General features: G+C 46.0%; 3 protein-coding genes, 1 long non-coding RNA gene and 1 pseudogene across 4 annotated transcripts in view; 2 read left to right on the top strand and 3 right to left on the bottom strand.

The window, feature by feature from the left end:
* The window catches only part of LOC127327460 (uncharacterized), a 4,393-nt gene extending 3,026 nt beyond the window's left edge, over positions 1-1,367 (top strand). Inside the window, exons 3-5 of the mRNA XM_051354229.2 lie at positions 1-138; positions 269-389; positions 596-1,367. The exon at positions 1-138 is cut by the window's left edge and continues 1,620 nt beyond it. Coding sequence (XP_051210189.1) covers positions 1-138; positions 269-389; positions 596-1,311 — 975 coding nt within the window. The 3' untranslated portion in view covers positions 1,312-1,367. The remainder of the gene's footprint in view (positions 139-268; positions 390-595) is intronic.
* An 816-nt stretch (positions 1,368-2,183) lies between these two features.
* LOC127327458 (zinc finger protein BRUTUS) lies at positions 2,184-11,563 on the bottom strand. Its single transcript, XM_051354226.2, has 14 exons — positions 11,208-11,563; positions 10,305-10,514; positions 8,937-9,131; positions 8,510-8,859; positions 7,932-8,157; positions 7,638-7,806; positions 6,305-7,531; positions 4,877-5,048; positions 4,564-4,779; positions 3,946-4,083; positions 2,958-3,192; positions 2,776-2,835; positions 2,525-2,596; positions 2,184-2,443 (listed from the first exon to the last, which is right to left on the bottom strand). The coding sequence occupies exons 1-14, from the start codon at positions 11,487-11,489 to the stop codon at positions 2,309-2,311; spliced, it is 3,687 nt and encodes a 1,228-aa protein (XP_051210186.1). The 5' UTR covers positions 11,490-11,563; the 3' UTR covers positions 2,184-2,308.
* A 30,523-nt stretch (positions 11,564-42,086) lies between these two features.
* LOC127327457 (uncharacterized) lies at positions 42,087-44,030 on the top strand. The gene is made up of 3 exons (XR_007868571.2): positions 42,087-42,900; positions 43,346-43,392; positions 43,512-44,030. It is a non-coding gene; the product is annotated as an uncharacterized lncRNA (long non-coding RNA).
* A 5,217-nt stretch (positions 44,031-49,247) lies between these two features.
* Positions 49,248-55,317, bottom strand: LOC127327456 (LEAF RUST 10 DISEASE-RESISTANCE LOCUS RECEPTOR-LIKE PROTEIN KINASE-like 1.2). Its single transcript, XM_051354225.2, has 4 exons — positions 54,373-55,317; positions 50,789-50,824; positions 50,378-50,659; positions 49,248-50,297 (listed from the first exon to the last, which is right to left on the bottom strand). The coding sequence occupies exons 1-4, from the start codon at positions 55,208-55,210 to the stop codon at positions 49,381-49,383; spliced, it is 2,073 nt and encodes a 690-aa protein (XP_051210185.1). The 5' UTR covers positions 55,211-55,317; the 3' UTR covers positions 49,248-49,380.
* On the bottom strand, positions 50,852-53,051 carry LOC139835022 (uncharacterized; annotated as a pseudogene).
* Positions 55,318-71,795: the final 16,478 nt, after the last annotated feature.

Genomic DNA, 71,795 nt, shown 5'->3' with positions numbered 1-71,795 from the left:
GCTGAAAAGGCTAGTGGTTTTCCTGTCCTAGAGAAGTCGTCAAGCGATGAATTTCTACGGGAGCTAGATAATCTGATGCATGGCTTTGGAGAGCTCCCTAGTCCCATGGAGTTGCGTGAAACACATAAAAATCATGAGGTTAGTAACTTTGCTCATGCCGGTCTTTAACCATGGTACATTACAGAGATGGTTCCTATAAATCATCATAACATGAATAATTACATATCATGTTTATCTGACGAAACTCCTTGGTCACTACCTGCTGCAGGTCAATGGGAAAGCTGGTAATCCATCTCGATCTATACCTGGAGGCAGCAGACAGCGAGGAATTCTCCGATCTACATATGCAGATGAGAACTGCACCTCTGGGAGTCCAAACTACACTTCAGGTAACAAAATCTTCCTGTTAGTTTCTTTATGCCCTTCGTTTGTACAGTTTGCAAAATTCATGCGAAGAAACTCTTAAACCTGTGGGGTATCTCAGCCTTCTGTGCAGCATAGCAATGATCTAAAATGTATAATACTAATAGCTGACCTATTTGCACAGTTTTGACCTGCATGCTAACTCTTTCATCTACTCGACCATTGCCGACAGATGTTCAACCCGAAGAGAGACACCTCTTGGAGACCTCTACACCACCGGTTAGCGCGAGAGATGCGACTGCAGAGAGAAATTCCAGGTGTGCCGAGCCTGATTCCGGCCATCATGGTTCCCGTCGGCATGCACAGGCAGCCCAGGACAGCAAGCAAAATCCCGGCCATCATGGTGCCCACCGGCATGCACCGGTAGTCCAGGACAGCAAGCTGCTGGTGCACGCTGGAGAGCTCACATCCACCGCCGACCTGCTGCTAGCAAACATCTGCTCACCCGATCTGCGAAGACCAAAGGCACATTCCAAGGCTTTCCTTCTCAGGACATCTGAGTCTGTTCTTGCCACCTTGACCAAGAACACCCCTGGATCAAAGACCGTGGCGTTGAGCCCACTGCAAAACCTCGCGTCTGACTTGGTCACGGAGTGCCTGGACTCGATGTGGGCCCGGCTCTGCGACTCAGGCTACAGGTCGTTCTCGAAGCTCGCCATGGTCACCACCGAGGAGCGGCTGGCCGACGAGGTGAGGAAGGAGGTCGCGAGGTGCGGCGCCATGGCGGGGCAGGCCCTGGATGACATGGCCGCCGGAGATGTTGAGCTAGCGGTCGTGACCGGCCTGGGCTCCCTGGACGAAGCGTTCCGGGTAAGCGCCCAGATCGAGCGGGACCTGGTGCAGGAGCTGGTGCACGAGATCGGGCTAGACATTGTTCAGAGGTTGTAAACTAACTTGTAACTCTGTTTGTTCGTGGTAGTGGTATATGGGTTGACTGGGGTTCTTGTGTTTTGTGTCGTGAAAAGGCTCTATTTGCCTGCCCCGTCGCTGTGACGCTTTGCGAAGCCAGCGTTCGTGGGGTGCCGGCCAAGATCCCAGTGTAGGATCATTTGATACAGAATCTCGGCGCACCATTTGATACACTTCAAATTAATTGTTGCCGACGGCAAGACGTCGCCGACCAGGAAGAGATGTGAGCGTGGGCGCTGCCGCGGCACGGCAACAGATGCCGACGCCGATCAAGAAACAAGGCCCGTGATCCCCGGTACGGGGGATGGAAGCGGAGGCATGCGCACTAGCGGCCAGAGAGGATGCGATGCTCTGATTGTGATTTCCACGACGATGGCGTGTGGATCACCGAAGCAACCGCCAGGGCGGTGGCTCATCGCGACAAATGGAGAGCATGGGTGGCCGGCGGAGCAGGGTGGGGCAGGGTGTAGACGTGTAGTGGCCGGAGCGCAGGGTGACGCAGATCTGCAGTCAGACGGCCTCGAAGCAGAGCAGCCTGCCTCGGTTCTTTCAAGCGGGAGAGCTTCCTTCTACAGGTCTACCTGATGATGACACTTCGGCTGCACTGCCTCAGCGCACAGCAGCCATGCCGAGTGCCAAAGCCCTTCTCGGCCACAACACGCTGCAAGCCTAGCCCATCTATAGCAACTTTTCTAGCGATTTATACCATATCCAGGTATTGGCCATATGATTTGGGAATTGGCCATGTCCAGGTAGTACGCATGCAACATTGTAACTGGGCGGCTGTACTATGCTTCTCCGAAACAAATTTATTATCACAGCTGTACACACAAAGGGCGGATATACTATGCTTCTCCGAAACAAATTTATTATCACAACTGTACACACAGGGTTTCTCTGTGTCTAGATAGATTACATGAACGAATTTCTCGGAAGAATCGAGCATAATAACAAAAAGAAAAGAATAACTCGCCTGTCAATTCGACGTTGAACAACCTGGTGCATCGGTCTTGATGACCCTGGTGTTGTACGACCCGCAGGCGCCGCACTTGTGGTACAGCCAGTGGAATCGGGATCTCCCTTTTCTTCCACAGTCGTTGCAGAGTATATCCTGTAACAATCAGGCAGGGCAACCATGTAAGTCCTTCAGCCAACAGGAAGACATGAAATCAGGAACAGGGGAATAGTGTACCTGGCACCGGTTCCGGTATTCCTCGGGAAGCTCTTCTGCAGCCAGCAAGCCGTCAAGCATGCCAAAGTACACCTACAGAGAAACAAGAGGATGAGAACTTCACATTGGCTTTCAGAGTTCGCTTTTTAAGAAACAGAACATTAATGCGCAGGAAAAATTGATTCCTTTGGAAATTTCCATTTTCAGCGAGATATATAACACAAGGTGTGTGAAATGCAGAAACAGGCTTGGTGTCAATCGATGCAACTTACCGTCATATCTCCCAAGGATTTGCAGCAGATTGGACAGGTGTAGTGAGTACAAGTATATGCCTAGAATCAACAATATTGTCAGAACAGACTCCCGGACAGAGAAGTATTCCCTCGGGTCAATTAATTTGGGACAGAGATAGTACACCAGAAATATGCCTCAGGTTGCGAGTAGACTAACGTACCTGAAAGCAAGCTGAATGCATGAAGTGGCCACAAGGAAGACCTCTAACTGCTGCACTTGATGTGAATAAGAAGTCACAGCAGATTGGACAGTTCATCTCTAGCATCTTTTCTCGGCATTTGTGTTCTTTCAGTTTCAACCCGAGGCAACAATTGCACTTCATGCAATGGAAGAAGTCGGTGCCCAAGCCTTCCCCAAGACGACACAAATTACAAAAGGGGCAGTGATACACACTCCTGTAAACTTCACATAATCAGACTTCTGCAATATATTACGGAGATGGACAACACCAAAAGGAGCGCCTACTACTGACTGGGTTGTACTTTCGCACATACATTAAGTTAGGAAAGGGTATGCTCTGGCAGACTGAACTGTTCGGCCCGAAGAAAGAAATACAGTACTATTCCAAGAAAAAAATAGCAAACATAGCCACCTGATGCTTATGCCAGAAAAAATCCACCCGATGCATTGATCAATTATCATAGCACATAATTACCTAAGTTACAAAAGATGAAGAATTAAGCTACTTAACAAAACTGGCAAGTTTTCTTCGATGCAGAAGACTACGTGTTCAAAGCTTGGGAATCAATGTTCAGCCACTGTCCACCACTAGGGTATCCTACATTTTGGTTTCAAGGAGTGATAGGAAATAAGAGAAAGGAGAGGTAATTCAAGGTGTTCTCTTAAATTAGTGAGCCATCCAGGGGTTAGTTCTGAAAAGTACAATACATGCTTCATCATGTCAACTACTATCATGTTGATTTATTTATGCGCAATCTTATGAAGTTATGCTGATCTTTTTGCGGCAAATCTTATGTTGATTGTTGAGTGCAGCATTTGGTTTGGTATGTGAGGATAGAGATAAGCATCCAACCCGACACTTCACGTTAGCATGCATATCATGAAGTAAATATGCTCGGGCACGATACAAAGATTTCACTAAGAACTTACTGCAAGAGAAACTAATGGCATACATGTTCAGGTTTTACCTTTCATCATCAAAAAACTTGCATATACTGCAATAATATTTTGCCATGGATAGACCATTGCAAGAAGGCGTTTGGCAATTTGGACCAACTGGTTGGACTTTCATACATAGCATGCACATCATCTCCACCGTTGATTTCCTAAAAATTGCAGCATCACAAAGTGAGTAATATCTTTCCAGCTTATTACCTCAGAAAAGATCTCTAACAGAATACAATTTCTGTCCTATCCTTATGTACTTTTTAAAACTGCCGCATAGCTATGGCAAAGAAGTTAAAAGATACAAACTGGGGAGTTAAGGAGAAGCTCACATGACAATGTTTTGCTCATTGAAGCTTTTGACCAACTATTTCCATGTGAATGTAACTTGTAGCAAGACAGCAGATGAATGAGAAATGAAGAAAATATATTACAAGGGCCATGATGAGTAAGCGCCTAGAATAATAATGTTGACTTGCTGTTCTACACAAGAGCTAATCAACAACAAGCTTGTCTAAACTCAATTATTTGATGTTTGTAATTTGCGTTAAGAAGTTAAGAAGGAACATTGAACACTCTACTACTTTAAGAAATACAGAAGTGTCCATCAGCACACAAAACATTAGTTGTACCAAGTTTACCTTTCCATTGTATGATCACTAACTTTATCATGACAGAACCTGCATGTGAACAGCTTACTGCAGCACGCAGCAACGAGTTTGCAGTTTCTTTTGTAATGCTCACAACCAAATATTTGTTTCTCTGGATCTCGATATGAAGGAGACCATCCAGGTATTACAGTATTGTGATCCTCTGATCTTGGTTGTGGTGATTTCTGCTGAGCAGCTATCCAACGACTGAAATTCACGTTATTAAAAATATCACATATACAATTCCAATTAATTTACGGGCAAAGTCCCTGCAACTTATTTGTTGTAACTTTAAATGACATACCTTGTCATGAGATTTTGGATTAGATATGCTTTCCTACGTGGATCAAGAGTAGAATCTTGAGAAACCTTTCGTATCTCGGCCTCGAGCTCACTTTGATTCATTCGGAAGATGTCTTTCCATCCAGGCTTAAACATCTGGTCACTCTGGTCGAGATTTTCCTCAAATTGACTCTCTACAGGGCGAGAAAAGAAAAACTCAGCGAAATACAATCCGATCTTCGAAACTATAACATGCTATAAATCGTGGAGGTGTATAGGTGGACATCTAGGTTCAAAATTTATCCACAAAAGAGTGTACTTTTCTCTTTCCAATGCACTTTAAAGTAGGAAAAAATGCTTCTCTCTCATCACACGGGAATCAAGACCAATAACATTTAGCACATGGTCTTCATGTTTTCTACATGCATTTAGCTCATTGGATATGGAGAAATTAAAGAGGTGAGAGATGGTGGTTGCCCCTTTTCCAATGCAAAATCCTTAATATGCCTTGAAAAACTCAGAAGTGCACTCTTTTGAGGACGGAGGGAGTATATTTTTTTATTCCATTCATCATAAATGTACATCCCATTCCAACTACTCCCTCCATCCCAGTTTAACAGGCGCGCACGTAGTTTAAGAAATTGCTTGACCATTATTTTGGTCAATAAAATATGAAATATATGTCATAAAAATTCTATCATTGAAAAGCTTTTTTTGCATACAAATCTAATGATATAGATTATGTAGACATAAAAGTTATATTATGTTGACCAAATCAATGGTCAAAGTTTGTCTTAAACTGCGTGCGTGCCTGTTAAACCGAGACGGAGGTAGTATTTTAGTTTTCTCTGATTAGCAGTTTCTCTAGCCAGCATAATGTCTGGTATGATATGCCCAACTTCATTCTCATTGACCATTACCTCATATCAAAAATCTAAATCACCAACGATTATATCATTTCTACATTAGATCATGGAAACATCTCAGAGAAACCGGGTAATCCATATGTAGTTTTAGCTGTTGCGAAGAAATGCACTAATATACTCTTTTTTTTCCATCTTCTTTGCTCTATACTGAAATCGTCTCTAATATTTCCCTTTGCCCATACAAACTAACATGCTGCTCGCAACTTCGTATTCAACCGTTTCACTATTATTTATGGCAAAATAGGTGACACATTTTGTTTAAGTAACACAACACCTAACTAGCGTATATGATGCGCAATGGAAGTTATATCCTCTTTACAATCCAATGTACTCCAGTAAGTGATTATCTCGCATCTGCTTTATCAAACAGAGCTTACCATGGGCCTCAACTGAAGGTTTCCTATGGGTAAAAGATCTGATTTCGAAATTATATTACCAAGTGGAAGAGAGTAAAGACATATATAAAATGCTGACCAAAAACATGGTGGAAGAGTTTGTAGAGGAGTCTTAAAAAATCAGCACACCTTCGGACGGGTAAGAGGTCTCATTTGAGGGACCAGATGAAGTTGGCGAACTCTTCCACCACTCGTTTAGCCATTCATCAAACATTGTATTCTTAGTTGCTTGCTTCCATGTATCCATCATCTTGTTCTGCTCCTCTAGACTAAGTGCTGATGTAACCCAGGGTATCATTGACTGCAGAACCTCAGCTCCTGTAGATCCAATTATACGACCTACAATCTTATCCTGATCATCTACAGAGAAATGTTTATCAAACAGTGGCCACAACTCAAGTTCTTCTCTATGCACATGATTAGACAAGGTAACCCGGATAGACTTGCACATTCCTTGAAGCTTTGTCAAAAGCTCATTATGCTTCCTACACCAATCAAGCTCATTGTATGAACAGATATGCCTTTCTTCAGCTTTGTCAATGGGATGACCTGAATCATCACATAAGTGTGAAAGCTCTGATAGTATGGTGGATATATCTTGAAATAATTCTTCTTCATGTTTGTGATCGAGGGTGTACGAGTGGCTAACATTATGTAGTGCATCTTTCGATTCAAGAGCAGGGAAGACGATTTCATCTTCAGCATTGCTATGTGCTCTGTAAAGACCCCACAGTAGACGAAATCTTCCGATGAACTGGCGAAGGCAAGATTTATCTCCGTCAATGAGCTTTCCGGATTCAAAGTCTAAGAACTCTAAATCTTTGCGAATTGCCTTATGAAATTTGAATATTGCATCAATTGGCCTAGAAATGTTATCTGGACTTGAAAATGTTTTGTCTGTCTCCCATGAAAAAAGACTTGAGTGTAATGAAGGTGCAGAATAACTATAAGACAGCGAGCGAAAAGAGTTTAAAGAAGCAAACGAATCAGCACCAAAGTTGCTACTTTCCACTCTTAACCCAGGAATTTGGCAAGGTTTACTGTTACATCGAGACTCTTCAATGTCAGTAGTTTCTGGGCAGTGACTTATGTTAATACTGGTGCTAGATTCTGAATGATTTCCTCGCTTGACTGGCCTTGAAGTATTTTCTGTTTCAGGTACTGAAAAAGTAGTGCTGTTTCCCAATGAACATGGACAGATTGACTGACACTTCCCTAACTCATCACCATCCAATGAGCAGTTCAGTTCTCTTGATGGCATGCATATGAATTTCCCAGAATTGGATGTATCCTTCAAACGGCCTTTGCATGCCCAGCCAGACAGAAGAGTAACCAGTGCGGTTTCAGAAGAAGGTGCTGTGACATGCAACTTATTAGTAAATATTCAAATTTGGAGGCGTTTTACATAGTTACTGTGGTCTAGAGGCATATAACATGTAGTAAATCTGAAGTAAAGAGGTACCTATCAAGAACATATTCTGAAGGAAAGACTGTTCATTTGCATCATCCAGCTTTGATACAAACCATGGTAAAACCTGCTCCAATAACTTCAACGGCATGACACAAAGACTCTTATACAAAAGTTTACTTTGTTTCTCTGGTGAGAACTTTATCCTAGCTTGAGGAAGTACCTTCATAATAAGGTAAAATGGGCATGAGACCATATTGGCCACTTGGTCAACCAGATAATATTCTGACCGAGTGAGGTTCAGCTTTTCAACTACTAAAATAACTTTTGTTCCTTCATAAGACTAACCTTTGTTTCCTCGGTATTGAAATGTTTCTCAATTTCCTCCATTATCTGATCAGCTTGTGAACATAACTCAGAGTAAAAATCCAGTGCAGTTGATCTTGCTCCAGTTGTTTGGATTTGCTCAATTAAACGTCTAAATTTATTAAACTGTTGCTCTTGCTCCGCATGCTCCTTCTCAAAGCATACTTCACCGTCAACTGCAGGAAATATAACTTGATCCTCGGCAATACTGCAGATCAAGAAAAGAGAAGACAAAAACAGCAACTGATCAAACTAAGGTCAGAAGATTCCACTTAATTCCATAATACAGAAACTTATGTGTGGATCTATAAAGATACACAGTTCTTTAGAAGAAAACCATACAGACTCCAGGCAAAGCAAATAACAAGATATTCACAGCATCATTCACTGTGCTAGCTATTATCTCGGGTTATTAGGACTTCAGAGTCATTCACAAGAGTTGTGCCTAAATTACCACTTGCTGTCCAAACATATAATTTAATGTTTCTACATTCAGTTACAGTGACGAGTTATGATTTTGAAACAAAGGTGCACATAAGTTTAGATTCAAAGTCACAGACCTGTGGAAGATGCACACGTCTGCAATAAACCGAAGTCTGGCGTTGAAGGTTGATATACTGGAGAAGTCCCCGGACTGCTGGATCCTTCTTGTCTCTTCTACTATGTCACTCAATTCTTTCCGGATAGCATTATGCCACCACAAGATCTCATCTATTGGATGTACTGCAAGCTGACAGTGGCTAGATTCTGCATACTTCCGCTTTCCGACTTTAGAATGCTCATGTGAGCATCTGTTTTTGTCTGTATGACCAGAGATGTCCTCATTTCCACAACTGCCTTTTGAACAAGGAATATCCAAATCTTGTGCTACCGTTCGTACTGCTTTACCTCCAATCCATGCAAACACGACCTACATGATTTTTTAAACTAAGATTAAGTCAACATGCCAAGCCTTGTTGTTATCAAAAGATGCATGATAGTGAGAACCTGTTGGAGAAGCTTCTCTTCAGGAACAATTCTACGCAAGCAGTTAAGAATATCTTGGTGCTCATCAGATGAAACAGAAGATGAAAGCCATGGAAGGAACTCTGCCATCATATTTACAGGGATGTTGCATATGAACTGCCAGACTAAATCGGCTTGCTCTTCATATGAAAACTTGGTAATGAGCAATGGGAATACCTGAAACATCCTCAAGATGATTAGCCAGCAAAACTGTATGCACTATGCTGAAAGGAACGGATAATTACAGGGAGTACACTAATATACTGATTTAAGGGGAGTACACTATGCTGAAAGACATACTGCAAAGTGAAAATTTGTCATCGACTACATCAAAAATAATTTCTGCACTTGTAGAAGTCCAAGAGAAACTTTTCATTGTGAACGTTCGTATTCTCTGTTAGGTTCGCCATTGAGTTTTCTAAGCTGTTCAAAGCACTTTAATCGAAGCTACTCCCTCCATCCCATGAAACATGTCTTATATTTTTCTAAATTTGGAAGTACCTAAACACTATCTAGTATATAGATACACCTAAATTTAGACAAAGTTAAGACAAGTTTGATGGGACAGAGGGAGTATATGCTTTACCAGCACATGTCTATACACTTCTGTTAATCCTGGACAATAAGACACATAAATATCACAGTATGCAAAAGTTCATTCTCATATACAGGACATGGCAATTAGCGAGACATTCTAGCGATACTCCAGTAATTCATAGGTGGCTTCTACATTATGATGTATTTTCAGCGAACCGCAAGTTTCAGACATACATGGAAATCGGAATCAATGTATAGGTTTCGTTATACCAGCATAGTGTGTCCCGAGTGACCATGACCCATACATTAGAGCACAACAGTGGATATGATGCAGAATGTCAATCGGCAGGAAACCCGTGCTTAGAAACTTCGTCCTACAGTTGCATCACCTTATAGCGTTATGCACGAAATGACGTTACTCCATAATTGTCCTGTAGTTCAATATACTGATCCTAAATCTAAATATAAATCATATTAGGCAATAGGATAACTACAGATGGCAACTAAAGGTCCCAAAGGCATAAGTGCACATATCTTCCATATAACATTTTGTCTCTATGGCTAAAGACCTTGATACAAAATTACATCCCAAGTTCCCAGCATATGACCTCAATTACATTGATCGACCTTGAGCCAAAATTTTGTTCCACATAACAGCTTGATTCGACAAACTCAAAACTTCCTAAAATGGAACTTCATACTACACCCAGTTAGTCAATTACAACATGACAATATATCTCATACTGCTGCCAGATAGAGAAATGAAATCGCCATACAAACAGCAGACCATAATAATCAGGGAAGCGAAAAAACCTGTTCTTCTTCTTTGAACATATGTTGAGTTATAAATGTTCGAATCGCTCCAGCGCAGGATGCAAGCTCCCTCCGGAGACCATCGTTGTTATGTACATCAAGTTTTAATAGAGCGAATATGTGGGCAAAGAGATCATTTTCCCTTTTGTGCTCAAGGGAATAGGTCCCTGCTATATTCTTGACTCGAATATCGAGTGCTGGAAAGATAACCTGCAATTATCAAAGGCAAACATTATAGTAGCATCTAAATGTTCACTACAGCTATACAATGTGAATTGCGGTACAATTGAAGTTGGCTTAGAAATTTTCACAAACATATCAAGCTTGATTGGTTCCAGCTTAAAATTGATAGCATGAATGAATATAAAATATGTACGCAACTAAATTGGGTAGGCAATTCCCATAGTCTAGACTAGTAGGGATACACAAGGACACATACTCTGAGATGGAATCCTGTAATTAGAAGCTCAAGGTTCAGCAGACGGTGAGGGTTTACCAATTTAGCTGAGGATATATCTAGTCTTTCTCATCGGAATGCTAGTAAAATCCTAGGAAGGCATTAAAAGGGGAATGTAGTATGCATAGTTGATGATCATATGGTGAGTACATGTAAGATCGTACACGTTTCTCGTATTATTCACCTGGCGATTTGAGCATATCACTGTACCTACAAACTCCAACCATTTTCAGGTCATGGCAGCGTTACACCTCACTTCGAACCCTGAATCCAACCCAAATCCCCGGACACTGTTCCGTAATTCCACGGTCCTAAGCCCCCCACACAGGCATATTCCGCATTCCCACACATCCTAGCCGAAATTGTTCGACAGAAATTCAGCAAAACAAAGCGATCGGAAACAGAGCGAAGGAGGAGGCTACGGGATGCGCCATTGAAAACCGTACCGCGTCCTCGGCGTCGCAGTGGTGCCTGTAGACGGAGAAGAGGAAGCGGAAGCGGCTCTCGAGGTCCGCCACGTCCCCGCCGCGGCGCTCCGTGGCGAGCCGCACCGCCGCGGCGTGCAGCTGCTCCAGCTCGGCGCGGATCGCCTTGTGGAAGTAGACGAATATCAGCACGGGCGCCTCGGCCGCGGACCCCAGGGCGCCGCCGGAGGACGCGGCCTCCGCGCTCGTGGAGGCCGGCGGGGGAGGGGAGCGCGGGATCACCGCGGCCATCGGCGTCGCCATCCTCCGCGGCTCGGAGCACGCACGCGTCTGGCTGGCTGCGCTCCTTTCGCTGGGTGCTCTGCTTCGGTTCGTGTTGGTTTTCTGGGCTTTTTTATTTTATTTTATGTGCTGGTGGCCAATCAGAGGTGGAACGCCGCCAGTGCCCGTTGCGGGTTGCGGCCTACTGGGCTCTGTTGGGGAGACGGTGTGTCTGTACCCTGGGCCCACTCCTCAGTGAGATACTCTCAAAAAAAAAAAAAACTCCCCAGTGAGATTGCCATATCCAATGTAGAAAATGTGCACCCATAATATTTGGCCTTTCTTCTCTCCATGGTATAATCCAGCTCACCATGTATCGAAGAAGAGTGTATGCATCTATTTATAAGCATAGTACTACCGTGTTTGCAAAAGAAAAAAACACTTGTCTCCCGTCATTATTTTTTACACAAGAGACGGTGTTTTTGTCGGAAACAATCCGTTACATTCATTTTGCCAATCTTTAAAAGTTCGTGATTCCAATTTTCGATAAACTTCGATATGAAATTGCCAATAACACATACAATATATACTTTGGGTCTTTAGCCATTCGTTGATACTCCCTCCATTCGGATATAATCGACGCGGAGTCAAGGCTAGCTAGTATTGCATGTATGCTTGTCGGGCGTGGATTAAACAAAACGGAGGTAGTAGTATGTTGGGTTGGTGTCACAGCAACCAACCGTGGTCATGCCAGAGGTTTTTTGCTCTTGTTGGTAAGAGTTGAAGTTTTGGCATCCAAACTAATTAAGCCACATTGCCCTTGCTAGTTTTTGCCAAAGTTATCAATGCATGGGCGAGCAAAACCTAATTACTGGAACAAATGACATCTGTATGTAGAGGTAGAGACTTGAAGCTAGTACACAATTAGACAGCCGGTGTTACTACCATACAAGATAAAACAAGCTATATATGGACCTATGGTGAATGGAGTTATCTTTTCAATAAATAATGAATGGGCACTGGTGGAAAAAAGGGCTTTGGTCGCGGTTGGCAACTGCCATTAGTCGCGGTGGCGCAACCGCGACCAAAGCAGCGCGACTAAAGGCCCCCCCCCCCCCCCTTTAGTCGCGGTTCCTTACGAACCGCGACTAAAGGCCCGTCCACGTGGGCCGCAGGCGAGCGCCAGGGCGGAGGACCTTTAGTCGCGGTTCTTCTGGCCAACCGCGACTAAAGGCCTCCGCAGGGTTTAGGGTTTTAGCCCCCCTCCCCCTAAATCTGGTTTCTTTTTAATTTGTATTGTTTTATTTCTTTTGGGTTTTAATTTTGAAGGAGTTTCACATATTCTACGGTACTGTATACATACATGCATATGAATGTACAATTTCAAACAAATTTGAAATTAGAACCAAAAAGAATTCAAGAGGAATATACAATATATATTCAATATCGGATGACCATATACAATTTTGAACAAGTTAGTTACAAATTCTGGTGCATATAAAGTTCTACGTCATCGTAATAGTGTTCTCCTCTAGGATCGATGACTTCCCTCGCCAACCATCCAGCTAGTTCCTCTTGAAGTGGTCGGAAGCGAGCTTCTGGACTAAGCGTCTTCCGGAGGTTATTCCTCAGGATGTTGTTCTCACACGTCTGGTCCCGCTCATTGCAGTATCTCCGGATCCTCTCACAAACATAGTATCCACATAGATTGGTCCCCGGTGGCTGAATATCCCCAGTCGTCCGCACTGCCATTTTAAAATGTAGCTCTTTTTTGAATTCACCGACCTTGGTATCTACGAACCGTCTCCAAACCCTACGAGGCAAAGAAAATTAAATAAACAAGAGAGTTATTAATTAGTTACTTGATATTAGGAAATGATGAACGAAATAGGCCGATCGATATAGAGCGCAAATGAATGAAAATAATTACTTTTGCATCATTTTTCTCATGTCGCCCCAAAGCGCCGGATCCATATTCAGAGAGTCGTGGACGAGAACTGAGGAGGTCTGAACTTTAATTACCATAAGAATCCAGTGGAACCTGCGGACACGATACATGCACAGTCATGCATAACTCATCGATTAGCCACATACCATGCATGGAGTAAACAAAAGAGAATGTGCTCAAGACAAACACTCACCCAAAATGGTAAGGAAATAGAATATCACTTTTCTGTTGCTGTTTTCTAATAAACCGCCACAGGTCATCCTCCACGTCGGCGGGGTGGTGTTCTAACACATGTGAATTAACGATGTGTGGGTCAATGAACCCAACATCATGGATGTTCCTTATTCGCATTTCCCGCTTCTTCATTACGCATAATAGCGTACACAACAAGATAGTTAGGACGGTGCGGGCAATGAACGAGATGGGGTAGAAATTAATAAATCACTTACGTAACGTAGCAACCGATGATAGATTTGTCGAGGTCGCGCAGATTGAACAGCTGGAACAATTCACTCGTATGAATTTGTACCCGGTAATGTTTGAAGTAATGCTCATATCTAACTTCCGCATAGATATACTCTTTGGCGTTTTTATGTTTTATGTAACCCTTGTACCAATTTAGCAGACCTTTCATTTGTCGAGGTAGATCCTCTTCCTGCGCGAGGCTCGACGAGAGGGCCATTCTTCACATATGTAAATACTACGTCCTTCATTGGCGCCTCATCAAGGCCTAGCAAAGGCACGAAGAGTGATACCTAACTCGGCCGCTTGTTCTCTCGGCACTCGTTACGGTCAATCCATGTCTTGCCGCAGCTGCTATGATATCGGGGGCATCCGGATCGGCGGCTTGCACTATGAGCGGGGCGATCGATTGTTTACTTTGTTCCCCGAGCTGGGCAACTTCTTTCCCCTTTTCTAATTTTGACTCGGCCTCGTCCTCCAAGGCTTTCTTCTCCGCCAACTCTTGGTTCCTCTTGAACGCGAGTGCTTGCCTACGAAGTTCACGTAAATAGTCGTCAGGCAGATTCTTCGCGGCTTGGGACGGTGTGTTCAAAAATGACTTAGCCCATCGCTTTTGCTTGTCGAATATACCGGCTTGGGCTCGCCCTCTCTTTTCTTCTTGCACTCCTCCTTCCATTTCTCATGCCGAGCAGCCACGGCCGCTGCATTTTCCTCGACACTAAGTTCCCAAGGCCTCGGGATGAGAGGCTTCGGTGATGGCTCTGGTATCTTTGTTTTCTTAGTTACACTAGGGACCGGGCTAATAACACAGGACTGCTTCGCTTCTTCGCCGGAGGTGGATTGGGGGCGGTGTCTCGCGATCACCCGCCGGACGAGGACTAGGGGGCGGCGTCGCTACCCGCCGGACGAGGATCGGGGGCGGCGTCGGGCTGACGTGAAGGAGGTGTATTAGGTGAAGCACCACCACCACCGCCGCCACCGCCACCGTCACCGCCACCGCCACCGCCACCGCCACCACCACCACCGTAGGGGGGTGGACTTGTTGGCGCCTCGCCTGGAAACTTGATAAACTTCTTCTGCCATAGAATGAACTGGCGCTTGACATCTCCAAGTCTTTTCACCCCTTCAGGTGTAGCAATGTCAATGTCCAGGTCCTCAAACCCTTGGACTATCTCCTCCACCGTCACACGAGCATAGCCATCTTGAATGGGGTTGTTGTGGTGGAGTGCTCCAGTGGCAAAGCACTGCCGATGGCTACCTTCATGGACATGTTCCCGATAGGATAATACAGATGACATGCTTTCATCTCCTTTATATCGTCCACGGGGTAGCGAGGAGGCTCCGGTGCAGTAATTTCGACCACCGAGAGGCTCCGGTGCATTAATTTCGATCGTCGGTGCACCAGCCGGTGAGGCCTCCGTGGAAGCCACGCTGCTTCTTCTCCGCTGCTGGCTTCCGAGATCCATTGGATGATCTTCAGCATGCTGCGCCCGAGCTGCATCTCTTTCGGCGACTAGTACACTCACGGTTTTTTTCATCACATCCATTTCCGTTACCAACTTCGCCACAACATCTGCATCCCGATCCATCTTTCTCTTACGGCTTCTGTAACCGTACGGGTCATCGTTCTGGGGGAACCCTATTTTCCACGGAATGGGCCCCATGCCTCGTATACGTCCTCCGTGTTCGGGATTCCCGAGGGCTTTTGTCGGGCGTCGTTCTCTCTGTTGAACCTGATCCTCCCCTCTTGAGCCTCCCTCATTGCCTCAATAAGCTTTTGGGTGGGTGTAATTATTTTGCCCCGATAAACACACTCCCCTGTCTCCGGGTTCGACGATCCCCCATGCCCGTACCACCAGCTTTTGGCCCTTGGGTCCCATCCCTCCGTGCACTGGACGGATTCCTCGCGCCCTCGGCTCGTTCTCCATCTTCTCCCACTTAGGCTGCCAAAAGCGATACCCTCCTGGCCCCATTTTATGATTGTACTCCTTCTTGGCCGCATTTTCCTTATTTTTTTCGATAGTTCAAGGAACTGCTCCGATTTCTTTTGCTTCACAAATTCTGGCCAATCATGTTGCAGTTTCTCATATTGTCCTTTGAAATCCGGAGTCTTGCCCTGGTTGACAAAGTCATGGGCTAGATTTTGCTTGTATTTCCGGAATGCGTTGGCCATCCTAGAAAGAGCGAACTGTTTGACTAGCTTGCGCCTCTCCTTGTTTTCCGCAATCTTGTTACCCTCCTCATCGTATTTGCGGTATTCCGGAGGTAGAACGAAATGTTCCATAAGCTTGTTGAAGCAATCTTTTTTTTCTCTCTTATCGACAAAAGTGAAACCAACACGTGCCTTCTTTGGCTCATTCCACTCCTGGCGGGTGATCGAGACGTTGTCTCTAACAACGGCTCCGCATTGGCTGACAAACTTGGTGGCGTTCTTGCTGGGCTCCAGCGGCCTGCCGGTTGCTTCGTCGACAACATCGATGGTGCATGTTTCTCCTGCTTTCATCGTCTTGGTTGCGCCACGCTTTGACGACGTACTCGATTTTTTCGACGATCCGGCCGAGGGCTAAAATAAGAAAGAGAGTCGCGCACATTAGTACACACACATTTATTCAAATCAGTTAGTTTGTATCACCAGACGCTCAATATGTATATATATATACCTCGGCGCCGGAGGTGGTTGCTACTTCCAATTGAAGATCGTCGTTTATCGACGTTTCTTCGGCATCATCTGCTTGTCGACGGCGCCCTTCATCTTCACACTCAAGGTTCAGATAAGAAGAGATATCATCTTCTTCTTCTCCTCGGCACATATGGAATATCGCCTTTTATGATGCCGAACATATGGTCTTCAGCGTCCGGATCATAGTTGTCCAGAATCGGGTCAGCTCTATCGTCCGCCATATGTCAGTCCTGAAAACATGTAGTCAAAACAAATTAATTGTGTATATGCATTATATATCACATCTCTTCTACATATAAAGAGAGAGGGCGACGAGGGAGGCGAGAGGGGGGGCGTAGTGACCGCGTGACCGAGAGACCGGTGGCGGTGGCGAAAGGGCGGTGGCGAAAGGGCGGTGGCGGTGCCGAGGACACATAACCCTCGCCGCCCCCTCTCGATCCCAAAATAAAATAATTCTTGTTAATTAATTTAATTTTTTTGTTAAGTTAAAATTTTGTTAAGTCTAAATTTTGTTAAGTAAAATTTTTCTTAAGTCAAAATTTTGTTAAGTAAATTTTTTGTTAAGTTAAAATTTTGTTATGTCAAAATTTTGTTAAGTCAAGATTTTGTTAAGTCAAAAATTTGTTAAGTAAATTTTTTGTTAAGTTAAATTTTTGTTATGTCAAAATTTTGTTTTTAGATAATATAAGCTAGCTCAAAGAGCCCGATTTTAAGTTAATAAAGTTATCGACCGGCTAAGGTCTTAACGGTGTTTGTTTACACAAACTTCAACACATTTAAAAGAAAAGTTAATTAATTACTTAGCACTATTGTAATTAACAAATTTTAAGTTTACAAAAATTTAAGTTAACAAAATTTTAGATTTACAATTTTGATTAACAAATTGTGAGTTAATTAAAAAAAAAAAAAGGGTCGGCCTCTCCTTCCGGCCTCTCTCTCTCTCAACGCGCGGCCGGCGGCGGCACACACGCGACGGCCGGCGGGGGTCACTGCGCGCGGCGCGTCGTCCTCTCTCTCTCAACGGCGGCGGCGGCGGCGACGTACGGTGCGTGCGACACGGTGGCGCGGCCCGGCGGTGCCGCGGTCACGGCGCGCGGCGGTCAACGCGCGCACGGCGCGCGCGAGGTCGTTTTGGGACACGGGCGCGGCGCCGGCGGTCACGGCGGACGACGGAAAGATACACGGCGGCGCGGCGGGACGTACGGGCGAGAGGCGGCCGGCGCGGGACGGCAACGGAGGCGGCGTCGTTAGCGAGGCGGCGTCGTCGAGGCGCGGCGGCGGCAACTGGCGGTTTCGAGGAGGAAGAAGGAACTGAATCGCGCCTGCGCGCTGCGCGATATTTATAGGGAGGCACCTTTAGTCGCGGTTGGTGTGGCCAACCGCGACTAAAGGGTACCCTTTAGTCGCGGTTGGGTCTTTTCACGGGATTTGAGCGGTTCCCGCGGAAAGACCCTTTAGTCGCGGTTGGTGTGGCCAACCGCGACTAAAGGTCTTTTTCAAATTTCTTTTCAAATTTCTTTTCAATTCAAAATGTTAAAAATACAAATAATATATCAAAAAATCAGAAAAACAAAACTAATTCAATTCAAAATCTTAAAAATACAAATAATATATCAAAAAATTTAGAAAAAATAAAACTAATTCATTTCAAAATGTTAAAAATACAAATAATATATCAAAAAATTCAGAAAAATAGAACTAATTCAATTCAAAATGTTGAAAATACAAATAATATACCAAAAAAATCAGAAAAATAAAACTAATTCAATTCAAAATGTTAATAATACAAATAATATATCAAAAAATTCAGAAAAATAAAACTAATTCAATTCAAAATCTTAAAAATACAAATAATATACCAAAAAATTCATAAAAATAAAACTAATTCAATTCAAAATTTTAAAAATACAAATTATCAAAAATTCATAAAAATAAAACTAATTCAATTCAAAAGTTCGTTGGCCCCCTCTTCCCGCCTCTTTCCGCCGACCCCCTCTTCCCTCCTCGTCTTCCCGCCATTTCTTCCCTGTCTTCTCGCCTCTTTCTTCCCGCCAATTGTTTCCCGCCAATTTCTTCCGGCCTCTTTCTTCCCACCAATTTTTCCCGCCAATTTCTTCCCGCCACTTTCTCCCCGCCTCTTTCTTCCCGCCTCCTGTCTTCCCGCTCCCATTTTTCCCGCCATTTGTCACTACATATAGGTAGCCCGGCTTGGCCAGCATTATCATCTCTACAATCTCTCATCACTCTATCATGGCTTCCACCGCACCCACTCTAACCTACCAGCAGGTGGAGGAGCTTTGCGCCTCGAACTACCCTTGCCCTCCGGGCTACCGCGTCCCTGCCGGCTGGAGCCTAAGCGCCGGCGGCGTGCCGGTCCCTCCCGTCCCTCGAGTGCTGCGCGCCGGCGGCCATCACGAACCACTACTACCTCGACCTCACGCCGGAGCAGCGGATGAATCCCCGCTGGCATCCCGATAACCAGCATACTTGGGACGCCTTCTTCATCAATCGGCGTGAGAGGGCGCTCGCCAGGTATGAGGAGGACGGTCTGCCTCCTGGAAACTTCCACGAGGCCGGCCGTCGGCTATGGTGGTACGGCCGGACTCTGCAGAGCGTCATGGACTACATCACGGCCGGCGATATCCCCCGCCTGCGCTACCCTCAGTTCGAGCCACGAGCGCCGCCCGACGACAGCGACGACAGCAGCGACGACGACGCCGGCAACTTAGAAGGCGACGACTACCAGTACAACGGCGGCGGCTATGAAGACTACGAGTATGCATATTATACGCCTAGGCAGGAGTATGACTAAATCACTCCAAATTTCATGTATGCAGGAGTATGACTTAGTCACTCCAAATTTCCTATATGCAGGAGTATGACTTAGTCACTCCAAATTTCATGTATGCGGGAGTATGACTTAGTCACTCCAAATTTCCTATATGCAGGAGTATGACTTAGTCACTCCAAATTTCATGTATGCAGGAGTATGACTTAGTCACTCCAAATTTCATGACTCACCAGTGCAATCTCGAGTCAATTGAATCATTCGAAAATGGACACCAAACACATCACGGGTAATATAATTCACATGATTCATTCAACAAAGTTTGGTACAATAAATTATTACACATCATTTCTTCCCTTGTGTCCCTGCTTGCTTACGATTGTGCCGTATCCATGGAGCATCCTCATCATTTAACTTAATGCTTGGGTCGGTGTTCACTTTGAAGGGCGGAATTTCAGCAAACATATTATAATCTTCTGACATGTCTGTCTTGTCCTCCACTCCCACGATGTTTCTTTTCCCTGAAAGAACAATGTGGCGCTTTGGATCATCGCATGATGTCCGGATCGTTGTCTTATCTTTCCGTTTCCTCGGTTTGCTACTCATGTCCTTCACATAGAAAACCTGAGCGACATCTTTCGCTAGGACGAATGGTTCGTCAAGGTAACCAAGATTGTTGAAATCCACCATTGTCATTCCGTATTGCTGGTCCACCTTTACCCCACCTCCTGTTAGGTTGAACCATTTGCACCGGAACAAAGGGACCCTAAAGGAGGGTCCATAGTCAAGTTCCCATATCTCCTCTATGTAACCATAATATGTGACCTTTTGCCCATTCTCGGTTGCTGCATCAAAGCGGACACCACTGTTTTGGTTGGTGCTCTTTTTATCTTGGGCGATCGTGTAAAATGTATTCCCATTTATCTCGTACCCTTGGAAAGTCGTTATAGTCGAAGATGGTGTCTTGGCCAACATGTACAGCTGATCTACAACCTTATTGTCACTCATTAAATGTTTTCTCAACCAACCTGCCGAAAGTCTCCATGTGGGCCTTCCTAATCCAGGATTCGGGCTTCCCTGTGGTTGTCCGAGCGTAAAATATTCTTGTGTTTCTCAAAGTACGGAGCCACCAAGCTGGAATTGGTCGAAGCGTGTGGTGTGCTTCGATCTAGAGAATGGCCGTCCATACATATCATTGATTTCCTTCCGATCGTGCCTTTTCCACTTAGTCTCCCCTCGTGCCGCGATTGAGGAAGACCAATCGGCTTAAGGTCAGGAACAAAGTCAACACAAAACTCAATTACCTCCTCATTTCCATAGCCCTTGGCGATGCTTCCTTCTCGGCCTAGCACGGTTACGAACATATTTCTTTAATACTCCCATGAACCTCTCGAAGGGGAACATATTGTGTAGAAATACAGACCGAGAATGGAAATCTCATCGACTAGGTGAACCAGGAGGTGCGTCATAATATTGAAGAAGGATGGCGGGAACACCAACTCGAAACTCGACAAGACATTGGATCACATCGTTACGTAACCGTGGTAGAACTTCTGGATTGATTACCTTCGAGAGATTGCATTGAGGAATGCACATAGCTTCACAATGGCTACTCGAACATTTTCCGGCAGAGCCCCTCAAAGCAATCGGAAGCAATTGCGTCATAATCACGTGGCAGTCGTGAGACTTCAGGTTTTGGAACTTTTTCTCCGCCATGTTTATTATTCCCTTTATATTGGACGAGAATCCTGACGGGACCTTCATACTGCTCAGGCATTCAAAAAAGATGACCTTCTCTTCTTTGGTCGAGCGTAGCGTAGCCGGCACGACCTTGAAACCGTTCCGGATGCCGGTCATCGGGGTCTTTCAAACTTTGCTGGTCCCGCCGTGCTTCCTTTGTATCATTTGACTTCCCATACACGCCCAAGAAGCTTAGGATGTTCACGCAAATATTCTTCGTAACGTGCATCACGTCGATTGCGCAGCGGACTTCTAGGACTTTCCAATATTCTAGCTCCCCGAATATAGATTTCTTCTTCCACATGGCTACGTGCCCGTCAGCTCCCTTCGGAACCGATTGTCCGCCAGGACCCTTTCCAAAGATGACTTTCAAACCCTTGACCATATCAAATACCTCGGCACCGGTGTGTTCCGCAGCTTCGGCCGGTGATCTGCCTTGCCGTTGTAATGCTTGCCTTTCTTTCTTCTTGGATGACCTTTCGGAAGAAATCGACGATGCCCAAGGTACACGTTCTTCTTACAATTTGGCAAATGTACACTTTCAGTCTCATGTAAGCAGTGCGTGCATGCATTGTATCCCTTATTTGACAGTCCCGAAAGGTTACTAAGAGCAGGCCAATCGTTGATGGTTACGAAAAGCAACGCTCGTAGGTCAAATTCCTCTTCTTTGTGCTCATCCCACATACGGACACCAGGTCTGCCCCACAGCTGTAAAAGTTCATCAACTAATGGCCTTAGGTACACATCGATATCGTTGCCGGGTTGCTTCGGACCTTGGATGAGCACTGGCATCATAATGAACTTCCGCTTCATGCACAACCAAGGAGGAAGGTTGTAGATGCATAGAGTCACGGGCCAGGTACTATGGCTGGAGCTCTGCTCGCCAAAAGGATTCATGCCATCCGTACTTAGACCAAATCTTATGTTCCTTGCGTCACCGCAAAATCTTTGAACTCTCTGTCGATCTTTCTCCATTGCGTTCCATCTGCGGGGTGTCTCAACTCCCCGTCCGACTTACGGTCCTCTTTGTGCCATCGCAACAACTTGGCATGCTCTTTGTTCCTGAACAGACGTTTCAACCGTGGTATTATAGGAGCATACCACATCACCTTGGCGGGAACCCTCTTCCTGGATTTCTGGCCCTCAACATCGTCACCAGGGTCATCGCCTCTGATCTTATAACGCAATGCAGTGCATACTGGGCATTCATTCAAATTCTCGTATTCACCGCGGTAGAGGATGCAGTCGTTGATGCATGCATGTATCTTCGTAACCTCTAAACCTAGAGGGCAGACAACCTTCTTTGCTTCGTACGTAGTGGCGGGCAACTCGTTATTCTTTGGAAACATATTCTTCAACATTTTCAGCAAGTTTTCAAATGCCGAGTCAGCTACACCTGCCTGTGCCTTCCATCTCAGCAAATCCAGTGTGCAGCCCAGCTTTTCAGACCATCATCGCATCCGAGTACAGCGCCTTCACTGTGATCCTCTAACATGCGATCCAAATTCTCCCTCTCTTTTTCAGTTTCGCAGCGTCTCCGTGCATCAGCAATGGTCCGACCAAGATCATCAACGGGATCATCACGTGCCTCTTCTTCACCTTCCCCTTCACCTTCCCCTTCACCTTCAGCATCCTCCATGAAAGTATCACCGAAATGAGCAAGATAGCTTTCATCATTGAAATCATCCCCTTCTTCATCTTCTTCCATTATAACCCCTCTTTCTCCATACTTGGTCCAACAATTATAGCTTGGCATGAAACCGTGCCGAAGCAGGTGCATGTGAACATCTCTTGAGGAAGAGTAACCATTCTGATTCTTACATTTAACACATGGACAGATAACAAAACCCCCCTGCTTGTTCGCATTGGCCACTACGAGGAAATCTTTCAAACCCGCACTGAACTCGCCGGAGAGTCGGTTACCGTACATCCATTGTCGATTCATCTGCATTATTATAATATAAAATATATAATTAACCATCATGCATTTGTTAAACTAACTAGCTACAAACAATATAAATTAAACAATGAACTACACACACATGCACATTTTATCAACGACACATCAAAGGTTCAAGTTGCTAACCGCGATCGAGGAGGAAAAAATAAATGAGAAAGCTCAAGTGTGGCTCCAACACTTCATATCATGTTTGTTTCATGCTCTTGGGGCATTTCATCAAACACCTTATGTGCATAAGAGGAACCAAAAGCAAACCTAACACCCACTTGTGAAGCTTGTGAAGAGAATGGCACCAAATGGCTAAGTGTTGGCTGCTGGATGGGTATATATAGGGGAGGGGCTTTAGTCCCGGTTGGCCTGGCCAACCGCGACTAAAGGCCTTCGAGCCTTAGTCGGGGTTGGCCTGGCCAACCGCGACTAAAGACCCCCCACGTGCACCGGCTGGCCACCGAGCGCCCTGGGCCCAGGCCTTTGGTCGCGGTTCTCCTCCCGAACCGCGACTAAAGGTACCATTAGTCGCGGTTCCTGCAGCATCGCGACTTATGGGGCTCACCCGAAGCCTGTTTTTCCACCAGTGGGGACAGTAACTGTTACACAAATACTTCACATGCGTCAACATCTATACACTGTTTTGAACCTAGTATGAAGAAAGCATATATTAAGCCTCTGCTGTCAATTTACTGGTTACACAAGAAAATGACTGTATATATATGGCTGTACTGGTCTTACTTAACAACACGTAGAAATCCCAGGTGTTGGACTAATACGCACTCGCTGACTGTTGATTGGTGAGACGTCTTAATTCATGCACGCCGCCGTGGCGCCATGCACATACAAGGATACCTCCTTCGTCATCTCATAATGAAAGCAAGAAGACGGCATGTCTCGTGCCGCCGCGGGCGAAAATCTAGCGCTCGATCGGCCCGGAATATATTATCCCATCGGTGGCATGAGTACGTCTGAATCGGATCTACGCCGTGCTATAGCATAATCAAACATTTCCATGTTTGATTGATCACTGAGCGATCAAGATTAAACAAAACAAAGTCCTCGTCAGATGCCATGAATGGAAAGGCAGCGTGGTCCGTCCTGCCACATAGTGGGAGAGAGGGAGAGATAGGTTTGAGTATTCGGCGTGCTCGCCCAACCAACAAAACCTGGATATATATGTTAACTCATTGCAGGCACAAAGGACATAATTTCAGGTGGTAGTAATTAATCTAATCTACTCCGTACTGTAGCTTGTGCCGCCGGTCTAATTATAGTCTGCGTTAGGTCACGAAATGGACGTATGTGCGTGTACTCTTTCATGGATATGGTTGTGCTGGCGTCGCTAGCAACCGCGGAGCTTCAAACCAAGATAACATTCTTAGGTAGGGCGAGCGAATTTTCTTTTCCTAAACAAAAAGGGACTTCAAGATTAGGTGAATAATTTCTAAACCCACTAAGACCAGCAAAACTTTGGCATGTTTCTTTTCACAGTGTTCTTTGGCGAGGTTAATTTGGCAGATTTCCTAGCTCACTGCGACATCTTGTGTACCTTACAAACATATCGGCAGGATCAAATATATGACGAGATTGCCAGACATTGTGATCCTCCTTGATCGCTACAAAGAGTATATAACTCTTCAGGAATGTGCCATTTTGGAGGTTCCTAATATTTCTTACGTCAATACAAATTTTGACCCAAATGTCGTGAATTTATTAGTTCCAGCCAACAACGATAGTATAATTTCAATTTGATTGATATTTAACAAATTAGTATTTGCAATTTGTGAGGACCGTTCTCTCTATATAAGAAAATCGTTGATTAAGAAGAATAGTAATTTCTTGCGCAACAAAATATATTTATTGAGTCACTTAGTATTGGTTTTTTGTTTTGCATAGAAAGCCACCCCATCCATCCCAATTTTGAGTTGCTCACATGCTTGACCAATACAACCACATATGAGTACCCGGGGACCAATGCTGGGGCCTAACGTTGTATAAACCTGTGTGACTAAAGTAGTTAGTCCATCCGATCAGGGAACAAGCCCTAACCTACATAAAAATCCGGGATCCCAAACCGCGACATATGTTTATTAAGACACGTTCAATTGTTTCACGTGTTCACATCGAGTCAAATTATCCTTTCTATTTATTTATACTAAACTATTTTACTTATTTATAGCTAATCATCAATAAACTTTGAACTAAGTTTTATATTGATATAACATTAATCATACAATTTTGATGGAGTAACATGTTTACCTACAGTATCCATCAACATGAGCAACATAACTTTGTTGATAATGTTGAATCTCAAAGTTAACCATTGTGCAACTCGAATGTCTATCATTACATGTACGAAAAATGCTAAAGTTGAACTATATTTCTCCATGGTAATTGTGTTTTTTTCTCTTTATAAAGTTCAACAACAAACATTTTTTTTCTTTCTAAAATGAACTATTAATAAATCTAAACAAATTATAAAAGATGGCAAGCTCACATATCTTTATTCAATCAAATGTGCAGCTTAGAAGTATTAGAGTGCGGGTACATATGCGTGCATGCATGTCTGGATGTGGCCATGACTATGTTGATCTATAAATATCTTGATAGAGGTTTCCACTAGATGAGTCCAGCATATACCATTCTCAAGTTTCGTAAAATAGGCATGTGCATCTTATTTTGAAATGCAATCCAAGAGTGTATTGTGTAGCTTAGTGTGAGCTACTATGCAATATGGTTTTCCAACAGATAATTTTCTTTATTGCAACTAAATTTTTTATCTAGTGAAACTCTATTTTATATGTATACACATATTTTGTTGCGGGCACAGAAAAACATGTGTTTCTGGCAATTCTCTTCGGACATAACCAAATTGTGTTTCAATGTAACAAGAGAATTTTCTTATGGTCGAAACATGGGGTAGATAAATGTTTCTAGCTAGGGTAATGAATATATTTGCTTCTAAAAATTTGTTTCCTTCAATATTAAAAAGCTCCCATTGTAGCAACTAGATTTGTTTCTAACAACATGGACTTGTTCCAAAGTACAAACCCAGTGTTCCACTAAACAAATAGAAGATTCTCATACATTCATCTATACTATGTCGACGTTGTGCACCGACCTAGCATGAGATTTTCCAAGCAGACAAAATTTACAAATGACAATGACGCACACACGAGGCCACCAAAGCACCATCCCGGTGACCTCATACGTTACACTAGTGCAATAGGTTCCTCCATATGAATGAGACTGGTGTAGCAAACTTCTAAAACACATCATCAAGTCATTACACAGAGGGCAACAGTAAAGTAGCTAAGTTGTTCGTCAGTTGGGCGTGTGAGGTTGATGGAGCATGGCTGCGAGGCAACAAATGCGATGTACGAGGAGCGCATCACCGGTCATAAAATACATGCAATGTAAAAAAAATACCGAAGCATCCACGAGGAGTACATGAATAGGAAATAATGGAGCAACTATGACAGGATATAACAAAAACACTTACAAAGACTAAGTGATCGCTCTTCCACGACAATTCCTTCGGTCAAGCAAGCATGACAAGATATAACCAAAACACTTACAAAGACTAACATGAGTCCAACCAATGAAGGAACGCAAAACGACTCGAGGACATTGCCTTCAACGAGGTAATGATGCACGTGTGTCACTGTTGGGATCAAGATCACGAATTTTTACCCCCCCCCCCCCCCCCGGTACATGAGGTGGTGGTCCTCTTACAACCTTGACTATGGACCACCAAACAGTACTCAGCTCGAAACCGCTTTGGATGTCACCACTAGATATCCTCAAAAACGTGAACCAACATGACCCATATCTCATATCCCATGCAAGATTGATAATCGTTCGTTCTAGGTGAGACTCCACTCATCATCAAAGGGGTGAAAATTTTGCTCCCTCTGAATGCAACCTCTAGTATCATACTCTTGTGGCAAAATGTTATTAAAATGTTCACTCCCGAGTGGATTACTTCAGAACCTCTTTCATGATGTTCGCGAACTTGTCAATAAAGCCAATAGATGTGTTTCCATCTTCAAATATTCCAAACATGACAACGGTGTAAATGGCTTTTTAAAGGCAAGCCCCCCACCCCCACAGTCCAATTTTCATCATGTCTCACAACCAAGATGGTACCCGTAAACAGTGCAAAGTCTACATAATGATGTGCTACCTCTGTTTCTAAGTATAACTTTTTTTTGTTAGTTTAGTTTAACATGTCAAAAAATTAGGGTTTTTTATCGTTCTTGCCACTATGACCAACTCGAATCTCAGGTTTACCATTTAAGTGAATGACAGCTCAAATTTGCCAACTCCGTTACAAGAGTCCTCCTTGGCTTTGCCATTCCATCATCTTCACCATTAGTCTATAATCATTTTTTCCATTCTAGGTTATACGCCACTTTCTCTTTATTTTATATCTCATTGATTGGTTGGACCTACGTGTCACCACTTCAAAAAAATCGAAAGCATTAGTTCACCACGCCATGGTGTCTCTAGCCGCCCCCAAAATGTCACATTGTGCTGTCACGGTGGTATTTCCCTCCACCCACCTACGTGGTTATGGCAAAGAGGTCGACTCTGTCCACCGAGAGATGAGCCAATTGAAGAATTACACTAGAAGATTATATAGTCAGTTTGAAGAAGCAACCCATGGCTCCTTAGTTATTGCAAGGGCTTCCCGGAGATTTTCTTGCTAGAATCTTTAGAGTTGTTACTTATCACAGGTTTGTGTCACGTTGTTGGCCCTCCTCCTCGAAACATGCTTTCGCCCGCTTTATAAATAAAGCACCAATATCCATACATCGTATGAGGACAAGCCTCAAAGTAAAAGAAAAAAGATCAGCTGGGGTCACAACACAAGCATGCCCAAAGTAAGCCGAAAGAAAACAAGCTTAAGCCGATGCTCAAGCGCAACACCACAAGACTGGCGAGCGCCGGTCAGCGTCTGGACGGTGCAGGAAGACGGCGTGCCGCCTCCAGCAGGTGACGGAGGATGGCGTCAAGTCGCTCTCTGTCATATTGTCTACACAACGGGTACCACTGCTGCAAATAAGCCAAGAATTTGAAGACAAAGTCAGCCACATGTCGAAGGAACTCTTTTTCAATCACCATCTTATTACGAATAGTCCACAAGGTCCACGACATGTCAGCGAACACTAGTTAGAAGAGAGGTCTCTTCTTGCCAGTGTCATTTCATCGGTTCATCAGGAACTCTCCGAGGTTGTGGGCCTACCAGTTAGGGCCCAATGGACAAAGCTTAAAATGAACCTGGCTCGGGACAAGTGAACATTATGTGGGTATCCAAGACAGGGATCCCACATAATAGACATAGCCCGTCCCCAACCCGTCTCGTTTAGCCACCTAAATGCCTGAAGGGAGGCGGTCGCGAAGCAACTGCCATACAAAGATCTTGGTCTTCAAGGGTAGAGGCGCTTTCCAAAGCAGAGCGGTCCATGGTAGATTGGGCCTTCTAAATAGGGCCCGATACGCAAAGCTAATCGTAAAGATCCCTGAACGGTGAAGACACCAGGAGACGCTATCCAGTACGTTCGTGAGGGAAGTCGGGAGGCTCGCCCGTAACGCTCCCAAGCTGCAGCTTTGCAGGTTCCCCCATTGACCGCATCAATGACTAACATGGACGGCTCAGCACATATCGCAAAGAGGCTAGGGTAAGATACCTGCAAGGGGGATCCCCCAAGCCACGGGTCCAGCCAAAACTTGGTAGCCGCCCCGGTGCCTAAAGAAAAGGAGATCCCAAGGCAAATGTGCCATGTTTGATGTTATGGGTGGATCGCCAAAATTGCGATCCTTGCCGACGATGACAGGCCAGGAAAAGCCGTCCCTGTAGGTATTTCGCTTTAATAAGACAAAGCCACAGACCTCCCAAAATTGCGATCCCTCCCAATAATAGAGCTTTTTTATAGTACCCAGCGTTGATTATAGGCCCTCCAATGGATGGATTGAAGCGTGTAGATTGAACCATACTGCGTGACTTCGTCTGCCCAACTCACGAGAAGTATCGAGGTGTCCTGTTGCCTCAGGAGACAACAGTATACTTTCAGAAGGGCATTTTAGGAAGATCGTATTTTTTTAGCAAGCCAGATTGAGTAAATTACAAGGAACTACCACAATTGGGGCGAAGTGGACAGGTGATGACCCACAAGTATAGGGGATCGCAACAGTCTTCGCGGGAAGTAAAACCCAATTTATTGATTCGACACAAGGGGAGACAAAGAATACTTGAAAGCCTTAACAGCGGAGTTGTCAATTCAGCTGCACCTGGAAACAGACTTGCTTGCAAGAGTTTATCAGTAGTAACAGTTTTATAGCAGTAGCAGTAGTGAAATAACAGCAGCAGAGTAATAAAGACAGCAGTAGTGATTATAGTAAACAGCAGGATTAAAATACTGTAGGCACAAGGATGGATGAACGGGTGTTGCATGGATGAGAGAAACTCATGTAACAATCAAGGTAGGGCATTTGCAGATAATAATAAAACGGTATCCAAGTACTGATCAATCAATAGGCATGTGTTCCATATATAGTCGTACGTGCTCGCAATGAGAAACTTGCACAACATCTTTTGTCCTACCAGCCGGTGGCAGCCGGGCCTCTAGGGAATCTACTGGAAATTAAGGTACTCCTTTTAATAGAGCACCGGAGCAAAGCATTAACACTCCGTGAACACATGTGATCCTCATATCACCGCCTTCCCCTTCGGTTGTCCCAATTTCTGTCACTTTGGGGCCTCGGGTTCCGGACAACAATACGTGTATACAACTTGCAGGTAAGATCATAAAACAATGCATATCATCATGAAACAATAACATGTTCAGATCTGAGATCATGGCACTCGGGCCCTAGTGACAAGCATTAAGCATAACAAGTTGCAACAATATCATAAAAGTACCAATTACGGATACTAGGCACTATGCCCTAACAATCTTATGCTATTACATGACCAATCTCATCCAATCCCTACCATCCCCTTCAGCCTACAGCGGGGGAATTACTCACACATGGATGGGGGAAACATGGCTGGTCGATGGAGAGGCGTCGGTGGTGATGATCTCCTCCAATTCCCCGTCCCGGCGAGGTGCCAGAACGGAGTTTCTGGTCCCGAGACGGAGTTTCGCGACGGTGGCGGCGTACTGGATGGTTTCTGGCGACTTCGACTTCTCGTCTCGCGTTTTTAGATCGAAACCCTTAAGTAGTCCAGAGAGGGGCGTCAGAGGCCAGCCGAGGCGGCCACACAGTAGGGCGACGCGCCCCCCTCCTGGGCCGCGCCGGCCTGGTGTGTGGGGGCCTCGGGCCTCCACCTGGCTTGCCCTTCTGGCTCCGTAATTCTTCTGAAAAAATAAGACCTTCGACATAAATTCCGGGGATTTTCCTTGAAGTTGGATTTCTGCACAAAAACGAGACACCAGAGCAATTCTGCTGAAAACAGCGTTAGTCCGTGTTAGTTGTATCCAAAATACACAAATTAGAGGCAAAACAATAGCAAAAGTGTTCGGGAAAGTAGATACGTTTTGGACGTATCAACTCCCCCCAAGCTTAGCTTATTGCTTGTCCTCAAGCAATTCAGTTAACAACTGAGTGCGATAAAAGAACTTTAATGAACACATTTGTTCATATGATATAAATATTCTCATGATATGGCAAGTACTTAAGCAATTCATAATAAGATACATGCAAATAAAATCATCTAATAGCTATGTCAATCATGGAAAAGGTACCAACAAATTAACAATAAGCATCATGAATAATGTCTATCAGCAGGATTGCAATGTTCATAAAAGGATATGATAAAGTGGTATCTCGCTTGCCCGTATTTGTACAGCAAAACATAAATGCTTGAGCACCTTTGAAGTTTGTGGGAAGACTGTAGGTAGAGACTATCAAAGATAAAAGCATCAAAGTTATACCACAGCTAATCATATTTTGGGACAAGCATATTATACTAAGAATGAAAGTTGTGCTCTCAAGAGAGTGCTCAAAGAAAGGATGGAGACTCAATGTAAAAGTAAAAGATTGACCCTTCGCAGAGGGAAGCAGGGATTAACATGTGCTAGAGCTTTTCATTTGTAAAACAGGAGTAAAATTATTTTGAGAGGTGTTTGTTGTTGTCAACGAATGGTAATGGGTACTCTAACTACCTCATCAACCAGACTTTCAAGAGCGGCTCCCATGAAGGACGTTATCTCTACCAGCAAGGTAGATCATCCCTCTTCTCTTTTGTTTACACATGTATTTTAGTTTCATTATGGATGACACTCCCCCAACCTTTGCTTACACAAGCCATGGCTAACCGAATCCTTGGGTGCCTTCCAACATTCTCATACCATGGAGGAGTGTATATTTGCAAATTAAGTTGCTTACTGATAAATCAGGGCAAAGCATGTGAAGAGAATTATTGATGAAAGTTAATTAATTGGGGCTGGAAACCCCGTTGCCAGCTCTTTTTGCAAAATTATTGGATAAGCGGATGTGCCACTAGTCCATTGTGAAAGTCTGTCAAGAGTAAATAACAAGATTGAAAGATAAACACCACATACTTCCTCATGAGCTATAAAACATAAACACAAATTGAGAAGCATTTTGAAGGTTTTAAAGGTAGCACATGAGAATTTACTTGGAATGGTTTGAAATGCCATGCATAGGTATTTATGGTGGACACTCTGGAATAACTTGATTTTCAGGGGTTTGGAAGCACGAGCAGCGTTCCCGCTCAGTACAAGTGAAGGCTAGCAATAGACTGGGAAGCGACAATCAAGAGAGCAGTGACTGTCATAATCATGCTTGCGACAAAATAAATTAACGGAGGCATAAAAGTGATACAAGAACTCTGAGGTAAAGTAAATCATTGAGGCTTAATTGAATTTTTTTCAGTCATATGCATGCGTGAGCATGTGCCAAGTTGATTCAAGTGAATTATTCAGAGGAGGATACCACAATGTCATATCTATCTATGAATAAAGCAATGCAAGCGAATATTTATGACATGCTACTCATATTAATAAATTGGAGCTAAACATGAGAGATCATGAACTACTAGACTTTCTTAAATGACATATACCTCACATGAACCAACTAAGCACACTCACATGGATGAGTATATGTACAAAAATGAAAACAAATAGAGTTCATACCAGCCTCTCACCACAGTCGGATTGTTGTAGATCGTCATTATTGCCTTTTCACTTGTGTAGCTTGAATAATATGGAATGAAAACCATGCTCCAACCACCGAAGACCACTGAACTCCAAAATGAACTTTACAAAACCAAAGAAGAACAACAAATATTTTTGGTGTTTTCGAATTTGGAAATAAGAACAAAAGGAAACAAGCAAACAAAGCAAAATCTTTTTGAATTTTCTTATAGCAAACCAACGTTAGCAAATAAAGCAAAATGAAAGCAAGAACCCAAAATAAGCAAATGGTAAAGAGAAACAACAGAAATATTTTTGGTCTTTTTGTGTTTTAGGAAAGAAACAAAGCAAAAACAAGAAAATGAAAACTAAAAGAGTCACATAAACACGAAGCAGCAGAAATCTGCCAAACTTGACAGCAGTACAGTAATCGATTTTTAAGAAATTCTTCCGCTGCCCAGCTCGAAAAGTGTTCAACTAATGAAAGTTAGATAACAACCTGGGGAACATGCACAAAAATTAACTTCGCAAAATAACGTTCTGGCTATTTTTGAGAATTTTTTTTGGTATCAGTCCAGAATCTGTTTTCAGGCAGCACTTCCCCAAATATCATCTCCCTCTTATTAGAAAACCACTCTAAGAAGCTAAACAAGTATGTACAAGTATCCAGCAACCATAATATGCAAAGAATGAGTGATGCCGGTATATCTCCCCCCAAGCTTAGGCTTTTGGCCTAAGTGGAGATCAATCCCATGGTGGCCATGAAGTAGCACCTCCGTAGTACGACGAAGATGGATCCTGTTCCGGGTATGTGCTGGAAGAAACACCAGGATACGTGACGGTGTAGTCGTAGGAGGGCTCGGCTTCCTCGGAGTCATGCTGCTGGTGGAAGCCATGTATCTTCAGTTGCTCATCCACCTCCTCCTTAGAGCGCGACCTTGGTTCCCTGTGAATACTGAACAAATCTGGCTGCGGCAATGGAACTTCCCTCTCTTCCCCATCAGCAAACAACATTCTATAGACAATATTATCTAAACTAGAGTCAGTTGTAACAAATTGATGACTCTTCATAGCAGCAATATCAAGCCTTATAGGAGTTATTTTCACATCAGTAGGGTCAAGAGGAAGCTCTAGATGTGCTAAAATGCGCGATGCAATAATTCCTCCAAAAATAGGCCCCTTGTTAGACAAGCGGCGAGCAACAAGAGCACCAAGATGATAAGGTGTCTCTCCAGTGAGTGCATCAATTAAGAAAGCAAGATGGTAACTAGAAATATTGCTAGTGTTCTCCCTACCAAGAATGCTAGTAGCAAGGTAATAAGCAAAATACTTAATAGCAGGGAGTTGAATGTTTCTTATCTTGCCGCGCTGAATGGTGCGACAATCATCATTGGTGATTCCTCGATAGAGCTCCAGCAATTCCTTGGGATTGCTCTGGATCTTCTTTGCTGTACCTACAGGGGCAATATCCAATACAGTACAAAAATCTTTCAACTTCATAGTAATAGGATCATCATAAATCCTAAATGAAACTGATGGTTGGAAGTGTTTGTTGTTGAACTGAAAGCTCTCAACAAAGGTTTTAGTAAGCATGTAGTATTGATCCCTCTTATCCTCCATATGTAGGCGGTTAAGCCCGCATTACCGACGAGGACCAAGAAATCATCCATCAACCCTGCATTACTCAAAAAGTCATAACATGGAAAAGATGAAGCGTTAGGGATTCCATTGTCCTCTTCGGCTTCGAAGCTCGGTGCGATGACATCCTCATTATAAGACCGCCTAATCCGAGTGGATGACCTTGAGGGTCTCCCCGTGCTTGTCGTCTCTCTTTCAAACACTTCTCCAAAGTTATGGTTATCCATCTTCCTTTTCTGAAATTTTTCAACAAACATTATAAAATTTGATTTGGTGACATATAATTGAGGGAAACTACTATGGGAACTTGCTAGAGTACTAAACATGCATTAAAACTAGTTTTTACCACTTAGAACAAGCATGCAAGCTCACTAAACATGTTATCTACAGCAGCAAAATATTCAAGATATACTCAACCAAACAAAATTCTACTTGGATAATCGAAGGAGTCACATACCGGAGAGCAAATGTGCCAAATTTCAGACAGAAATCTGAGCTGAGCAAAGAGATCGAGAAATCTTGAGCTCTTGAGCAGAAACGCGAGTGAGAGAAAATGAGTATGAGTTTTTTCGGGAGAGAGAGTGCAATGAGTGAAAGAGATGATGAAGTGGGGCAAGGAGGGCCCCACACAACAGGGTGGCGCGCCCCCCTTCCAGGCCGCGCCGGCCTGTGGGGTGCCCCACTGGTCATCCCCAGGTGCTCCCAGGTGCCTCTTCGAAAAATAAGACCAACGGTATAATTTTTGTGAATTTTTGAAAACTTTGAAAAACACACATTTCTGGGTATTAAATTTATTATTACTGGGCAGAAAAAGATTTGCAAACCTCTAAACAACTAAAGCATCTTGCAAAATAAGTAGTGCTACAGCAAGTAAAACAAGTGGATGAAGAAAGAGATGTTGTTTAGCTCCTCTATGCATATAAAATGTACTTGTTAACAAGGGTGATCAAGTCTTGCCACCAAATAAATTTTACATAACATAAGAAGAATTAAACCTCAAATCAATCATGTTACCTTGTATTGTATTGATATGGATCCAATCACAAGAGTTTGATATTCTTCTTTCGGATGAAGCCTGGTGATCAGGGGGGTACGTGAGCACCCCCTAACTAGTCGACACGTGTCTAACGACATCCAGGCTTCCGTGAAGGCGTGAAGCGGAGAAGTCAAAGATTCGTCTTTGCTTTTCCTATCTCCGGCCGCTTATCCTCTTTTTATTTTGCGTTTCTCTGTATCCTCCCCGCACGACCTTGAGCGCCAGCGCGGCCAGCTGCTCCACCGCAGAGGCGAATGGAGCCCGCGCCGCCGGACCGAATTCCGCCGCCGGGTACCGCCTCGTCGGTCGGAACTAGGGGCGGCGGTGGCTCGCGGCCGAACAAGCAGTTCCAGGCGGAGCGAACCAGGGGCGGGTGCGTCCTCTCTGACACGGATATTTTTCCTCAATCTTCTACCTCCTGCCATGGACGCCGCCCTACCAAGCTCGCCCGGATGATACACGCGACGGCGGCTGCTCGTGGGGCAGCTAAGGGAGCAGGGGCCCCGGTATACTAGGCGCCCCGCCAGCTGAAGGTGAACTCGTTCCGATCAACATCGACGGCGGAGAGGGGCGCGTCGCTGTGATGCAGCAGGGACCTGGCGACGGTTGGGAATTTTATTCGCGCGGAGGCGATTGGAATCCTGGTGTCGAATCAACAAATCGCCACGGCCGGCACCGCCGCCACCCGATCCGCCGGCACCGCTGGCCTCAGCCCCCGCGCCCCGGGCCGTTCCGCTCCCCGGCGATGCTGATGCAGTCATCGCCCCATCGCCCCGTACGAGATCCTGCCGTCGGTGGTGGTCGGGGTGGGGAGGCAGGGTGTGCTGCGCCGACGTGTGCCCCGTCTCGGTAGGAGCGCCGCCGTGTGCCCCTTCCTCCCCACCTCGTCTTCTCCTCTGCAGCGGCACGGCAAGAACAGAACGCCCGCGAACCAGGACAGCGCCGGCGGGAGGGAGGGACTCGACGGGGCGGGACAGCGCCGGCGGGAGGGACTCGGCGGGCCCAGGGACGACGTGCGGTGCGCCTCTGGCGGTGGGAGGCGGAGGTAGGAGATGAGATGGGAGGTGGCGGTGGGAGGTGGGGAATTTCACGGCCGTTTAATGGCCGTGAGTATCTAATCGGGGAGATCCAATCTAAAAGCAAATCTAACGGTGTCTAGGGGGTGCTCACGTACCCCCCTGATCACCAAATCCCTTCTTCTTTAGGCTCATATATTGGACAATCAATATCTCCCACTTTGATAGATCTCAAATTAGAAATTGTATTAACTCCACATGTTTTATCGATCTTCTTGGGAAAATAAACAGTATGCTCCTTGTCATCGACATTGAAAGTAACTTTTCCTTTATTGCAATCAATAACAGCCCCTGCGGTGTTAAGAAAAGGTCTCCCAAGAATAATAGACATATTATCATCTTCAGGCATTTCCAACACAACAAAATCAGTTAATATTAAGCAGTTTTGAGTAACTTGAACAGGAACATCCTCACATATACCAACAGGAATAGCAGTAGATTTATCAGCCATTTGCAAAGATATATCAGTTGGTATCAACTTATCTAAATAAAGTCTCTTATAAAGAGAAAAAGGCATAACACTAACACCTGCTCCCAAATCACATAGAGCAGTTCTAACATAATTATTCTTAATAGAACAAGGAATAGTCGGTATACCTGGGTCGCCAAGCTTCTTTGGAACCTTGCCATTGAAAGAGTAATTAGCAAGCATAGTGGAAATCTTCTCATTAGGAATTTTCCTTTTGTTAGTGACAATATCTTTCATATACTTTGAATAAGGAGGCAATTTAATAGCATCAGTCAAAGGGATTTGCAGGAATAAAGGTTTCATCCAATCACAAAATTTATTATAGTGTTCTTCTTCCTTTGATTTTAGTTTCTTAGCAGGAAAAGGCATTTGCTTTTGAACCCAAGGTTCTCTTTCATTACCATGTTTCTCAGCAATAAAATCTTCTTTAGTATACTTTTTATTCTTAACATGCTTTTCAGGTTCGTTTTCAACCTCTTCTTTATCAGAAGCATCATTCTTATCATTATATTTATCAAGTTCATTACCACTTTCAGTTTCAGCATCAGAAATAGAAATACTATTAGGAACATTAACAGGCTCAGAGGATTCTACAACAGTTTTATGTTTCTTTTTCTTTTTCTTAGATGGAGCACTAGTTTCAGTTCGTTAAGAATCTTGTTCAACTCTTTTGGGATGCCCTTCAGGATATAGAGGATCCTGGGTAGAAACACCACCTCTAGTTGTTACTTCATAAGCATGTTTTTCTTTAGAATTATTTTTCAACAGGTCATTTTGCACTTTAGTGAGTTGATCAATTTGAGTTTGAACCATATGAAAATGTTTAACAAGCATCTTAACATCATTGGAGGTTCTCTCCACAATACCATGTAATTCACTAATAGCTCGAGAATTTTCCATTAAATGATTCTCTACTCTCATATTAAAATTATTTTTCTTAACAATATAATTATCAAACTCATCTAAGCATTGAGCAGGAGGTTTTGATACGGAATATCTTCCCTAGTAAAGCGTTGAAGAGAGTGTACCTCAATCATGGATGAAGGGGGAGTTATCTTACATAAATCTTCTATGGGAGGTAAATTCTTCACATCTTCGGATTTAATACCTTTCTCCTTAAGAGACTTCTTGGCTTCCCTCATATCTTCATCATTTAATTTAATTAAACCCCTCTTCTTCAATATCGATGTCGGAGGTTGTTCAGGTGTAGACCAATCATCATGATTCCGGCCTATTTTAGCCAATAATTCTTCAGCTTCGTCTGGAGTTCTTTTCCTGAAAACACAACCAGCACAACTATCCAGGTATGCCCTAGACTCAATGGTTAGTCCACTATAAAATATATCAAGTAAATCATGCTTTTCCAAAGCATGTCCAGGCCGAGCTCTGATAAGAGAGCAAAATCTTGCCCAAGCTTCAGGCAATTTCTCTCCATCTTCCTGGTCAAAGCTATAAATTTTCTGCAAAGCAATATGTTGAGCACTAGCAGGAAAGTATTTCCGAAAGAAATCATCAAGCAAATCACTTGGACTATCAATAGAACCAGGAGGCAAACTATTATACCAAGTTTTAGCATCATCCTTTAATGAGAAAGGAAAAATTTTAGCAATAAAATAAGTACGCAACTTGACATCATCAGAAAACAAGCTACTCAAAGTAGAAAGCTCATTCATGTGTTCTACAGCACTTTCTTTTTTAGTACCACAAAAAGGTGTTTTCTCAACAATAGATATATGAGATAGATCAAGAGAAAAATCATAATCCTTATCCTTAATATTTATAGGAGATGTGGCAAATTTAGGATCAGGAGATAGCTTATATCTAACAGTATGTTGTGCAAGCAACTTTTTAATTTTACTTGCATCAGTAGTAGCATTGCATTTATCAATAAAATCATCATCAAGTTCCACATAATCTTCATCAGGATCATCACTAGAGTATTCAACAGACTCAGGTGAATTAACAGGTGTAGCAGCATTTTCATTAGGAGTTTCAGTATTTTCAATTTGTCTAGACCTAGCAATTGTAGCATCTAGAAAAGATCCTAATGAACCATCATTATCAAGCACAGCAGAAGCATCATCAAAATTATAAGAGGAACTTTCAGATCTAGCAGAAGTACCAGCATGTGAAGTTTGTGGTGGTGAAACAAGTTTATCTATCACAGATGGTGAATCAAGAGCAGCAGATGTACTCATAGTTGTACCTTTTCTTGTAGTGGATGGTAATATGGCGACTTTAGTATCGCGAGGTTTACCCATGATGGAGAATTTGCAGCGAACAATATCAATCCAAGTGAACTTCCAAATAAAGCTATGCTCCCTGGCAACGGCGCCAGAAAATAGTCTTGATGACCCACAAGTATAGGGGATCGCAACAGTCTTCGCGGGAAGTAAAACCCAATTTATTGATTCGACACAAGGGGAGACAAAGAATACTTGAAAGCCTTAACAACGGAGTTGTCAATTCAGCTGCACCTGGAAACAGACTTGCTCGCAAGAGTTTATCAGTAGTAACAGTTTTATAGCAGTAGCAGTAGTAAAATAACAACAGCAGAGTAATTAAGACAGCAGTAGTGATTATAGTAAACAGCATGATTAAAATACTGTAGGCACAGGGATGGATGAACGGGCGTTGCATGGATGAGAGAAACTCATGAAACAATCAAGGTAGGGCATTTGTAGATAGTAATAAAACGGTATCCAAGTACTGATCAATCAATATGCATGTGTTCCATATATAGTCGTACGTGCTCGCAATGAGAAACTTGCACAACATCTTTTGTCCTACCAGCCGGTGGCAGCCGGGCCTCTAGGGAATCTACTGGAAATTAAGGTACTCCTTTTAATAGAGCACCGGAGCAAAGCATTAACACTCCGTGAACACATGTGATCCTCATATCACCGCCTTCCCCTTCGGTTGTCCCAATTTCTGTCACTTTGGGGCCTCGGGTTCCGGACAACAATACGTGTATACAACTTGCAGGTAAGATCATAAAACAATGCATATCATCATGAAACAATAACATGTTCAGATCTGAGATCATGGCACTCGGGCCCTAGTGACAAGCATTAAGCATAACAAGTTGCAACAATATCATAAAAGTACCAATTACGGATACTAGGCACTATGCCCTAACAATCTTATGCTATTACATGACCAATCTCATCCAATCCCTACCATCCCCTTCAGCCTACAGCGGGGGAATTACTCACACATGGATGGGGGAAACATGGCTGGTCGATGGAGAGGCGTCGGTGGTGATGATGGCGATGATCTCCTCCAATTCCCCGTCCCGGCGAGGTGCCAGAACGGAGTTTCTGGTCCCGAGACGGAGTTTCGCGACGGTGGCGGCGTACTGGATGGTTTCTGGCGACTTTGACTTCTCATCTCGCGTTTTTAGATCGAAACCCTTAAGTAGTCCAGAGAGGGACGTCAGAGGCCAGCCGAGGCGGCCACACAGTAGGGCGGCGCGCCCCCCTCCTGGGCCGCGCCGGCCTGGTGTGTGGGGGCCTCGGGCCTCCACCTGGCTTGCCCTTCTGGCTCCGTAATTCTTCTGGAAAAATAAGACCTTCGACATAAATTCCGGGGATTTTCCTGAAAGTTGGATTTCAGCACAAAAACGAGACACCAGAGCAATTCTGCTGAAAACAGCGTTAGTCCGTGTTAGTTGTATCCAAAATACACAAATTAGAGGCAAAACAATAGCAAAAGTGTTTGGGAAAGTAGATACGTTTTGGACGTATCGACTCCCCCCAAGCTTAGCTTATTGCTTGTCCTCAAGCAATTCAGTTAACAACTGAGTGCGATAAAAGAACTTTCACGAACACATTTGTTCATATGATGTAAATAGTCTCATGATATGGCAAGTACTTAAGCAATTCATAATAAGATACATGCAAATAAAATCATCTAATAGCTATGTCAATCATGGAAAAGGTACCAACAAATTAACAATAAGCATCATGAATAATGTCTATCAGCAGGATTGCAATGTTCATAAAAGGATATGATAAAGTGGTATCTCGCTTGCCCGTATTTGTACAGCAAAACATAAATGCTCGAGCACCTTTGAAGTTTGTGGGAAGACTGTAGGTAGAGACTATCAAAGATAAAAGCATCAAAGTTATACCACAACTAATCATATTTTGGGACAAGCATATTATACTAAGAATGACAGTTGTGCTCTCAAGAGAGTGCTCAAAGAAAGGATGGAGACTCAATGTAAAAGTAAAAGATTGACCCTTCGCAGAGGGAAGCAGGGATTAACATGTGCTAGAGCTTATCATTTGTAAAACAGGAGTAAAATTATTTTGAGAGGTGTTTGTTGTTGTCAACGAATGGTAGATACGTTTTGGACATATCAACAGGTCAGTACCACTTTTGTTAATTTTTTCGCGTCAGTACCATTTCTGGAGCAGCCAACAACAAATCGAGCAAATAAGAAGCTGATAGCGTTTTAACCTCTGCGACCCCACTGTCACTGATGACGTGGAGTAACAGCAGTCCCCTTGCCGTTTACAAGGAGCAGAATAAAGGGTGTTGATGGAGGAAGAGCGGTTCAGCGGACACGACGGTGCGCATTTCTGAGGCGCGCGGCCCCGAGCTGATGGCGGTGACGGACCGCACTACGCACGCGAGGCTGAGGCGCGACGGTGCGAGGAGACGATGTGCGGCAACGCACGCACAGCCTCACGCGACTTAGGCACGGACGCGGGGGTAGCTGAGGGGGAATCGGGTGGCGCACAGCAGTCGGCGGGAAGGTGGAGCTGTGGAGCGCGGGCCTGCATCGACGCGCTAGAGGCCGAGCAGGCAAAGATGTGCGCCGCTCTGCGCCGGGCGCGACCTCCCCCGCCTCGCAGTGCTACAGGCCAAGATGCGTGTCGCGTTGGGCGAGGCCTCCGCCACCTCGCCGCGCTGCCAACCAAGATGCGTGTCGCGCGCGGCATCCCCCGCCTCGCCGCGACGCGGCGGGCGCTGAGCGGCACAAAGCGATTCGCGCGGCACCGGAGCGCGCGTGGGCGATGTACGGGCACGTGCGCCGGTGCGGCGCAGCGGTGGCGCGCGAGCGCTAGTGCGGCATGGGCGGCGGCGTGGCGCCGGCACGGCTGCGGCGGCTGGTGCAACACGGGCGCGGGCACTAGGGCGGCATGGCGCCGAGCGGCCCAGCGGCGACGTGCGCCGGTGCGCGCGAGCGACAGCGCGTCTTGGACGGGCGCGGGTGGCGTCACCGGACAAAGCGCGCGTCTTTATTGCGGCTCGAGCGGCGCGCGAGGGCGCTAGCGCGGCACGGGCGGCGACGTGCGCTAGTGCGACGCGGGTGGCAGCGCGCGTGAGCGCTAGACAGGAGCGTGCTGCAGCGGCGTCGCGCGGTGGCACCGGTGCGGCTGCACGCATGGGCGCTCAACGGGCGCGGGCACCTGCGCGCGTAGGCACTAGAGCAGTGCGGGCGATGGCAGCTCCATTTTATTTTACATGGAACTCGTCGATTTCTGCGGATTGGTCTTAACGGCAGGACGACGGCGTTAAGCCACATCAGTCCTGACAGTGGGACTAAGATTACCAAAAAAAAGATGGCTAATATGTCAGAAATGGTACTGACACGAAAAAATTACCAAGAGTGGTACTAACCTGTCCACTTCGCCCCAATTGTGGTAGTTCCTTGTAATTTACTCAGCCAGATTCCATCTCCTCCTACCTAACCGTTCGTCCAACAGAAAGAAAGATAAAATCCTCCAGATCTTGGATTCCGGCCGCCACCGACCTGCACCCACATAGTCCCTCCGGCTTGAGCAGCAGCGGAGACGGGAACCACCCTTCCGAGCCAGGCTCCGGCCGCCGCCAACGCGCATCCCCATAGCCCCTCCTATTAGGGCGATTTGAATGGTCCCTACGAACTAGGGTTCCGGCCGTCGCCGACGCGGACCACCGTGTGGCACAGCTGGTCGATCTTCGGCTAGTATGAGGCGGCGCCGCAGAAGCCATGCGCGGCCATGAAGGTTTAGGAGGGCCGCGCGGCCCAGCCGGCCAAGTACTGGGCCGAGGCAGTGGCGGTGTCGCCGGCGGTTGCCGCCGAGCGCGGCGACGAAGCTGCAGGTGGCCGAGGCAGAGGCGGTGTCGCCGGTGGCAACCGCCGAGCGCGGCAACGAAGCTGCAGGTGGCCGAGCCCACCGTTACAACTATTCTCATACGACGTCCCTGGCGAACAAAGCTGACCATGGTTTGCAGCGGAGTTAGAGCGGCGGAAGTTGCAGAATGCGCCGTCGCCAGCAGCTGCACGCCCAGCTGCAGCGCCGCCTCCTCCTTCCGCAAATTGGGTTGAGGGGCCTTACGTCCATGGTCTCATCGAACCTCCATGGTCAGCAGTCTTGTCGCGGCGTCGAGGTCTGGTGGTTGACGGATGTTGCCCTGCAGAGTTTCCAACGCCGGCAGTGATGCAGCGTGCAGCATGCTGCGTACAGCGATGTGGCCGTGCCGCTATAATCCGAGCATATGACTTAGGTAAAATTATACCATAGCTCTGTGCAGATGAATTGATACCATCATGAACTGTATTTCAGTTTGTGGATTGAAATTTTCAGTTACTTGCGAGTGCTACATAGCCTAGTATGTTAGTTGGTTAATTTGGTTCCTGTCATGTGTGCTTAGAAAGAACTAGCGATTACCCAATTAACTGGAAAGATATAGATAATATTGTTTCGTACAAGTGAATGATACTCTGTCTAATTGGCATACTTCATAATTTATTTTTGTTATGTGTTTCAGGTAATATAGTTGTAAAATCCTTGTATTTGATTCTAATATCGTTTTTACGCTGACAGTTTGACAAAGGGATTCTTGATGCTGTTCCTAATATCTACAGTCGGTTCTCTATAATTCAGTAGCAGTATTTCACAAAAGGGAACCTGTATCATTTTGCTCAGTTTAAGCTATCCCTTTTTTTCAGTTTTCAGGCAGCAACAATTAACACCCCTGATCATTGGGCCGGCCATGGTAAGCTTCACATCATACATGACATAGCAAATTTTCTAATCTTAACTATGCAGCTTCCCGATATAGTTTAACTCGATCTCAGTGTATGTATTTACTTACGATTGGGTTTCCTGAATCAGGATGCGAAGATGCTGCGACGAGCGCGACCACCAAGGTCTAACGTGGTGGCAGAAAAGCGGGTAATTGCGGGAGCACGCCGGGACGAGGTCGGCGAGGGAGAGGGCAAGGACAGAGGTCGGTGAGGGCAAGGGCGAGGACCCATGTCAGAGAGGGAGAGAACAACTGGTGTGAGAGGTTATGTTGGTGTGAGAGGTTACTGGCAAACAACATTTAGTTAACTCTTCGCGCCAAGGCCAGTGAGATCACCGTTGAGATCAAGATCAACAACCAACATTTATCGAGGGGTTGTTTTTCAAATCCACTTTAAACACAGACACCTTTCACCTGCTCTCTGGGTTGTTGTCATTAGCAGCTGTCCTATTTAGCTCAGACCTGAGCCTTGTAATCGCTTTCATTGTTGTATTTGGTTAAATCCTAGCCGTTTGTTCCGGCTGGCATCACTTCCTCTTGTAAGATTAGATCTGAATCTAATAAGGCGTAGCTGAAAGTAGTGACTGAATTCGTGCGATTTTCCTGAATTCCCTTCTCATGATGAACAAATCGATAGTCTAGCTTACCACGATGGCGGCTGCCTAGGTCAACCGTGGTGGTGATTCTGCAGTAAGGTTGCAAGAGGCAGAGGCGCGAGCGATCGTGAGGCAGGGGCGATAGCGTTGGTTGCAAATGGGCTGAGATCTTGGCCCATCATAATCCCTTTACGTAAAAAAGATAATCTTTCACTATTTTGAAAAGTTAAAAATAGGTGGGATGTTCTATACTGCTACCAGCAGTATAGGGTACCGTAAAAACTCTCCAATAATAACAGGTCAGGAAAGGTCATCCCAGTAGGATCAGACCACGAAATCTTAGAGACTAGAGAAGGTGTCCGGACGCAACCCAAAAGCTCATGTACATCATAGTTTGTAGAAAAAGCAAATGTGGCTCGTGTCCTATGAGTGCCGTGATTTTATTTGGCTTGGATGGAGTAAAAAAAAACATAATGAAAGACGAACATGGGCGATGCTGATAGTTACGGCAGTAGGAGCTGGCTAGATCTGGAATGTAGGTACGTAGCTACGACACACACTGTTCTGCTAGTAATTTAAGCAGCAGACTGAGTTTCCTATTTTGACGGGGACGGCAGCATCTTGCTAACCCAAGGTCTGACTTTCTTTTAATTAGTTTGGCCGGTCAATTCAGTAGGTACATACACGACTACGTACGACTACGGCAGCGGCATGCGGCCAGATTAACGGAACAATTTTCCGCGTACGCTCCACGTATGCATTTCCTGGATCGACCTGATATGGAAATGTCTTTTAAATTGGAGACAGCTGCATCTAGACACGGTGGTGGACATCAGCCAAGTGCCAACGAACAAACAAATTGCGTGTGGCCGGTCGCCCGCGTAAGAGACATCCGACGATCGGTACCGGCCGGCCGCCGGTGGCGCCGTGGGAGCTAGATGACCTGGCTCGTTCACCGGACATGAGCCCTGAATCATGCATGCAAACCAATCATAAGCGGGATCGACTGCAAAGTTTTCAGATAGATCCGGCGGAATACGCCTGGAAAAGGTCGCGATCCGGCGTTGTGGCAGCTGCACCTGCACCTGCACGGCGGTCGGCGGATGGGATGGGCGAGCGATTCTTCGACAGAGAAAACGGGAGCGAGTGCCAGCGCGCGCGTGGTGCGGGGAGCTCGCCACGCGCGGCGGGGACGAGGGGTTGCCGGCGGCACGAGGCGCCCATGCGCTCACCAGCGGTGTCCACGCTCGCGCGCACGGTTCGGCGTGCACCGAGCCTGCCAGCGGGCGCCACCGTTCGGTTCACGCAGCCGTCGGTCGGACACGGCGGCGCCACGCGAGAGCTGGGGAATTTTGGAGATTTGCCTCCGGCCGTGCTGTATAAGCTGGGCCGAAAGTCCCAGGCCTCCGAGTCCGAGGCCGCCGGTATGGACGAGCTGGTGTTTTACTTGGGCCTAATGAGCCAAAACCTAGAGCGTTATTATGCATCATAATCGGGTTCGAAGGTGATTTATGATAGGCTTCCTTCCGGCTTTTCCTATTCATCACCTGCGGGTGATGGTTGCGGCCCATTAACATGCAGGAGCCCGCAGGCCTCGGTATTTCGGTTTTCGTCGAGTTTTTTTCTGATTTTTCTTGGGTTTCGGTTCTCTTTCGGTTTTTCTTCGGTTTTAAATTTTTTTCCTATTTTTTTCTTCTTTTTTTAACAAATTTTAAAGTGGAGCAAAATTTAAAGTTAAGAAAATTTCAAATTCGAATAAATTTCAAAGTAAGCAAATTTTTAATCTTAGCAAATTTCAAATCTGAGCAAATTTCGAATCTGGGCAATTTTTAAATCTAAAAATTTCGAATCTGGATAAATTTGAAATCTAAGCAAATTTTTGAATCAATTTTTTTTGAAATACCAGGCCCACTAACAGGGTGATGGTTAGCACCACCCCTTCCTTCCGCTAAGAAAAATCTGAAGGCTCAAGATCCCTCTGAAAATAAGAATTTTCTTATGGCGGGTGATTTATGATAGGCTTCCTTCCTTTATTCATCATGTTTGTTTCCATGTTGGTGTTCTTCCCTCACACCGCTAACCATTTGCAATATCGGGCAAACCCACACCATACTTAAAAGGATTGGTTTGTGGAAGGGGAAAACGAGAAGAGGTTTGAGCCGACCCAACATAAGCCTCGTCGGGTAGGTTTCTTTGCATTGTAGTGTATAGTAAAAGATATGGTCTACCGTATGTATACGGTATAATTCTAACACTGTCCCTCAATCTCAGCTAGTAAAAAAGTTGAGATACAATGCTCATACAAAGGTGAAGGGAGTGACTTAGTAAAAATGTCAGCAACTTGAATACTTGATCCTTTGAGGAGATGAAACAAATCTGCAGTTGTTTCTGTGACACAGGCTCGCGAACAAAGTGAAAGTTTACTTCAATGTGCTTCGTCTGTGCATGAAAGACTGGGTCCAATGACAGATATGTAGCACCAATATTGTCACACCATAGCACTGGAGGCTAGGTTTGAACAACACCAAGTTCCTTAAGTAATAACTGTACCCAGACAAGCTCGGTGTAGCATCAGTAAGAGCCTTGTATTTTGACTCAGTGCTGGATTTGGAGACTGTAGACTGCTTGCGAGCACTCCAGACGATCAAATCTCCTCCATAAATGATAGCATATCCCCCCGTGGATCGCCGATCATCAATACTACCAGCTCAGTCTGCATCTGAGAAAGCTGAAAACGGTGTAGAGGAATATGACCGAAGATGTAGACCAGTGTCAACGGTGTGGCGAACATAACGCAAGATGTGTTTGACTGCAGGTCAATGAGGTGTACGAGGCTCACGGAGGTACTGATATACCTTGTTAACCAAAAATGACGGATCAGATCGTGTCACTATAAGATACTGAAGATCACACCAATAGTACGATACTAAGTGGCCTCCTCATATGAGAGTGGATCACCATCAGTGATGCAAAGTCAATCGGAAGATGCCATGGGTGTAGTCACATGAGTGCACTTCAACATACCAGCACGAGCAAGAAGCCCAAGGGCATACTTGTGTTGTCGAAGAAGGAGACTACAAGAAGAGGGTGATAAAACCTCAATCTCAATAAAATAATGTAGAATACCAAGGTCCTTAACGAAAGTATGGAGGTGTAAGATCTCCACATGGCTTCCCACTGGATCAACATGATGGTGCATCATATTCTTCTACCCTGTTATGTTCTAGATGGATACGCTTGATGTTTAAAATTAAATATTTCTCCAAAGAGGACACATAATATATATATTGGTCTATTGAACTTGGAGACACAAGATAAGTCTAGTGAGTAACCCAAGTTGTACATAAGTATTCATTTATTTCCAATTAGTTTGCATATGTAATTAACCTCATGTTTAAAAATGGATCTTATACCTAGTCACATAAGACATCATATTAAGATAACAAAATGGGTACTACAGAGTAATACTTTATAGTGAAATACGAATAACAAGTTGCAAGACATGCGAGTATAATTTTTTTTATAAAAAACTAACAAAGTGTATAATTCCTTATTGATTTAGAAACGTTGCCTTTTATGTTGTTTTAAAATAGATATCTTAGGAAATAATGCATTAGAAAGTGATAATGGTATATTATGTTTTTAGATAAATGTTATTTCTCAACACCCATGTATGCACTGCATCTAATGATCAAGCAACGTCTAGGACTAGGAGTATAGTTTTCGAGAGATTTAGCACTATTTAAATTTGTCTAGACTAGGTGCACAAATTAAGTTGGCCTGATTGATATGTATAAAGGAACTTTAAGAATATATTAAGAAAAACTTATAGATTCAAGCACCATATTCTTGCAATCATCTTGTTCCGAAGATAAAAAATTGAAATATTGTAATAATCCATAAAATGGATTCAAAGTTTCAAACTGAGAGAGTTCATTGATGACAATGACAATGACATTTATATTTATATTTCTCCTTTTGTTCTCAAAAGTGTAAATAGATGGTCCACAAAAACAATAGACAAAATTATTCATGTTCATAAAAGATGAACGTCACACACATTGCAATATGTAGTATGTATTGACAATTTGAAGTTTTGAGATCAATAGACAAACTAATCTATATATTGGTCTATTGAACTTGGAGACACAATATAAGTCTAGTGAGTAACCGAAGTTGTACATAACTACTCATTTATTTCCAATTAGTTTGAATATGTAATTAACCTCATGTTAAAAAAGGGATCTTATACCCAGTGACATAAGACATCATATTAAGATAACAAAATGGGTAGTATGGAGTAATACTTAATAGTGAAATACGAATAACAAGTTGCAAGACATGCGAGTATATATTTTATTTTATAAAAAAATAACAAAGTGTATAATTCCTTATTGATTTATAAACTTTGGCTTTTATGTTGTTTTAAAATAGACATCTTAGGGACTAATGCATTAGATAGTGATAATGCTATATTATGTTTTTAGATAAATTTTACTTCTCAACACCCATGTATTCACTGCATGTGCTGATCACAAGTAACGTCTAGGACTAGGAGTATAGTTTTCGAGAGATTTGGTACAATTTAAATTTGTTTAGACTAGGTGCACAAATTAAGTTGGCCTGATTAATATGTATAAAGGAACTTTAAGAATATATTAAGAAAATTATAGATTCAAGCACCATATTCTTGCAATCATCTTGTTCCCAAGATTAAAAATTGAAATATTGTAATAATCCATAAAATGGATTCAAAGTTTCAAACTGAGAGAGTTCATTGATGACAATGACATTTATATTTATTTTTCTCTTGTTGTTCTCAAAAGTGTAATTAAATGGTCCACCAAAACAATAAACAAAATTATTCATGATCTTAAAAGATGAACGTCACACACATTGCAATATGTAGTATGTATCGACAATTTGATGTTTGGACAAGGCGTTTTTACACTTAGGTGCATATACTCCTGATTTTTGAAATCCGTTTTAAACTATTTTAAAATGTTAAGAGTTATGACAAAAAAAATATAGCAGATACATCTTGACGTTCTATGTGCTCGCAAAATCGATTCATGAAAACCGATATTTCTTGTGTCATACGTAAAAAATGCAAAATTCAGTGCCAAAAAGAGACTCTCCATGAAACATTTCTTTATCATTTTTGCACAGGACACAAAAAAATTTGATTGTCCAGGAAACTTGGGGTGTGCACATGGAATTTCGATATGTACATGCTTTATTTTTGTTCGACTTTTTATATATTTTAAAATGATTTTTGTGGTGGCAGAGGGATCAAAAGTGCATTTTCGAATTTGAAGTCCCTACTTTACATAAATTCCTGTTAAAAAAAACTTTACATACACTACTGGCTAATGCTCGGGGTGGTACTTAAACTATCCCAAGGAGCATGCACGGTATTAGGGGAGCATGGCACGGCAGGGACGCCATCTTTATTCGTCTTCCCGTCTTTATCCCCCTCTGCCCCTCCCTCCTGTATGCCTTTGAGGACATCGAGCACCTCTCTGATCGGTGGTCGCATCTCGCCGTTCTGCTGCAGGCACCTGAATGCAAGCTCGGCCACCATCGTCATTGCCAACCTAGTCGCCTCGTCGAAGCCATACCCGAGCTCCATGTCCACCAGCTGGTCCAGCTGGGATCTCTGGATCCTTCCCACGGCCATGCCGGCCAGGTTGATCTCGTCACGATCCCGGCTGACGTCCACGGCGGGCTTGGACGAAATGAGCTCCGCGAGGACGACGCCGAAGCTGTACACGTCGCTCTTGTCGGTGAGCTGGTAGCACTGGTGGTACTCCGGGTCCACGTACCCTGGCGTGCCCTGCGGCGCCGTGGACACGTGCGTGGCGCCGTCGAGCGGCAAGAGCCGGGAGAGGCCGAAGTCGGCGACCTTCACGTGGAAGTCGGCGTCGAGGAGGATGTTGTTGGTCTTCACGTCTCGATGCACCACGGGAGGCTCGATGGCGTGGAGGTAGGCCAGCGCCGCGGCAGCCTCGACGGCGATGTTGAGGCGGAGCTGCCATGAAAGCGCGCGCTCCGCCGCACGGTGGCCGTGCAGGTGGTCGGCGACGGTGCCGTTGGGCACGTACTCGTACACCAGCAGGAGCTCCCGGCTGCGGCTGGACGTGCAGCCGTAGAACGTGACGAGGTTCGGGTGGCGGAGCAGCGACAGGATCGACGCCTCGTTCACGAACTGCTCCACCTGACGACAACTGTTGTTGTACAGCCGCTTCACCGCCACCACGCGACCGTCCCGGATTTGCCCTGAGCACACACAAAAATCATGCAATGTCAAGCCAATGTCGAACTCTGAATCTTTAATTTGCCAGTATGCAATAATTTACCTTTGTACACGGTGCCAAAGCCACCGTCGCCAAGCTCTCCTGTGACGCTAAAGCCACCGGTGGCCTCCTCCAGCTCCTCGTACGAGAAATGGTGCGTCTGCAGCTTGTGGACGCTGCCGGACTCCATGTCGGTGCTGCCCCTAGAGCGCGGCGTCCCGCCGGACATGGTGTACATGAGGAGCTTAGAGGAGGAGGTCATCTTGTATTGTCTTCTCTTGCGGATGTACAGAAATGACACCACGAGGAGAAGCATGAACATGACTACAGCAGCCACTGAGGTTCCTGGTTTTGCAAAATGGTGATGACTGATGAGCATCGATGCTTCAGCAAGTTGCAGAACAGTAACAAAATACCACGAGTTGATTAAAATCGTATCCATGATGTCCAGAGCCAGAGTTTTCGTATATTTACCATATGTTATTGCCTTTTTGTTCTGTTTCTTCGATCCTGCAGAATAAACAAACAACTGTAAACACCCTTACGTCAAAAAATCGTAGTAACGAGCAACGAGCAAATCAATTCGAATGCGCTCAAATCTAAAAAAACGTGGAGATTGTGAATCTGATTTGGTCTTGACCAAATATTTGTGCATATGTTGCTCAAATGTATGTACATGGAGCACGTACACGCTTGAACGCCTAGTAGAGGAACTATAAATAAAATATTTTCAGAAAAAGATAATCTCTTTATTGCGTCATAATCTTAAGTAAGTAGTGTCTACTAGAGTTGTTTGCATAAAACATCCACATTTGTAGCAAACTTTTTTTTTTATTTTGGTACCACTTTTGGTTTTTGAAACAAAAATCCACCGTACTTTGACAAGATTTTTGGAAAAAAAAACACTAATCACGAATTGACATGAAAACAGACAAGTGAGACTCATTTGTCAGGACCAATTTGCTGATGTGGACTAAGCCCACTTGTCAGCCCTTCATTTTTTAAAAATATCCAAAAATATAAGAATAGAGGTTGTCTTATTCCTATCCCCTCCGAGACCACACCTAGGCCCTCTTCCACGCCGGCGCGCCATGGCCGCCTGGTACTCCTCCACGGTAGAGAGTCCCACGTCGGTGTCGGTCGGAGCATGGTCAAGGGGGATGGTTGCGCTCTCCAGGAGCAACGAACAAGTTCTAGTTCTTTTCCTTATTGGAATATCCCGATTTTTATAACTAGGCCGACATGTGGGGCCCATCCACATCAGCAAAATTGTTAATGATAGTTGCCCCCTTGTTGAGACAATTCATGCTCAATTCTAGATTAGTGTTTTTTTACGATAACCTCGTGAAAATATGGTGGACTTTTCTCCCGAAAACCAAAAAAGTACCAAAATAGAAATTTTGCTAGAAATGTGGTGATTTATGCTAACAATTCTACCTCTACACCAATATGTGGTTAGGAGAGCAGTGGCACCTCCAGCCCACCGGAGTTTAAACCCCAGGTTTGACACTTTGGTGTCCCATAAAGGTGGAATAAACATTATTCAGTGGGAGACGATATTCCCGTCGACATCGGGACGATCAAGTTCATAAACCAGCCTCTCCGAGGTGCTCATAAGGATGTGTGTGCGTTTGTTCATAGGGATGAGTATACACACGTATTTGTTTGTACGTACGTGTAGGTAAAATGTTAACGTCAAAGCAGTCAAGTCTCCAGGACAACAAAATAGACTAATTCACGATCGATGCAGCAGCTGAATTTTGCGTGGACTTCCGCAAGCAATCGTAATCGAACACTCAAGAGGCTGTATGAACCATGCAAATTCGTCAGATGCGCTCCAAATTAGCTTTGGCCAGAGCAGCGCTTTTAGTCTTGATCGATAAAACCATTCAAACGTCACTGACCATTGACCAACCTGTCTTACTCGTATAGACAACAGAGGTTACCTGAACCTGAAGGACACGAGCCGACAGCCTGAGCCCGATCATCCGGCGCTCTGCTATCGTGCCCGCAGCGCCCACCGGAGGCCTGGCACTCGCCGCACCACCCGGCGCCGGCCATCCACCTCACCGAGAACCCGCCTCTCACGGCGTCCCCGAGGGAGGCGTTCCCGGCGGCCAGCGAGTTCCGCCATGTCCGCGTCGTACGGCACCACCAGGCTCGAGCTGCACACGCCCAGCAGGTCCGCCGCCAGCGTGCCGTTGTCCATCCTGTAGTACGACGTCCCGCCGGTGACGCAGGAGAAGACGTCGTCGACGAGCGGCAGCGACGACGTGGCGGAGCTGCAGTTGACGTAGGCGGTGAGGAACCGGTCCTGGTCTGTGTACGCGAACGCGGCGGTGTCGATGGTGGTGTTGTGGTAGTTGTGAGGGCAGGTCTGGTCGGCAAGGGTCTGGTCGGCAAGGGTCTGGTCGACGACAGTTAGGACGTGGTTGCCGTAGTCGACGCCGGTCACCTGGAAGGACCCGCCGGAGGTCATGTAGATGACCAGCGTCGTGGTGTTTATGCAGAAGAGGCGGTGGCCCGGGGAGGAGCAGTAGTCCGGCCAGGGCAGGCCGTCGACGGCGAACGGGTAGGCCACGGAGAAGTTGAGTGGCCGGCGTCGGGGCGCAGTTGGTGTACCGGAAGAAGTCGGCACCGGCACCGGGCTGTGGTTGTGGCTGTGATCGTGGTGCCGATGACAGAGCTAGTGTGACAAGGAGTCGTACGGAATGCAGGTAACGCATTTGATCGAAAGGGTTTCGTGGTAGATGAAGCATTGCAAAGGGGGAGAGGACGAGCAATGTCTATGAAATGTGATGTACGGACCAGCACGAGGGGTAGTTCTTAAGATGGGCATTTCATGGCAAGGAAAAAGTCTATTGCAAACGACAGAGATTTAGAGTTTGGGGTTCATTTTGGCGAACCGGGGTGTGACTATTTCTCAGTCGACTGGCGACTAGTTTCGTTTTTAGTCGGATAATGTCATCGAATCTCAATTGCAACTCATGTTGCAACTGATGACTAGCATAAATCACGAATTAAATCAAATGGTGTAGATTTTAACTGGGCAAGAATTTAGTTCTCAGCTAGCTGAGAACTAGCAAATCTCTTAAAATATACTTCAAATAACGTTTTCAAAATAATACTAAATATAGCCTAAAAATAAATAATTTTACTAGAACAAATGGATATATAGTCCAAAACTGACTGAATCATACATACATAACCACACATAAAAATAGATCACAAATATTTTAGAAGGATAACATCAGCATGTCACAGGGCAACAACAGTATAAATTATTTATTAAAATTATTAGCATTAGCGATATTATCTTCTGATTTAGAAGTGGAACCAACAGATTGCACTTCAGCACCACAAAAAAGTGAAAGCAACTTACGCGAAAAATAGCGCTAATGCTATGAAGTTTTAGCGCGATATAACATGCTATTCGCAAATAGCGCCACGAGCAAAATTACTAAAATTTAGCATGGACCCTCTAGATATGCTATAGTGCGTCCATTAGCGGAGAAATATCGTGCTATTTTAAACCTTGATCGTGACAGACAGGTCAAAAGAGGATGGCCGATCGAGTAGAAATCTAGAAACAATGACCTCGCCTGCTGTGGTGAGTCAGAACGTCAAGGTAATTTAAACGGGCTCAGCTGTGTTTCTCCTGCCTTGACGGCTCCGGCGGAGGAAAGTTTCGTGGTGCGGCGAGGTTAAGAAGTCATCTGTTTCATACGCATTTGGTGGTGGATACTCGATCGTTTGGCCCGGCGTCACGATCGGATTGGAAGAACGTGGTTTCAGGGCACACGAGACACGACGAGACTGGGTCTATAGAAATGAAAGAAACTGATAACTACGACCGCCGTGTACGTACGTACACCGCCCACCAATAGTGACCGGCGGTCAGGTCCGCCGCCGCAGGTTTTGTGCTCCACAAGTACCGATCGTGAGGACAGGACAGGCGGCAATTCGAGAAAGAAGAAGCCAAAACGATGAAACTGAAAGTAACACGGTTGCAGGGGCAGAAACTAATACTGTAGAGAGAAGGAAGGACGTCGTCTTACCGCAGTCCGGGCCTCGCACGCGGCCGTCGGGGCAGAGGCAGCCGAGGAAGCCGCCGACCTGGTCGTACCCGCACTGGCCCCTGGACAGCTCGCACTCGTAGCACGGCCCGGCGCTGGGGTCCCAGCTGAGGCGGAACCCGCGGCGCAGCACGTCGCCGTACCCGCCGCTCGCCAGCCGCGGGCGGTACGCCGCGCTCTCGAGCCACTCCGTCAGCACGGGCGCCACGTACACCTCCCGGCACGCGCGGGACCAGTTCCCCTCCGGCGCGCCGAGGTGCGGCGCGAGGAACGACGGCGATCGCCCCTGCGCGAAGCCGGTGCAGTTGATCGGGACGATGCCCGGCGGCGGAGGGTCGGCGGCGGCACTGAGGTTGCAGTCGAGGAAGAAGGAGATGGTGCTGTTGCCGGTGGCCGTGAAGTTGAGCCAGGCCGCGGGCGGGATGGTGACGTTGTGGCGGGGCCTCGGGCAGGAGTTGTTGGAGGCCAGCGCGTCGGCGTCGGCGAGGGTGATGGTGTGGTTGGCGTAGTCGATGGCGAGGACGGTGTAGTTGGTGCCCCCGGCGAGGCGGAGCGTGGCGGTGGCGGTGGTGGCGTCGCAGAGGATGGCCATGCCCGGGTAGCCGCAGAAGAACCGGGAGTAGGCGACGCCGTCGATCAGCCTGGACTGGTTGGAGAGGTAGAACGGGTAGTTTATGTCGTGGCCGCCGCACTTGAAGGACTTCTGGCACATGCTGGCGTCGTACGCGTCGTCTCCGACGGCGGCGGGGTCGAGGCCGCCGGAGACGGCGAGCAAGACGGCCGCCAGGAGGAGGCGGAGGAGGTGCCGGTGCGGCGGCATGGCGGGCGATCGAGATGAGGCGAGGTAGCACACTGTGTGTCACGGGGTCACGGCTCGCTGTTGCTTACATGGGTTTGGTCGTTTTGGTGGCGACTGCGGGCGCGCGCGTGCGCCCGCGCGCGCACGACTTTGACCTGTTCTGTTTTGGGGGCAGGTTCGTGAAGGTCAGGGAACTGGTGGCGGGTGCGTACGTGGCATCACGGCATTGGTTGAGCAGGTGGGTCTGGTCGCATCGCACGCCACCGGACTATCACCTCGTATGTCTCGCTCGACGGCTCGAATCCATGACTGCATGCCGATGATATACACACGTTTCGTCGTCGCATTTCAGATTCTCTATTTCTTTGTTTCTTATTCTTATATTACTAGTGTCTGCTTTCGGCAACCTTTTGTTAGTTTCAGGATTTTGTTTGACCGCCGCCCGTCTGAAACATGTTGCTCCATATTTAGGACAGGCAGATAAAGGTTTCACGTTTTTCTTCCAGATCAACACGGCTGAAACAGCCGGTTCAGTTGCTTTTCAAACATGAAAGCGATCGACGGAAACAATTATAAAGGCTCTTGTACGTACGAGAATAACAACAAACAAGCAAACAACTAACATAGGGGGATATTCACTTTGCTCATAGAAGCATTTGCTCCCATTGTGTGAATTTACATTTTGAAGTGTCAAAAAATTCTAAAATAAAATTTTCCATGTACATCTACATATAATATGTTCGTACACAAGTTTTCAAAAAAAAATTATGTGGCTCCCGTAAAAAAGACAAATTTTGATACTATAATATGACTACGTACATGATATTTTTTTTGTCTTTTTCGTACACGCCACATAAAATGTTGTTTCTCCACGAAAACTTATGCACTAACTTAGAATGTCACGGTGTACACCAAAAAATTTATATCAATTTTTTGATATTTTTAAATTTTTTTTTAAATTATTTTGTATAATAGGAGCATTTGCTCCTATGAATCAAAACGCTACCTCCCTAACATAGGCCCATTCAGTAGGTAGCTAGCGATGGATCTGGGATAGTATCATTGGAGCGTGTGAAGGTTAAAAGCTCTCCTATTGTTCTTTCTTTTTTTGACTGTGACTACGGTGGGCTTACACCGGCCTGAACCTTTGTATCAACAGCTGCGGGTAGTAATAGGATAGCTCATTACAACATTTTAGAGGAAGACGGGAAGAAGAGGAGAGGGATTCAAGGCGGGTCATAAGAATTACATCAAGATAGAAGGGTAGAACGAGAGTCTACATTCCGACATCTGTGAGCCCAAAGTCTAACGTCTGTAATACATCGTTGAACCACACTTTGGAGTTGTGCCGTTTCCAGATGTCCCAAGCAATGGCCGGGGAGATAGTTGCATTAGTAGCCGAGCAGAACCAAGAGCTGAGTATGGATTGCATGGAGTGTGGAGCCAACCTGGATCCGGTCTGGAAATGGTGCCAGACCTCAGAGGCCTTGGAGCAGCCCATCAAAAGGTGGTCAACATCTTCATCCGAAGTACTGGTGGGGGCAGACTGCAGTGGTGGTGATACTAGTAGGAAAAGCCTTATAGATGAGATTCTATTTGTGGCGCACCAGCTGCTCATGCGCCACAGAAACTTTTTCTGTGGCGCATCAGACTCGGTGCGCTATAAAAATATGGCGCACCCAAATCTCATGCGCCACGGAAAATCGGTAGGGCCCACATCCTGCCAGCCCCAATAATTGGTTCCCCTATTTCTGTGGCGCACTGGATCTGGTGCGCCACAGAAATAAGGCATTTTGTGGCGCACTGGTGCTGGTGCGCCACAGAAATAGCGCATTATGTGGCGCACATTGCCTGGTCCGCCACAGAAATAGAATCCCTTATATCACACCGTACCCCTTCCTCTCCCGTACCCCTCTCCCTCTCCCTCTCCCTCGCGACAAATCGCCGCCGCCATCAATGGGGTGCGCTGCCGCCGCCTTCCTCCGCGACGGCCGCATGCCACCACGCTCCACGCATGCCCGCCGCTAGCAGCAGAACACCCTTCAGCGTGGAGGAGGAGGAGGAGGAGGAGGAGCCGCCGCATCAAGGAGGAGGAGGAGCGGCCGGGGCGTGGAGGAGGGCGATCTGCCGCATCGACGAGGAAGAGGAGCCGCGCGTCATCCTCCTCGACCCCTGCCGTCATCGTCAACTTCGTCGTCGACCCCTGTCGTCGTCGGTGAGCCCGCCCCTCCCCTCCCCTCCCCTCCCTCTTCCTCTCCCAGGCACAACCTGCTCGACGAAATGTCTAGGAAGTACTACTGCATATTCTTGTTATTTCATGGTAACCATATCACACAGAAAACATCGGCGCCATTGTTAGTTCTTCCTAATTTTGTTGTCTTATTAGGTGTTAAAAAATACACATAACTGAAAGGTAATTGCACTCTCACGGTCACGGTGAGATACAGTTCATTTGCCACTGACTCAGTACGTCACTTCGGCCGCGCGGTGTATGCGCTCGTTTAGGGCAGCAGCCGTGAGCCAACAATTGAACGGCAGACTCGATTTTGTGAGCGGAGGCCGTCCGGCAGCGAGTACAGATGGCTTCACGGCGAGCGGCCTGAGCGCTAAGTCTGCAGCCGCGTCCTCCAAAGCATCCCCAAACCACGCCGGATTAAGTGTTTGGAATGTGTTTTGTTTGTGCTGTCTTTGGGGGACGTCGCTCCCCAGCCGCGTCCCCCAAACGCCGCCCCAAATGAATATTGGTGCACGAAAATAAAGGTTTTCATTCAATTTTGATTATTACAAAGTTTGAATGAAAACGGCTAGATTTCATCTAAACCTACAGTACTGACCGCCCGGCGGTGCGTTCGACGACCCCGCCCCGTCGTCGCCTCCCCTACGCCGCAGCTCCTCCTGCGCGCGCCTCATCTCCTTGCGTTCGGCGGTGGCCCGACGGCTCCGTTCCCGACGCGCGTCCTCCTCCGCCCTCCCCTGCTGCGCCGCCTGGAGGGAGAGCTCGATAGCGCGTAGAATCTGCGCCTCTTCACGGGCACGGGCGTCGTCCTGGAGCTTCTTCTCCGACTCGAAGGACTCGACGAGCGCGCGTTGCTGATCGGCTGTCTCGTCCGGGTGCGGCCCGTCGTCGTCGGACCACTCGAACTCGTCGTCGTCGTCGTCCTCCACCTCGATCTCCTCCGCCTCGGCCTCCTCCTCCTCCATTGGCGCATCGTCCTCCACATCTTTTGGCGCCTCCATCATCGCCGCCGCCAACACGTCGGCCTCCGCCGCCAACTGGTCCGCCCGCCTCCCCCAGATCGCCGCCAGCGCCGCCTCCCGCTGCCGACGCTCCTCCGCCGCCAGCTGCTGCTGGCGCTCGATCGACTCCCGCCGCCGGCGCTCGATCGACTCCCGCCGATCTCGGTACAGCGCATCCCGCTCAACGCGCTGGCGCCAGCGCTCGTCAGCCCACCGCTGCTCCATCTCCGCACGGTACCGGCACCGTCGCGCCTCCTGTCCCGTCGAGGCGTCAGACGCCCTCCGCCCTCCCCTGCTGCGCCGCCTGGAGGGAGAGCTCGATGGCGCGTAGAATCTGCGCCTCTTCCCGGGCACGTGCGTCGTCCTGGAGCTTCTTCTCCGATTCGAAGGACTCGACGAGCGCGCGTTGCTGATCGGCCGTCTCGTCCGGGTGCGGCCCGTCGTCGTCGGACCACTCGAACTCGTCGTCGTCGTCGTCCTCCACCTCGGTCTCCTCCGCCTCGGCCTCCTCCTCCTCCATTGGCGCATCGTCCTCCACATCTTTTGGCGCCTCCATCATCGCCGCCGCCAACACGTCGGCCTTCGCCGCCAACTGGTCCGCCCGCCTCCCCCAGATCGCCGCCAGCGCCGCCTCCCCCTGTTGACGCTCCTCCGCCGCCAGCTGCTGCTGGCGCTCGATCGACTCCCGCCGCCGGTGCTCGATCGACTCCCGCCGATCTCGGTACAGCGCATCCCGCTCAACGCGCTGGCGCCAGCGCTCGTCAGCCCACCGCTGCTTGATACGCGTACAACACGCGTCCGTTGGGAACCCCAAGAGGAAGGTGTGATGCGTACAGCGGCAAGTTTTCCCTCAGTATGAAACCAAGGTTTATCGAACCAGTAGGATCCAAGAAGCACGTTGAAGGTTGATGGCGGCGAGATGTAGTGCGGCGCAACACCAGGGATTCCGGCGCCAACGTGGAACCTGCACAACACAAACCAAGTACTTTGCCCCAACGAAACATCGAGGTTGTCAATCTCACCGGCTTGCTGTAACAAAGGATTAGATGTATAGTGTGGATGATGATTGTTTGCGTAAAAACAAGAGAACAGATTGCAAGAGATTGTATTTCAGTATAGAGAATTGGACCGGGGTCCACAGTTCACTAGAGGTGTCTCTCCCATAAGATAAACAGCATGTTGGGTGAACAAATTACAGTTGGGCAATTGACAAATAAAGAGGGCATGACCATGCACATACATATTATGATGAGTATAGTGAGATTTAATTGGGCATTACGACAAAGTACATAGACCGCTATCCAGCATGCATCTATGCCTAAAAAGTCCACCTTCAGGTTATCATCCGAACCCCCTCCAGTATTAAGTTGCTAACAACAGACAATTGCATTAAGTATTGCGCGTAATGTAATCAGTAACTACATCCTCGAACATAGCACCAATGTTTTATCCCTAGTGGCAACAGCACATCCATAATCTTAGTGATTTCTGTCACTTCCCCAGATTCACGGAGACATGAACCCACTATCGAGCATAAATACTTCCTCTTGGAGTTACAAGCATCTACTTGGCCAGAGCATCTACTAGTAACGGAGAGCACGCAAGATCATAAACAACACATAGATATAAATTGATAATCAACATAACAAGTATTCTCTATTCATCGGATCCCAACAAACGCAACATATAGAATTACAGATAGATGATCTTGATCATGTTCGGCAGCTCACAAGACCCAACAATTAAGCACAATGGGGAGAAGACAACCATCTAGCTACTGCTATGGACCCATAGTCCAGGGGTAGACTACTCACACATCACTCCGGAGGCGACCATGGCGGCGTAGAGTCCTCCGGGAGATGATTCCCCTCTCCGGCAGGGTGCCGGAGGCGATCTCCTGAATCCCCCGAGATGGGATTGGCGGTGGCGGCGTCTCTGGAAGGTTTTCCGTATCGTGGCTCTCGGTACTGTGGGTTTCGCGACGAAGGCTATTTGTAGGCGGAAGGGCAGGTCAGGGGGCCACACGAGGGGCCCACACTACAGGTCGGCGCGGCCAGGGCTTTGGCCACGCCGCCCTATAGTCTGGCCACCTCGTGGCCCCACTTCGTCTCCTCTTCGGTCTTCTGGAAGCTTCGTGGCAAAATAGGACCCTGGGCGTTGATTTCGTCCAATTCCGAGAATATTTCCTTACTAGGATTTCTGAAACAAAAAACAGCAGAAAACAAAGAATCGGCACTTCGGCATCTTGTTAATAGGTTAGTTCCAGAAAATGCACGAATATGACATAAAGTGTGCATAAAACATGTAGATATCATCAATAATGTGGCATGGAACATAAGAAATTATCGATACGTCGGAGACGTATCAGCATCCCCAAGCTTAGTTCCTGCTCGTCCCGAGCAGGTAAACGATAAACAAAGATAATTTCTGGAGTGACATGCCATCATAACTTTGATCATACTATTTGTAAATCATATGTAGTGAATGCAGCGATCAAAACAATGTATATGACATGAGTAAACAAGTGAATCATATAGCAAAGACTTTTCATGAATAGTACTTCAAGACAAGCATCAATAAGTCTTGCATAAGAGTTTACTCATAAAGCAATAATTCAAAGTAAAAGCATTGAAGCAACACAAAGGAAGATTAAGTTTCAGCGGTTGCTTTCAACTTGTAACATGTATATCTCATGGATATTGTCAACATAGAGTAATATAATAAGTGCAATATGCAAGTATGTAGGAATCAATGCACATTTCACACAAGTGTTTGCTTCTTGAGGTGGAGAGAGATAGGTGAACTGACTCAACAATAAAAGTAAAAGAATGGTCCTTCAAAGAGGAAAGCATCGATTGCTATATTTGTGCTAGAGCTTTGATTTTTGAAAACAAGAAACAATTTTGTCAACGGTAGTAATAAAGCATATGTATCATGTAAATTATATCTTATAAGTTGCAAGCCTCATGCATAGTATACTAATAGTGCCCGCACCTTGTCCTAATTAGCTTGGACTACCAGGATCATCGCAATGCACATGTTTTAAACAAGTGTCACAAAGGGGTACCTCTATGCCGCCTGTACAAAGGTCTAAGGAGAAAGCTCGCATTGGATTTCTCGCTATTGATTATTCTCAACTTAGACATCCATACCGGGATAACATAGACAACAGATAATGGACTCCTCTTTTATGCATAAGCATGTAGCAACAATTAATTTTCTCATTTGAGATTGAGGATATATGTCCAAAACTGAAACTTCCACCATGGATCATGGCTTTAGTTAGTGGCCCAATGTTCTTCTCTAACAATATGCACGCTCTAACCATAAGGTGGTAGATCGCTCTTACTTCAGACAAGACGAACATGCATAGCAACTCACATGAAATTCAACAAAGAGTAGTTGATGGCGTCCCCAGTGAACATGGTTATCGCACAACAAGCAACTTAATAAGAGATAAAGTGCATAAGTACATATTCAATACCACAATAATTTTTAAGCTATTTGTCCCATGAGCTATATATTGTAAAGGTGAAGAATGGAAATTTTAAAGGTAGCACTCAAGCAATTTACTTTGGAATGGCGGAGAAATACCATGTAGTAGGTAGGTATGGTGGACACAAATGGCATAGTGGTTGGCTCAAGTATTTTGGATGTATGAGAGGTAATCCCTCTCGATACAAGGTTTAGGCTAGCAAGGCTATTTGAAACAAACACAAGGATGAACCGGTGCAGCGAAACTCACATAAAAGACACATTGTAAACATTATAAGACTCTACACCGTCTTCCTTGTTGTTCAAACTCAATACTAAAAATTATCTAGACCTTAGAGAGACCAAATATGCAAACCAAATTTTAGCACGCTCTATGTATTTCTTCATTAATGGGTGCAAAGCATATTATGCAAGAGCTTAAACATGAGCACAACAATTGCAAAGTATCACATTATCCAAGACATTATAGCAAATTACTACATGTATCATTTTCCAATTCCAACCATATAACAATTTAACGAAGAAGAAACTTCGCCATGAATATTATGAGTAGAGCCTAAGGACATACTTGTCCATATGCTACAGCGGAGCGCGTCTCTCTCCCACAAAGTGAATGCTAGGATCCATTTTATTCAAACAAAACAAAAACAAAAACAAACCGACGCTCCAAGAAAAGCACATAAGCTGTGATGGAATAAAAATATAGTTTCAGGGAGGAACCTGATAATGTTGTCGATGAAGAAGGGGATGCCTTGGGCATCCCCAAGCTTAGACGCTTGAGTCTTCTTGATATATGCAGGGGTGAACCACCGGGGCATCCCCAAGCTTAGAGCTTTCACTCTCCTTGATCATGTTGTATCATCTCCCTCTCTTGATCCTTGAAAACTTCCTCCACACCAAACTTAGAACAACTCATTAGAGGGTTAGTGCACAATCAAAATATACATATTCAGAGGTGACATAATCATTATTAACACTTCTGGACATTGCACAAAGCTACTGAAAGTCAATGGAATCGAAATATCCATCGAACATAACAAAACTGGCAATGCGAAATAAAAGGCAGAATCTGTCAAAATAGAACAGTTCGTATTGACGAATTTTATCGAGGCACCAGACTTGCTCAAATGAAAATGCTCAAATTGAATGAAAGTTGCGTACATATATGAGGATCACTCACGTAAATTGGCATAATTTTCTGAGTTACCTACAGAGAAAACAGCCCAGATTCATGACAGCAAAGAAATCTGTTTCTGCGCAGTAATCCAAATCTAGTATGAACTTTACTATCAACGACTTTACTTGGCACAATAAAACACTAAACTAAGATAAGGAGAGGTTGCTACAGTAGTAAACAACTTCCAAGACACAAAATAAAAACAAAGTACTGTAGTAAAAACACATGGGTTGTCTCCCATAAGCGCTTTTCTTTAACGCCTTTCAGCTAGGCGCAGAAAGTGTGTATCAAGTATTATCAAGAGACGAAGTGTCAACATCATAATTTGTTCTAATAATAGAATCAAAAGGTAACTTCATTCTCTTTCTAGGGAAGTGTTCCATACCTTTCTTGAGAGAAAATTGATATTTAATATTACCTTCCTTCATATCAATGATAGCACCAACAGTTCGAAGAAAAGGTCTTCCCAATATAATGGGACAAGATGCATTGCATTCAATAACCAAGACAACAAAATCAACGGGGACAAGGTTATTGTTAACGGTAATGCGAACATTATCAACTTTCCCCAAAGGTTTCTTTGTAGAATGATCAGCAAGATTAACATCCAAATAACAATTTTTCAGCGGTGGCAAGTCAAGCATATTATAGATTTTCTTAGGCATAACGGAAATACTTGCACCAAGATCACATAAGGCATTACAATCAAAATCTTTAATCTTCATCTTAATGATGGGCTCCCAACCATCCTCTAGCTTTCTAGGAATATAGGCTTCGCGCTCTAATTTCTCTTCTCTAGCTTTTATGAGAGCATTTGTAATATGTTGCGTGAAAGCCAAATTTATAGCACTAGCATTAGGACTTTTAGCAAGTTTTTGCAAGAACTTTATAACTTCAGAGATGTGGCAATCATCAAAATTCAAACCATTATAATCTAAAGCAATGGGATCATCATCCCCAATGTTGGAAAAAATTTCAGCAGTTTTATCACAGGCAGTTTCAGCAGTTTTAGCGCTTTCAGTGCAGTTTCGCGCTTTGCATTAGAAGTGGAAACATTGCTAACACCAATTCTTTTATTAGTAATAGTAGGAGGTGCAGCAACTTGTGTAGCATTAGCATTACTAGTGGTGGTAATAGTCCAAACTTTAGCTATATTATCTTCTTTTTCATTTTCTTCTCTTTCCCACCTAGCACGCAATTCGGCCATCAATCTTATATTCTCATTAATTCTAACTTGGATGGCATTTGTTGTAGTAACAATTTTATTATGATGATTTTCATTAGGCATAACTTTTGATTTCAAAAGATCAACATCAGCAACAAGACTATCGACTTTAGAAGCAAGTATATCAATTTTCCCAAGCTTTTCTTCAACAGATTTGTTGAAAGCAGTTTGTGTACTAATAAATTCTTTAAGCATGGCTTCAAGTCCAGGGGGTGAATTCCTATTATTGTTGTAAGGATTCCTATAAGAATTACCATAGCCGTTGCCATTATTATAAGGATATGGCCTATAGTTGTTACTAGAATTGTTCCGGTAAGCATTGTTGTTGAAATTATTATTTTTATTGAAGTTTACATCAACATGTTCTTCTTGTGCAACCAATGAAGCTAACGGAACATTATTAGGATCAACATTTGTCCTATCATTCACAAGCATAGACATAATAGCATCAATCTTATCACTCAAGGAAGAGGTTTCTTCGACAGAATTTACCTTCTTACCTTGTGGAGCTCTTTCCGTGTGCCATTCAGAGTAGTTGATCATCATATTATCAAGAAGCTTTGTTGCTTCACCAAGAGTGATGGACATAAAGGTACCTCCAGCAGCTGAATCCAATAGGTTCCGCGAAGAAAAATCCAGTCCTGCATAAAAGGTTTGGATGATCATCCAAGTAGTCAGTCCATGGGTTGGGCAATTTTTAACCAAAGATTTCATTCTTTCCCATGCTTGTGCAACATGCTCAGTATCTAATTGTTTAAAATTCATTATGCTACTCCTCAAAGATATAATTTTAGCAGGGGGATAATATCTACCAATAAAAGCATCCTTGCATTTAGTCCATGAATCAATACTATTCTTAGGCAGATATAGCAACCAATCTTTAGCTCTTCCTCTTAATGAGAAAGGGAACAATTTTAATTTTATAATGTCACCATCTATATCTTTATATTTTTGCATTTCACATAGTTCAACAAAATTATTGAGATGGGCAGCAGCATCATCGTAACTAACACTTAAAAATTGCTCTCGCATAACAAGATTTAGTAAAGCAGGTTTAATTTCAAAGAATTCCGCTGTAGTAGCGGGTGGAGCAATAGGTGTGCATAAGAAATCATTATTATTTGTGGTTGTGAAGTCACACAACTTAGTATTTTCAGGAGTACCCATTTTAGCAACAGTAAATAAAACAAACTAGATAAAGTAAATGCAAGTAACTAATTTTTTTGTGTTTTTGATATAGCAAACAAGATAGCAAATAAAGTAAAACTAGCAACTAATTTTTTTTTGTATTTTGATTTAGTGCAGCAAACAAAGTAGTAAATAAAACTAAGCAAGACAAAAACAAAGTAAAAGAGATTGCGATGTGGAGACTCTCCTTGCAGCGTGTCTTGATCTCCTCGGCAACGGCGCCAGAAAAAGTGCTTGATACGCGTACAGCACGCGTCCGTTGGGAACCCCAAGAGGAAGGTGTGATGCGTACAGCGGCAAGTTTTCCCTCAGTATGAAACCAAGGTTTATCGAACCAGTAGGAGCCAAGAAGCACGTTGAAGGTTGATGGCGGCGAGATGTAGTGCAGCGCAACACCAGGAATTCCGGCGCCAACGTGGAACCTGCACAACACAAACCAAGTACTTTGCCCCAACGTAACAGCGAGGTTGTCAATCTCACCGGCTTGCTGTAACAAAGGATTAGATGTATAGTGTGGATGATGATTGTTTGCAGAAAACAGTAGAACAATATTGCAGTAGATTGTATTTCAGTATAGAGAATTGGACCGGGGGACACAGTTCACTAGAGGTGTCTCTCCCATAAGATAAACAGCATGTTGGGTGAACAAATTACAGTTGGGCAATTGACAAATAAAGAGGGCATGACCATGCACATACATATTATGATGAGTATAGTGAGATTTAATTGGGCATTACGACAAAGTACATAGACCGCTATCCAGCATGCATCTATGCCTAAAAAGTCCACCTTCAGGTTATCATCCGAACCCCCTCCAGTATTAAGTTGCTAACAACAGACAATTGCATTAAGTATTGCGCGTAATGTAATCAGTAACTACATCCTCGAACATAGCACCAATGTTTTATCCCTAGTGGCAACAGCACATCCATAATCTTAGAGATTTTTGTCACTTCCCCAGATTCACGGAGACATGAACCCACTATCGAGCATAAATACTCCCTCTTGGAGTTACAAGCATCTACTTGGCCAGAGCATATACTAGTAACGGAGAGCATGCAAGATCATAAACAACACATAGATATAAATTGATAATCAACATAACAAGTATTCTCTATTCATCGGATCCCAACAAACGCAACATATAGAATTACAGATAGATGATCTTGATCATGTTCGGCAGCTCACAAGACCCGACAATTAAGCACAATGGGGAGAAGACAACCATCTAGCTACTGCTATGGACCCATAGTCCAGGGGTAGACTACTCACACATCACTCCGGAGGCGACCATGGCGGCGTAGAGTCCTCCGGGAGATGATTCCCCTCTCCGGCAGGGTGCCGGAGGCGATCTCCTGAATCCCCCGAGATGGGATTGGTGGCGGCGGCGTCTCTGGAAGGTTTTCCGTATCGTGGCTCTCGGTACTGGGGGTTTCGCGACGAAGGCTATTTGTAGGCGGAAGGGCAGGTCAGGGGGCCACACGAGGGGCCCACACTACAGGTCGGCGCGGCCAGGGCTTGGGCTGCGCCGCCCTATAGTCTGGCCACCTCGTGGCCCCACTTCGTCTCCTCTTCGGTCTTCTGGAAGCTTCGTGGCAAAATAGGACCCTGGGCGTTGATTTCGTCCAATTCCGAGAATATTTCTTTACTAGGATTTCTGAAACCAAAAACAGAAAACAAAGAATCGGCACTTCGGCATCTTGTTAATAGGTTAGTTCCAGAAAATGCACGAATATGACATAAAGTGTGCATAAAACATGTAGATATCATCAATAATGTGGCATGGAACATAAGAAATTATCGATACGTCGGAGACGTATCTGTTGTGGGTATACTTTATGGGTATATCAACGGCATGGCCTAGATCCGGCAAGCCCGGGTGGCCCATAGTTGGTGGTGAGGCATGTGGCCCATCGGGCGGCCCAGTTGCTGTAGATCATGAAGGATGAAGTCCAGCCCAGGAACGAGGAGCCGGATCCTAACCGACCTACGAAGGAGGCCGGATCCGTGGAGGCCCATGAAGTATCCGGATCCAGCGTGACCTAGAAGGAAGGCGGATCCTTGACGTACACGGCAAGACTTTGTACCGTAGTTAGGCAACTTGTATTCCGGCTAGGACTCTCCGTGTAAACCCTAGATCCGTGCGTCTATATAAGCCGGATCCCGGGAGCCCTAGAGGCACAACAACAACTCATTGTAACATCGCGAAAGCGCCCAGATAATTCCAGACAAGCAGCAGTAGGCCCTGTCATCGTGCAGGTGTTCCGAAGCTGGGTAACTCGCGTACCACCGTCCCGTGTGCACTCCGCCCTATGGCCCCTACTTCTTCTCCCCCTCGTGAGGATCCCTCCTCCGAGGTACCGTCGAATAGGCAACGACAGTTGGCGCCCACCGTGGGGCCTGTGGCGTCTGGAGGCCGGAACCGGGAGGGTTCCGCCATGGGAAGCTATGACGACACCATCGCTGTGGGGCGCGTCCTCTACGCCGGAAATCTGCCGATCGTCCCTCCGGATGAGTGCTGGATTCCGGCTAGGACAAACCCCGTCAAGCTCTCCATCGTCCCAATAGGCGGCATACACATCTTCATCGGGGAAACCGTCGATTCCGACGGAAACCCACTGGTAAGTAACGCAGACGCGACCGCCGCAGAGCTGGACGCTGTCGCGAATATCCGATCTGAGATGCAGGAGCTTCCCAAGGAAGATTCCGCCTCAGATCCGGAATTTTCAAAACCCACCCAATCCGCCCCTGAGCAGGAAACAACGGTGGAAGACCAATGCAGATCCGCCTGGGTCTCCCAGGTGTTAGAAAAGCAGAGGTGCCACTTCGTACACTTCTTAGCCCATACCGCCGGAACCGCCCCTGAAGAAGCCGGAGCTGGTCCTGAGCAGGTAGAGGCACCTGAAAACGGCGCAGATCCGGATCAGGCTGAGCCTGTCAGAGCAAGCGAAGCTCCGGTTGAAGAGTCGATTTTGGGCAATCTGGGCCCAATCTCCGGAGATACCCCGTCCATGGATACTGACGAGTTTAACCGCAAGCTAGGGGAGTACGGTTTCGGTGATCAGCCTGAGGTCGACTCCGCCCAGCCTAAGCAGGTTCTCGCAACTATAGCAGCGCTGGGACAAACTGGATCTGAAGAGCCAACCAGCCAATCCGACCCCCAACTATCCCATCAAGGATCTCCAATGTCACGGGAGCGACCCCGCAGGGATCCTTCCTCGGAGGAACTCCTGTCGGCTGAAGAGATGGTTGCGCGAGCAGTTCTTAACACACCTATAACCCCGGGCGACGCCGCAGATCTGGAGGCTCTAGAGGCCACTAGACAGGAAATGCTGGCCACTGCCAAGAAGCTCGCCGATACCGAAGCCGTGTTAAGGGAAGAAAGGGAACGAGCTGCAGGTTTGGCAGAAGATTGCGACAGACAGGATCGCGAGATTACTACCACACTCGAGCAGGTCAAGGGCATGGCGAAAGAGTGGGAAGTAAAGATGATTTATGCGCAGGCGGAGGCCGATCGAATTGTTAGAGAAGCAATTCCGCCTCGCAGAATACCCTTTAACACACCCGCAGATCACCAGCCGCTGGAAACCCCAAAGGACAACATGCAAAAAGCTGCGGAACTGTTGAAGAAGAAGGACGAAGAAGTTGATATCAACTACCTCCGCACACTTGTCGCTTCAGCAATGCAGCAGCAAAGCAAGGCAGATACTTCGCGCAGGTTGGAATCCAATCCGGATAACTGTGTATCTACCGCGCAGAAGGACGCCCGCGCCGATCGGCATCCCGATGATGAATCACACACCGGATCCTCGGAGCGCCGAAGAAGGACTAGGGAACACCCAAATCCGATCCCCGTTCCATCAAAGACGCCTTCGTCAGATCCAAGAAAAGGAAAGGATGCAATGTACTCTGGACGAGACAAATATCGCAACCCCTCCCCTCCACCCAATGGTTACCCGCGACCCCCTCGCCGCCGTAGTCCAGCCAGAAACACCAGGCCCCCAGGGCATGGTGGGATTATTATCCGCGACAACGTGCTGCCAAGAAACAGAAACAGGGAGCGCTCGCCGGAACCACGCCGGAACCAGAACAATGTTCGTGAGCCCGAGCCCAGGAGGGGTCGAAATGAAGACCACGGCCCAGAGCCTCGCCGGAACCGCGACCCGGAGCCTCGTCGGAGCCGTGACCCGGAGCCTCGTCGGAGCCGTGACCCGGAGCCTCGTCGGAGCCGTGACCCAGAGCCTCGCCGGAGCCGTGACCCGGAGCCACGCCGGAACGACCAGGGCAGCCAGCGCCAGGGCGAAGGCAGCCACAGGAGCCGGAGCCAGCACCAGGAAGGCCGAGGAGATCAGATGGCGGAAGCAAGAAATCGGACCGCCCACCTCGCAGGTCTCCCTCACCACCACCTAGCGGTGGCGGCGGAGGTGGAGGCGGAGGCGACGGCCGGAGATCTCGCTCGCGCTCACAATCCCCTTGCCACGGCCCGCGTGACGCACGGGATCGCCTTAACGAATACAGAACCGACTACATTGGTCCGAAGTGCTTTGGCAGGATGATTCGAGAGGAACCAAAGCCAAGGATGAACCTCATGCTACCCGGAAATCTGAAGCATTATGATGGCACCGAAAGGCCGGATACCTGGATTGAGGATTACTATAATGCAGTAACCTTTGCCGGAGGAACCCCTAACATCGCCTGCCGCATGCTCCAGTTGTACCTTGTAGGTCCAGCCCGGATCTGGCTCGGTGACCTCGAGAAGAACTCTATCTTTTGCTGGTTCGACCTGAAGAACGCTTTCGAGAAACACTTCAGAGGCACCTACAAAAGACCTGCCACGGCAAGCGACCTGCAAGCCTGCATCCAGAAGAAGGGAGAAACCTCAAGAAACTACCTCACACGATGGTTGGCATGCAGGAACGAGTGCGAAAACGTCGACCACACCACCGCCATGTACGCTTTCATTGGTGGACTGCAGAGGGGAGGATTGCTGAGGCATACGCTCACTCGTTTGGCTAACTCAAGCAAGCTGACTTTGGATGAGATGATCTCCATCGCCAGTGATCATACTGCTGCCGATGATGACGCAGGCGGTGATCTCGCAGCTACAGCAATCCCCCTGCATCAACAAAAGAAGAACCGTGATAACGGTAGCAGCAGCAGCCATAAGCGCAAGAACCCTGATGACCAGAAGAGTGGCGGATCCGAGATGGTCGCCATGGCGTTTCAACGCGGAGGTTCAGGAGGCGGAAGAGGACGTGGACGTGGAGGCAGAGCTGGCAGGGGTCAGCAGCATACCTCTGAGGTCACGGCTGGCGGAACCCGCGCTCCGCAAACCTACGAGGAGTACAGAGACATGCCCTGCCTGGCCCACCTGGATCCGGCTACAGGGAAGTCCACTCATACCAACCGCAACTGCAAATGGGTCAATGATCTAAAGAACGACCCGGAGGCAGGATACAAGCGCGCCCGGAAGCACCGCCCACGCGGCAAAGGTGGCAAGGGCAAGAACAAAGACAAGGAGGAAGATAGTTCCGAGGCGATGGATGAGGACGATAACTCGCCGGATCCCAAGGCAGGATCCGCAGGTAAATCCAACCCATTCGACAAAAAGAGCGTGGGGGCTTACCACACTTTCCTCGGAACCCCAACAGTACGCGCCTCCAAGTCAGCCACCCGGATCCTGAACGCCATAGTTCCGGCTGTGCCGCAGTACGTCAGGTGGTCGGAAATCCCGTGCACATTTGATAGGAAGGATCACCCCGCAATTGTGCCAAAAGAATGCTACGCCTTGGTTGTAAGTCCCCGCATAGATGGGTATGACTTCTCCAAGTGCCTCATGGATGGCGGAGCCAGCTTGAACATCATGTACCTGGAGACTCTAGAGCGGATGAACCTCACCAAGGAGCAGCTGAAACACAGCAACACTGAGTTTCATGGCGTGGTTCCGGGTAAGAAGGCGAATTCCCTCGGCAGCATCACACTTCCCGTGGCTTTTGGCGATGTTCATAATTTCCGCGAAGAGAAGATCACGTTTGAAGTTGTGCCCTTCAAGAGCTCCTACCACGTCATCTTCGGCAGGCCCACCTACCACAAGTTCCACGCAAGAGCGTGCTACATCTACAACAAGCTCAAGATTCCGGGTCCTAAAGGTATGATTACCGTATCTGGAGACTACAAAAAGGCTCATGAGTGCGAGTTAGGCGAAGCCGCCTTCGCAGAGTCTGTGATATCTGGAGAAGAGCTAAAAGGCTACAGAGCCGCGGTGGATCCGACTGAGATGCAGA

Source organism: Lolium perenne, chromosome 1, assembly GCF_019359855.2.
Source record: "Lolium perenne isolate Kyuss_39 chromosome 1, Kyuss_2.0, whole genome shotgun sequence".
Classification (NCBI taxonomy): Eukaryota; Viridiplantae; Streptophyta; class Magnoliopsida; order Poales; family Poaceae; genus Lolium; species Lolium perenne.
This window is presented reverse-complemented; position numbering and strand designations above follow the sequence as displayed.

Excerpts from the sequence above, each read along its gene's own strand:
- LOC127327458 (XM_051354226.2), bottom strand. The coding sequence starts at position 11,489 with ATGGCGACGCCGATGGCCGCGGTGATCCCGCGCTCCCCTCCCCCGCCG. Across the intron at positions 8,158-8,509 it reads GACGTGTGCATCTTCCACAG|TATTGCCGAGGATCAAGTTA; the intron begins GTCTGTGACTTT and ends CTTGATCTGCAG. Across the intron at positions 2,444-2,524 it reads AATACCGGAACCGGTGCCAG|GATATACTCTGCAACGACTG; the intron begins GTACACTATTCC and ends TGATTGTTACAG.
- LOC127327456 (XM_051354225.2), bottom strand. The coding sequence starts at position 55,210 with ATGCCGCCGCACCGGCACCTCCTCCGCCTCCTCCTGGCGGCCGTCTTG. Across the intron at positions 50,825-54,372 it reads CGTGCGAGGCCCGGACTGCG|GATCGAAGAAACAGAACAAA; the intron begins GTAAGACGACGT and ends TTTATTCTGCAG. Across the intron at positions 50,298-50,377 it reads CTTTGGCACCGTGTACAAAG|GGCAAATCCGGGACGGTCGC; the intron begins GTAAATTATTGC and ends GTGTGTGCTCAG.